The following is a 71091-nucleotide window of genomic DNA, read 5'->3' as shown; positions in this document are numbered from 1 at the left end:
GGGCTGAGTCGGTCGATGTGCCGCTGAGGGAAGAATGTACGGCATCTGGTCTCAATCGAGGAGGCCGCAGGCAGGAGAGGCCATTACGTTCTGGCTGGCACGTGGTGAATCAGGCCTTTTATGAGAGGTTTGGACACAACTCTGTGAACCAAATACAGCCAGTTCAAACCGCATTCTGACATTTAAATTAGTTTCTGGCCATGAACATGTCATAGTACCGCACATACACAAACATTATGGTAGGTGAGCGAGTGTGGCTTAAAAACAACATCCCTCTGCATATTTAGTGAGGAGCTTCTTGCCTCCGAGGTCGCATTAGAACATGTATATTCTGCAGAGGAGGCTATTATGTTTTACATTTTAACAGAGAGGGTCATTTTTGTGTGCAGACTGGCAGCGAATCTCTCTTGAATGTGTGATTATATTTAAGTGCCCGACTTCCTGTTTCTTTCCACATTCCTTGCTGTCTCAGCAAAGTTTGTTTTCACGAGACGCTGCATGACCTACACAAGTGAAATATCCATATCAGAGATGTTATTCATTTATGCTACAAAAGCAAAAAATACATATAATTAGAAATTATGAAACTAGATCGAACTGTTAGAATTCTAACAGTTTGAGGTGTTACTTTGTAATTCTTAAATCATAATTGTGAGAAAACTAAAATTTAACTGTAATGTCATTGTCATAAAATCATTTAAAATATTGACAGTTTACATCATTAAGTCAAACTATGTGACTTATTAGCTTAGAATTGTTCAAACTCTCTCCAATCATTGAAATCTTAAAATCTCATCTCTTTGTATGAAAGTTAATTAGAAGGTCCATTTAAATCCTCCATTCCTGCGCTAAAGTGGTTTAAATGTAACTCTGCACGTTAATTCCTCTATAGAATACATGTTTTTTCAGTTGGTAAATTTTAATATATTGGGTTGCTGTATTGAAAGGGAGGAACATGGCCCTGAAAGTTTTCAAGCCAATTTCATTAGGTAACCTCAAATTAAATTTAGTTTTAAATCACCTAAAAATTTGAGTTTAGCCTGTTAGTCCCTAGACCCCCTGCCGGCTAACAAATCTGCTTTATTATCTTTTCTTAAAAAAATAGAAAACTATCAATCGACTCTTTCATTATCTTTTCTTAAAAAACTAGAAAAATATCAATCGACTCTTATGTTGAACGCTCTGACTGTTTAAATTTCTACTTTACATCCTGTACCCTTTACATATAAATAAGTCTGACAATAAAAATGGAATCAAATGTTTTTAAAAGTGTGATTGTTGCAGTCGAGCCCTGGAACTAAGAGGTTCCAGAGATATAGCCTTATTTATTTCTTTCATTTTCGAGCAGGTGCCTCAAAAACAGGGCTCAGGGACTAAAAGGTTAAATTAGACACAGTACTAAGCTGCAATTACCAACATTATGTCAACCCAACCCATCAAAATAGCATTTGTGAAACCTCAATGCCATTTTATTTATATAGCGTGGGTCTTTAAGATACAATGAAGATTGGTCATTAAGACTTTTAGACAGGGTTATTCAGAAAGAATGAACTGATTTCATTACGCAATATTTTAGTAAGGAAAGGCAACAGAAAACTCCAGCCAAGTCACAAGTATTCTACTCACAACCAACTTTTATTTGATGTTTAAGGTCATCGAACGGCATCAAATAACAGCGATCGACTCAGTGGATCGTGATACGCATTTGGGAGGAATTCTCTTATCGCATTGATGTTGTCGTGCTTCAGGTGGTGGTCGCATTGAATCCTTGTAAGACAGGAAATAAAAGTTAATTGTGAGTAGAATACTTGTGACTTTTCTGGAGTTTTCTATTGCTTTTCCTTATTAAAGTATTGCGTAATGAAATCGGTTCATTCTTTTTGAATAACCCTGTATGTTAGAAGCAGGATTTTAAACTCCAACCTGGATTTTACAGGGAGCCACTGATGAGGAGCTAATATGGGAGAAATATGATCTCTGTTAGTGGTTCCTGTCAGAACTCTGGCTGCAGCATTTCAGTATCAGCTGGAGGTTTTTAAGAGAATTATTGGGACATCCCGATAATGAGGAAATGCAATAATCCAGCCTGGAAGCTCAAAATGCATGGACTAGCTTCTCAGCATCGATCTGAGACCATATCTGGTTTTAGACTGTAGAAAATCCAGCATGTGTTTGGGTGTTCTTGTAGTGTGTATTCACGCAGTTTGGCAGTGCATTAGGTTTCGCTCGACTGACACAAAGGAGCAGAAGGAGAAGAGGTGTGGCCGCCGAGTTCCTGTGTGGTGGGAAACGATGTCCCTCTGGGTGATGATTGTAAATGCCTCTCGGTGATGTGAAAGTGTGAGAACTTACATAACCGCAGATCCTTTCAACGAGGACACCAACGACACACGCAGTAATGAATGCATTTTCTGTCCGATGTGTGCGTGTTGACAGTTAACGGGATATTTCACATGTAATGGAGGAGCAGTAAACACATGAGCTAATGTGGAATTTATAGACTCACTGTAAACTACATAATTACACAGAATTGACTTTATTAGCTTGAGGTACGCTGCGGAGTGGACCAAGACGCTTAGTTTGGAGAAATGTGCTCTGACTGTTATTGCAGCGGGATGTTTTGCTGCCAGGGGAGAACAAGCTGGTGTCGAACGAGCAACAACTTCAGTCGGAAAGCTCATCATAATCAGCTCATTTGCAGCCTTCCACTTCATCCAGATCAAATATATTAGCTCCAAACACAACAAATAAACCGGTAAAACTTCTTTCATCTACGTTTTAGTTTAAGAGTGCAGATTATTGTTACAGCTGCATGTTGTTTTAAGCGTGTTCCACAGTTCTCCATTGTGTCAAAGGCAGCAACTGCGGTTAGAAAATAAGCCCCACTAGTTAGCTTTTACAGCGTACTGAGCTGAACAAAAGCCAATGCAAACCTGAGAGGTAAGGTAGGAAAAGCTTCGAAAATCTAAAACGCTGAAATGATTAGAATATCATTGGCAGGATTGTTTTGTGCGGCCACTGGCTTCTAAACATGTAAAAACACTGAAAATATTCAGGAATCCGACTGATTAACAAACTCATGCCACTGCATGTTATGTATATTTTTGTGGATTAAATGTCTGAGCTCACATGGTGGATAACAAAAACAACATTCATGAGTTGTTACTGGAACCCAGTCCACATCTCTGCCCATTTAGTATAATGACACGAGGCGAAGAGGAGGCAGTTTCTCAGGAGCCTTGATGTTTGTTCAAAACAAACTATTTGAGAGCCGATAAGTGGTTCTGAGCAAAAGCGTTGCCATTTTACCGTAGGTGTGTGAGCTGCAGTGTTCCCCATAAGTGGGCGAGGTGTAATGCACAGGACAAGCTGAGTGTGCTTCCATCAAATGTGAAAGACCAGATTTCAACAAACGGGCCTTTAGCTTACTGCTCCGTGGGGCAGAGCTTTTGGTGCTTTTCCACCAGCACCTACTCGGCTCAACTCTACTCGCTTTGTGAGGTTTTCCATTAGGTACCCGGGACTATCTTAGTACCAGGGTTCCAGCTGAGTCAAGCCGATAATGTGCAGGACAGTAATTGGACAGGGAGGGTCGACACAACACAGCATACATGTTTTAATACCAAATGGTGATAAATTGCAGCCATGACAGGGTTGTACACGAGGCTGATTCACGATAACTGCAGCGAACTAGCATTAGCTTACCCTCATACGTCGTCTAGTTTGTTCCCCTGAGTGTTTCCATTTGCTGCCCTCAGCTTTCTCTGACTCTCTTCTCTTACCTTAATGACAAAAAAGCCATAGACCAAGCAGCGGGTGTACCATTGCCTCTATCCTCCATTGTTGCGTTTGTGTTGCACACAAACGACTTTAAGGGACTTCTGGGCCACCGTACTTTGAAGACTCCACCTATGATGAGGGGATACTCAATTGTAATGGAAAACGACCTAAACCAAGTTGAGTCGAGCCGAGTAGGTGCTGGTGGAAAAGTCAATATAGAGCACTTTACAACAACGTAAAAGAAGACCGGAGGGATTGCCATCAGCATGATAAAAAACGAAACTATTTGGTTACCACACAACCATAAAAAACATTTAAAAAAAACATAAAACCAAAATGCAGCACAGATGAATTGGAAACAGTTAAAAGAGGCATTTTGGGACAACATAAAAAAAAGACAGTCCTAGGAGTCAAAGGCACGTCTGAATAGGCGGGTTTTCAGTCTGGACTTGAAAAGCGACGAGTTGGTGACAACATGAAGTTCCAGTGGAAGTGTGTCCCAGAGCGGCAACAGCAAAAGAACGATCACCCCACTGCTTGTACCCGGACCTGGGCACGTCCGGCACCATCTGAGTGGACGACCGGAGGGCTCTGCTGGGGCGGTGGATGGTTAAAAGTTTGGATAAATGTAATGCAGCAAGGCCATGAAGAGCTTCAAAAACAAATGCCCTTTGAGGAAGCATGTGGTCCACTTCAGTGAATATTTGTGAAGAAGTTACGTGCAGTTTTTACAGCTGCATAACTTTGACTCACATTATGAAACACAACTATGAGAGAAAATGTTCTTTCTAAGACATGGCTGTGTGCAACCATGCCAGTGGAACTGTGCACTTGATTAAGATGTTATCAGTCCACTAAATGGCCCATTATCATGGCATTCATTCCCATAGATATGAGCCAGTAGGGACCTACAACAGCTAATAGGCTCAGTAGGCATTTTATTATCCATTCTGATGAACAGAAAGTAAGCCTGGTAATGTTGCTAACCTCTTATGTGTTGAGCAGGTAAAGTCTCCGGTAGAATATCACTCTGGAAATGTGCAAAATTAAGCTTTAGAACATTTTGTAAATGTAGGGCCAGTGTATATTTTAACCAGAAGCTTTTCTAAACCTAAACCAAGCAAATATAAAATGAAAGAGAGCAACTGAGAGCAAATGGCAAAACAAGTCTCAAATCCAAAAATAACACTATCAAAGTTCCGAGGCAGGACTAGGACTCCAGACGACTGTCTGAAACCTCCAAATTTGGACTTATTTCTCTTTTTAGGTGACGACACTGCAATTAACAGCCTACTGAACCCAATAGAAGATGGAAAATGTCCCCACTGACCCATATGTACAAAAACTGATGACATCCAAGAAGGGTGAACTTTGGGCATTCTCACATTGATGCTACAAACACACTGAAATTCAGAAGGTAATGATTTACATCTGACCTGTTGACATGCTAGCATTTGTAAAATATTATAAACACAAAATACAGCTGTGACTGACGGGAATTTAGTGCAGTCTCCCTGTCAACACGCCCTGAATGTCTAAAACAGACGCCATCAAACCGTCATTTTGTCCTTTTTAGGTTACGATGCCTAACATGTGGTGAAGAGATGCATGTCAACCCAGACCAGGATCTTATTGTTACCTTAAGTAAGTAGTGCTTTAAATTAACTAAACAGCAGGTCAAAATGAAACTTGGGTCACAAGATTAAACATAACTAAATGGAAAAAGAAAGGTCCAACGCGGGACACGAACCTCAGTCTCTTTGATGATAAACGTTTGTCTTAGGCTCTGCCACCAATCCCACTGGTGGTGTATTTCAAACTTGAAAAATTCCTAGATGACTATTCATGTCAAATACTGACAGAAATGCACACCTTCTGTGCATCTTGACAAAACTGCATTTTTTTGCCTTCTGCAAATGGGACTTTAGAGATGAATTATTTTGTCAGATATTTGATGATAAATAGACTTTTTTTCCCCCTGCTGATGACACTTGATGAAAACACACAAGATCAAAGTTATTTAAAGTAATCCTGTGGGAAGCCAGAATGCCTGTGCCAGATTCTATGGCAATTTATCAAAGATTTGTTGAGCTGGCCGACTCAAAACCACCAACGAAAACCTCATAATCAAACTGGAAGAAAAGTCAGAGCATCATCTCAGGAGACCATGAACACTTGAAACTCCAGGACCGTCCAATAAATGGTTGTTCCAGATCAGTCTGAACCAAAGACATTGTTATCTCTGGAAGCAGGCTGTTACCATGACTAAGAATGTTTGGTTCCTCAAATGTTTTCTTCGGCCTTTTCTGGAGTAGCGAAGTTATTAGCGATCTTTGGTGACACTTTTTGTCACAGTGTTGAGACAAGATAACAAACTATTGAAGTACCATTTGTGTGTTGAAGTCAGAATCCAGCAGGTTAATTTTGGCTTTTCATAGGATTTACTTTGACTGGAAATGTGCTGTATTACGGTCAGATGAGCTCTAAACGGGTTCGGGGACTGCAGATGACCTTTGGATGTTGCATAACACAACACCTGGTGTGATGAGACCTGTCTGCTGTTTCCACAGACTGTGTTTGGCAGCTCTTTATGATTAGCAGTGTTTGCTTTGCTAGCATGCTTTGCTGCTATGTTTGACTTGTGTTGACAAGCTTCAAGGCTCTGCACCCCAGCAGTCTTGCAAAAGGCTCGACTGAGCTGCGGAAAAACTGAGAACGGGAAATGAAAATTGTAATTCCACAGGACAGGTTTGGACTTCACACTTGAATTAAAGTCTTCCCATGATTTCCTAAAGGTCACTTTTATATGAAACCTGATGAGAAATGTCAGCAGCATTAGAATTATACTTGTATTGCTTGTTGTTTTGTCACTTGTTTCCCTTTTTAACTTGGCTCTTTTCAGATGTGTAAAACCTGAAGCCAAAAGCTTCCGCAAACAGGAAAAAACGGCTTGGTTTCATCAGCAATTTCACGGCTAAAACTGACATTTATTCGTGTAAATTAAGTCGTTTCTGACAAATATCCTTTCTGAAGTCATTTCAAGGGGTCATTGGTAAATTTTAGAACTGCTCTTGTGTAATACTAATGGATCATATGGAAACATGGCGCTCATAGTGAGGTAATCAACTGATTTTTGCACTTGGTGTTTAATTTTCTGTGACAGAATTCTTGAAACGCGGGTCTTTGTCTTAAAAAACAATAATGCAATTTGGTTCTGTCATAGATTTATGATGGGTCTTCTCGAAAAATGACATCTGCTGGGTCAAATATATGCATAGAGCAATGCTAATATTTGGGTAAATGTCTTTTGAGCTCAGCTGGGTGCTCTTGGTAGCCGTCTGTAAGCTCCTGGACGTATCTTTGACTGCTCCTCTTGACAAAATTGGCAAGTTCAACTAAATTTGTGAGCTTTCTGATACAGAATTGTTTTTTTCTGCACAGGCAACAGGTTCTTGATGGGGTTTAAAGGAGGGCTACATCAGGTCGAGGCATAAATGCTGCCTGTCCAGAGACGAGCAGCAGACAAAGTGGCTAGGGGGTCGGCTAGTTATTGCAGCCAATTTTTGGCTTTTTTTTTTTTTTGGATTATCTGCCATTATGTGTTTTCACCACTTCCCATTTTAAAAATATATTTGTCTTTCTATTTAAAATGCACTACTTTACTTGTTGCAGTCACATTTCTTCATCTGCAGTCGCCCCTATGTAATCTCGCCCACTGCTCTATCTGATTGGTTACACACAAAATTTTGAGTTCTGTCTTGGACTTTGTGTGACTTTAAATTTTGACCCCAATATTTAAATTTTCATTTTGAGTTTACATCAGCCTCCTTGATTACTAATAGTCAGGTTTGGTACTGGTAGTGAGAAAACCTAGCCTAGCCGCGCTAGACAACCCACGGTAACAAATTTAATTCTCTGCCAGGGTGGGTCTAGTTACCCTCGGTAAGCCTTGAGGCTGGATTCTCCTAAAACTGGCCGACGAATCACCATGAAGTGTAGAGTCAGAAGGCGGGCGTAACTAAGTGATGACAGAGGCGCGACGATTCTGACAGAAACAACCGGAAACAACTAGCCTAGCCGCGCTAGACAACCCACGGCAACAAATTTAATTCTCTTCCAGGGTCGACAACAAAAATGACAACAGTCGTTGAGCTCCATTAGCACCGACTCTGAATAATCTTTCTGTTAACATGTCTGTAATATACTTGAGCTTCACCCATTGACTGTATAAATAAGGCTTCACCGAACTACCGCATCCTCTGATTTCCGGCGCTCTAGGAGCCTATTCGTTGCACTGATTGGTTGTATACCTACCCAATTGCTGCAGAGTGATTTGATAGACAACCTTTTAGCCCGCCTCCCTCCCTGTCGAGCGTGCCTAGACCCTTGTGCCTTCAGAACATGGGTCTAGCGTGGCTAGGCTAGAGAAAACCCTCTTCAAGGACAGCTAGTAAAGTATCGTTGCCCATTTAGCTGCACAAAGGAGAATTGGTGAAGACCAAAAACAGAGCAAAAAGAAAAGTGAAAATGGACTTATATTTCCCAAGTGGCCAGAAACGATGCATTAACTGAAGTGGTGTGTTTATAGCTTTCTGCTCTGCCCCACAGTGGCTCTCACACTCGGCTAAAGGAGGTTTAATTAAACACAACTTCCATTCAAGTGAAACGTAATGCAGCTGCACAATGTGAACACAGTTAAAGGAAAGGGCAAGAAGGAACAAGCTTAATGTTATTGCCTGGAGTAGAGACGGAGGCTGGAGTTTAAAATAGCTCAGGCTACCCACATGTCAGTGTGTCTTGAAAAATGAGAAAACAAGCTGCGAAAGAAACAGCTTTGAAGGAACAAGGGGCTGGAGAAGAGTGAAAATACCGAGGAGTTAACCATCCTCTTGTCCTCATTTATGAGCACCAAAAAAATTGTTTCTTTGTCTGAAAAAATTCAGCAAAAAGATTCCCCAAATCTCTGAAAATTTGCAAAACCTTCAGGAAAAAATTCCACTAGAATGGCAAGAAAAATCTTGTCAATATTTTCAAAAAATGAATAAAAATCTTCCAGAAAAAAATCCTAAAACGATCTAAAATGATTACATAGACATCAGTAAAACTTCTAGTAGAAATTTGCTGGCTTTTGGTTGATTTTTTTTTTTTTTGTTTTTTTTTTGTGAATGTCCTTAATCATTTTTAACATTTCTTTTTTTTTCCCACCAAAAAAACATTTTTTCCCCCCACATTTTTAAACTTTAAAATGGGTCAATTTTGACCTGCAAGACAACATGAGGGTTAAGACGGCTTCCCATCAGTAAACTGGTATTCTGAAAGCATTAGATGATAAAAACAAGGACTTAAATAGAAGAATCCAATGAAAGCTGACGAAGCAACTTGAACTTTCGGGGTCTGAGCAGGACGTTTAAAAGAGACGGCAGCAAACGCATCCACCAGACTTCAGCGATGCACTGCACCCTGAAGGTCCGCCATCACATCATCACGCATTACACATCATGAGTCGCACAAACCAACAATATTTCTTAGCTGCAGACGGGTCGAGCTGAGATGAGGCAGACTCGTGCGTTAATGGTGTCGTGCTTCGAGGTCGTCCTCAGCAGCGACTTGTCTCTGTCTGCGGCCGACCTTTCCAGACTGACGCAGTCCCTCTCGCACATTTCATATTCGCTAATGGAGTTTTCATTAGATTTTTACAGTAACTAAATGATAAATGGCGTCTGCTCTTGTGCTGCCATTATTTCACACTTGGCTGAGTCCAGGAAGCGGTGGTTCATTAAGTGCGCTGGGTGAAATAACAGGAATGATAATGTGAGCAGTGCCGTTCTTTCAAGTCGTGGTGATTATGTAGGCAGAGCACGTCATGGGAGTGTGTTTGGGCTGTCTGAACACGTGCAGTGCTTTAACATTAACCCTCGTGTCGTCCTGTGGGTCAAAGCTGACCCATTTTAAAGCTTGAAAATATGGGGAATAAAAAACATTCACAGAGAAATTTCTGATGTCCACATTTTCAACATTTCTGGGAAATTTTTGAGCATTTTTTGGTGGGGAAAAAAAAGAAAAGTTAAAAATGTTTCTTGAGAACATTCACATTAAAATCAACCAAAATCCAGCAAAATTCGCTGGATTTTGGTTGATTTTTATGTGAATGTTCTTAAAGAAAATATTAGTAGTTTTATTGATATATACAGTGCCTTGTGAAAGTATTCGGCCCCCTTGAACTTTTCAACCTTTCGCCACATTTCAGGCTTCAAACATAAAGATATAACATTTTAATTTTTTGTCAAAAACAAGTGGGACACAATCGTGAAGTGGAACGAAATTTATTGGATATTTTAAACTTTTTTTTAACAAATAAAAACCTGAAAAGTGGGGCGTGCAATATTATTCGGCCCCTTGCATTAATACTTTGTAGCGCCACCTTTTGCTGCAGTTACAGCTGCAAGTCGCTTGGGGTATGTCTCTATCAGTTTTGCACATCGAGAGACTGAAATTCTTGCCCATTCTTCCTTGCAAAACAGCTGGAGCTCAGTGAGGTTGGATGGAGAGCGTTTGTGAACAGCAGTCTTCAGCTCTGCCCACAGATTCTCCATTGGATTCAGGTCTGGACTTTGACTTGGCCATTCTAACACCTGGATACGTTTATTTGTGAACCATTCCATTGTAGATTTGGCTTTATGTTTTGGATCATTGTCCTGTTGGAAGATAAATCTCCGTCCCAGTCTCAGGTCTTTTGCAGACTCAACAGGTTTTCTTCCAGAATGGTCCTTTATTTGGCTCCATTCATCTTCCCATCAATTTTAACCATCTTCCCTGTCCCTGCTGAAGAAAAGCAGGCCCAAACCATGAGGCTGCCACCACCATGTTTGACAGTGGGCATGGTGTGTTCAGGGTGATGAGCTGTGTTGCTTTTACGCCAAACATATCGTTTTGCACTGTGGCCAAAAAGTTGGATTTTGGTTCCATCTGACCAGAGCACCTTCTTCCACGTTTGGTGTGTCTCCCAGGTGGCTTGTGGCAAACTTCAAACGAGACATTTAATGGATATCTTTGAGAAATGACTTTCTTCTTGCCACTCTTCCATAAAGGCCAGATTTGTGCAGTGTACGACTGATTGTTGTCCTATGGACAGACTCTCCCACCTCAGCTGTAGATCTCTGCAGTTCATCCAGAGTGATCATGGGCCTCTTGGCTGCATCTCTGATCAGTCTTCTCCTTGTTGGAGGTGAAAGTTTAGAGGGACGGCCGGGTCTTGGTAGATTTGCAGTGGTCTGATACTCCTTCCATTTCAATATGATTGCTTGCACAGTGCTCCTTGAGATGTTTAAAGCTTGGGAAATCTTTTTGTATCCAAATCCGGCTTTAAACTTCTCCACAACAGTATCTGGGACCTGCCTGGTGTGTTCCTTGGTCTTCATGATGCTCTCTGCACTTCAAACAGAACCCTGAGACTATCACAGAGCAGGTGCATTTATACGGAGACTTGATTACACACAGGTGGATTCTATTTATCATCATCAGTCATTTAGGACATTGGATCATTCAGAGATCCTCACTGAACTTCTGGAGTGAGTCTGCTGCACTGAAAGTAAGGGGGCCGAATAATATTGTACGCCCCACTTTTCAGTTTTTTATTTGTTAAAAAAGTTTAAAATATCCAATAAATTTCGTTCCACTTCACGATTGTGTCCCAATTGTTGTTGATTCTTGACAAAAAATTAGAATTTTATATCTTTATGTTTGAAGCCTGAAATGTGGCGAAAGGTTGAAAAGTTCAAGGGGGCCGAATACTTTCACAAGGCACTGAATGTAATCACTTCAGACATTTTTAGGATTTTAAAAAAAAAGATTTTTACTCATTTTTTGGAAAGTATTTACAAGAATTATTGGAATTTTCTTCCTGAAGGTTTTGCAAATTTTCAGAAATTTAGTGAATTTTTTATTTTTTTTTCTGAATTTTTGGACTTCTTTCAGCTAAGGAAACAATATTTTTTGGTGCCCGTAAATGAAGACAACAGGAGGGTTAGCACAATATTTGGATGGAAAGTACATCTGTGCTTAACAGCAGAGGTTTAATTCTACAGTGCTCTAAACACCCTGATGAAAAGGTCATCTGAGGCTTTGCAGATCCTCACCAACTGAGTCTGGCTGCAATTTTTAACTAGTTAATAACCGGACAGTCATTAATGGCCTAAATCAGGGGTGTCAAACATGTGGCCAGTGGACCAAAATCAGTCCTCCAGAGGGTCCAATCTGTAAAAATTACAGAGAAGACATTAACTGCAAACTGTAAATTTGTAAAACTATAAATTTAAAATAATTTCTGGACAAGTTGCTTTGGTCTTAAAGTAAACTATTATATTGCTCATTGTGTCACATTTTTGTATTATTTTGTCGTTATTTTGTCATTTTTGGTCTTGTTTCTGTCATTTGTGTAATTTTCGTTTTGTTTTTTGTCGTTTTACGTTTCCTTTTTGTCTTGTTTGTGTTTTTTGTCTTAGTTTTGCCATGTTGTGTTTTGCTTTATTCCATATTTTGTTTCGTTTTTGTCGTTTTGTCTCGCTTTTGTCATTTTTGGTCTTGTTTCTGTCATTTGTAATTTTTCGTCCCGTTTTTGTCATTTGTCCATTTTTTTTTTTTTTTGTTGTTGTTGCTTTGTGACTTTTTGTCCAGTTGTCTCTCTGTTTTTGTTTTGTTTCATGTCGTTTGTCTCATTTTTTCATCATTTTGTGTCTCGTTTTTGTCATTTTGAGTCTCATTTTTGTAATATTTTGTCTTGTTTTTGTTGTTTTTTTGTCTGAGTTTTGCCATTTGCCTCATGTTTTGTTTCTTGTTTTTCTCATTGTTTCCTTTTTGTCACGCTTCTAACTTCGGTCTTATTTTTCTCATTTTGTGTTTTGCTTTATTCATTGTTTTGTGTATCGTTTCGTGTTATTTGTCTCGCTTATCGTTTCTTTTCTTTTCTCTTCCATTTTTTTGCCGCTTTTGACCATGCGGCTGCGTGACGGAACGAGGCTTTCTTAAAAGACGCTTTAGTTTAAAGCTTATTTTATTTTCAACTTATCTGTATTTCATTCAAAAACAAAGCAGTAAATGAACACTGGATCCACTTCTACTCCTCATCTTTATCTGCATGTATCAGCACAAAAACCTAAGTCAGCCATCAGTAATGGTCAAGCAGCAAACTAAAGGAGTTGGCTGAAATTGCCTTTGCAGACATTTTATGGAATTTAAGTCTGTTCAAGCTGCTCAAAGATGGTCAGAGATTTGTCCTGAGATCCCCCCAGTGTGGCCTCGACTGCATGCTCAGGTTCCCATGGGACCTACGGTAGCAAGGAAGCGAGGTTTCCTGGTCACTCATCGTGGCCATCTTGAATTTCCCCTGTGCTTGAGTTAACTCCCCAGGTGCCTGAACAAGACCTTTGGGTTTCCGAAGAGTTTTCTCTTGAGCCTCAGACAACTGGATGACATTCTGCAGCTTTGTTTCTTCTTGTCTTTTAGCAGGAACTCTGGGATAATCTTGTTTTGCCAGTGTGGTTTCAGTACGTGCAGAGAGACGCAAGAACAGAATTAGCCGGAATTCATTTAACTTGGAACATTAAAAGTTGGATGATTTCAAGATGAGAGCAGTTAATTTGACATTGGGGATTCACCAAAACAGTTAGGAGAAAGTGAGGCTAAGAAAATGGGTAAGACAGTGTTGGTTAAGTAAATAAATAGTGGTGGAAAAAAGTGTTCAGACCCCCATACATTTGCATTAAGAAACACTCTAAGGTCTTCAAGCGCAATTTCATTTAGTACAATCACAGCCATAATGCCAAACAAATCCTAAAAATGCCATTAAAAACTTGAAATTGATCGGTTCTATAAAAATAAGACATTTTGAGGATTGGGTTGTTTTGGTAGAATTTAGTTTTTCCTGTAAACAAACAAAAATATATAATTTGTATTTGGTTTTCTGTCTAATGGAGACACACCGTTTGAAACACAAAAAAGATTTTTTAACAAATATTTCATGATACTGCTTTGAACACATAATACAAACTTATTTTATGACTTTTTTCCCTTTATTTTTAATGTTTGCTGATTTTTACATGTAAAGTGTCTGAGTGTTCTAAAAAGTGATGCAAATAACATTTATTAATATTTTTTTATTATAATATTTGAGATTGTGTAAAATTTTAAGGCTGTCCAAAAACTTTTTTCCACCGCTGTACAAGCCATGATCAAAAAATAGATTGCACCCACAAAAGCAAAAACTGTACCTGATTTAGTTCTGGCCCTTTATTCCCTTCCAAGCGTCCCCTTTAGACACACAGCTTCCAGGGGTCCTGCCACATTTTGGACATTCTCTGGGAGGCTCACTCTGAACACTTGTACATACATATTTCCAGTTTCATCATGGACCTAAAACTTGTGTAGAGAACAAAGATTTAAACATTAATTTCTGTCAAACTGACCCGACCGTCCCTGGTGATGAGTTTGGTCTACGGCAGTGTCACAGTTTATCTACATCATATCTGCAGTCTTTAAGATTGACAAATGCAGGTAGAGTCAGAGGCACACTAAGAGCATGTTTGTCATTTTGCTCAACCTTCACAGGGTTGTGCATCATGATTGCATCCCACGGCTTCGGACTGTCAGTGCTGAGTTCTACTGTAATGTCCTGAGCTGTCTGATGGGAATATTTGGCTGAACTGTGGTGGGTACCGTTGTATTAACAGGTCCCCTTTCAATGTACACTGAAAACGCACACATTATGGCCGTACCAAAACAAATGATAATCCCAATCTGCCCTACTTGGTTCCCTGCAACTTCTCCTTCTGCCCTAAAATGTTTTGACACAGTGGAGGTGAGACCACAGATGGTGCTTGACTCACGTTCTGACTGCGACTTCCAGGGAGTTTTTCCAAATGTGGCAGGAGCACTGGGAGCAGGATAGAGTACATACTGAGACTAACAGTTCAGAGTCCTGCTACAGATCTGTTCTTTGATGGTAACGTGTGCAGGGTTACTCACAAGCAGAGCAAGTCCTCCACTTCTCCTCTTACCATGACTGTGGTGTTATTCTTGCTAATGCAGTCTTTCAGCCATGTTTCCATGTAAAATGTGAAGCTGCTTTCCAGGGAACAGTCTTTAGCTCCTGGCGAGTGTCTCCAGCTCCTTCATCTTATTGCCCATAGAGCGAACGTTTCCCATGATAACAGACGGAAGAGCCGGTCTATAAGCCTCCTGTTCCTTTTTACCCCAACTCATCTCCCTCTATGTCTCTTCCATAGAAACTCCTCCATAATATCATGCCTCATCCCAGCACTTTTGGGGAGCTTAGTGAGAGCAGAAGCTCCTGTTGAAGTAAACAGCCGGCTGGCTCTGTTGCTCCGCAGGTGGAACTCCACTGAGCAGCGGTAGCAACAGTCTTTTCCACTCCATTTCCTCTTCTCACTCCTCCAAGATGGAATAAAAAAAAAAAACCCACTTAAATCACCAATGATTCTAATAAAATCAATTGGCATGAAGAAAAAGCACACTAAACAGAAACACAGGACTAAATGGCTGCTGTAACAGGCCGCCTCTGAGTCGATGTGTCTCTGCACACAGGGAGCATTCTGAAGGAGACTGTAGCTGAATTTAAATCCGGTGTGTTTTTTTGCTTTTTATTGATGCGTTCTTAATTGCAACTTGCATAAATGATGTCATGCATTAGAAGCTTTATGTTTTACCTCAGTAATTTTTAGACACTTTCAAATCAACTGACAGTTTTAAAAACAATTATTATAGGTATTTATTTTCAAGAAAATTCGTTGCTGCTCGTGTTTTCAGAGGTATTTCTGAGTCACGGACTATTCAGTCTAAACACTTAATTGTTTTTATAGCAGAGAAATAGAATATCATTTACTGTCATTATACAATCTATTACAAGATTACAGAGCTTATCCTTTTCAGTGCCAGGAAATCTTAAGAGTGCAAAAACAGTCTATTTATATATATATATATATATATATATATATATATATATATATACAGTCTAAATAACGTAGAAATAAAAGAACTGTCAAAAACTAACGAAAAATAGCTAGTTTGTGTGAAATGTTTTGGTAATCTTGCCAGAAAAGAGCTGCATACATGAGCAGTGACTTATTAAAACTAATAGGCAGCAGTTCCACAGAACCACACACATACCGATCCAGCAGATTTGGATTAAGTTTACTCCCTTATCTAAAAATGTTCCTCAGAAATACGAATGTTCCTTCAAAATCCCACCATCACTCTGCCGGGAAAAACAGATGGATATACTGATGCTGGTGCACGTGCTCTGTGGAGTCGTGGTTAGGATGAGCTTCTACAGGACTGTGTGGGAGTGGGACAGTTAATAGAATACAGGACTTCATGCAAGTAGTCCTGCTTAAATAAAGTGTCCACGTCCCAAACGGATGAGTTTTCTGAGACATATTCAGAAGTATTAAGAATGGAGGAAGTATTCAGATCCTTTAATATGTGCTAATACCTATCAAAGCCAATAATCATCACAAAAGTAAACTTTGTTTTGTTTCTCACACATTTCAATGGTTAGCCCATAATTTTTAAAAATGCGTCTTTTCCCTAAAACGGCAAACTGTTTGTGTGTAAAAACCAATGAGCGTAACACAAAAATGTGCCATTCAGCCAAGAGATTTCTTCACGAGGAACTAAAGTATTTAAGGTCCAAAACCATAGACTGTATATAAAGTGGACGTAGCATCTGGCTCCAGAATTGAAGCCCACCTGGAAGTGTCAAAAACTTGCAATATCACGCCGTCCGCGAGGGTTGGCTCCAAAAAGCTTTTTCTCCATAGACCCCAATTAATTTTTGGAAAAAATAAAATTTGATAGACTGATTTTCTACAGCTCAGGATTTTTTCCCCGTTAGTTTTCATGGTCAAAATGAGAGATCAGGTGGCCGATCTTAAAATAAATCAATACTGAATTTTAAATAAATCGTTAAAGTTGGCGGAGCCAGGGGGCGTGGCTATACTTTATAGACAGCCACACAAGCCTCTGCGGTAAAACGTGGGCGGGATAAGAGAGTCCTCAGCCAATCCTGCCCCTAGTTGCTCTCCGGTCCAGTATGTTTGACGACGCTTTTTACGTCACTGGCACCAAAAAATCCAAAACTGCGACCAGGAAGTAGCAAAATCCGGGCTTCATTTTTCTCAGCGTTGAAACCAACGGGTGACGTCACGGTTAGTTTACGCCTGGGTAAAACACAGCTGCTGTCAGTAAGTCAGACCATACTAGATGCTGCTCCTTGTGTTTGAGCCAACTCAGTCAGGTGGAGTTTGCTTTCAGAAAGGTTCTAATTGTTGCTCAATTGATGTCTGTTGTCCATTTCAGTTTGCAACACAAAACCACTCATAAAAGAGCCTTTTTTTTCCCTTGTGGTTTTCTGTCTGCCTTCCTGCGGACAGACAAAGACACACACCCAGAGGAGGAAAAACCCCCTTAAAGCTCAGTGTGTCAGACATGTTATTGTACTTTGATTTGAACTAGTTGCAAATTCAAGGAAACTTTCATTTAACAAAACTTATGAAGTGATATTTTTACATCCGATCTGGAGTGAACACCTTTTTGTGGCTAAATAAAACACATTTTTGCTTGTCGTAGCCGTAGTGAGCGATTCAAAAAGCCTTAGAAGGAAAAAGTAAACGCGTTTTTGACAGAATGACTGACAGCATGAAGACTGTTTTTGCAGCAGTGTTGTTGGAAACCTTAAATAGCTATTTGTGTTGCTACCAGCTACAACGTTACGCCTTCATGCCTCGTTTGCTGTCACTGTGTTAGCATACAACAACCCTTAATTGGCATCTCTCCATGTTTTGTTTTGCAGACTGACTGACTGTCTCGGTCTGATAATGGCTCGTCTTCTCTCTGCTCCCGACTCCATTCCATTCACCAACATGGGATTCTTCCATTTTGCCACGTCAGGTTTAACTTGCCTGGAAAATCCAGACTGACTTTATTTATGTATTAATATAAATACAAATAAAGGCAGTCTGGCATTGTGATGACAGGAGATGATTTCAAAAAGGAGGGGCTAACGAATGCAGCTTGAACGAGAAAGAACCAATCAGCGTAACACGGATGTGACGCACAAACAAATCGACCTTGTAGTCCATGTAGTTCAAACAACAATGGCATGCAGCCGAGAAAGCGTCGCGGTGAATGATTACTGCCATTTTTGTCACAAAAATCTGAGAATACATGGGGTACTCTCAAGTACAACACTTATTTTTGAAAAGGCTACGCAACAAAAGACTCCTTCCGAACGATTAGCGGTGTTAGGAATAACTTTGTTAATGTTTGTGTTTGGTTACGGGAGGTGTGCAGGTGTTTTATGGGTAATCCAGGCGCTGAAGATGACACAGCATTAGTTCCCGCCTCCCGTGCTATGATTGGTCGTACTAAACTTTCCCCGGGAGGGAAACGCGACTCAATTCGCCCAATGCCAAACTGATTCTCCTGTATCTCCTAACATGGACACAGGAGATTACATGGAGATTCAGTTTGGATTTTCCAAGCTCGGTCTAACAGACTGACAGACTGCATTAACCCAGGCTAATGGGGCTAAAGCTGCACCTGTCTCCAATGGCATGCTGGGTAAATGTTTGACAGGCTTTACATTCATACATGCAAAACGCAACTTCGATTCTACTGCGGACCTTTTAAAAGCAGCACTTTTTTCTGGCAGACACACATACCAGGCCTTGCTTGGCTAGCCTGCCAGTCAAAGAGGATGTTTTTCCAGGCACGGCTGCAGTGTGCGAACAAAGAGCCGTATTGCGTACGTTAGCATTTTACAGCAGATCTGTCGCACTGTTTTGACAGAAGATGACGGTGAAATGAGACGACCTTTTCTCTGGAGGAGGAATTTCAGATGAGTGCTAAGATACGGCTGATTTGTGATGATGAGAATCTGAGCAGCTCCAGACTTTTGTCATCATTCAGTCCTGCAGTCGTGGCATTTTGTATATTTAATGCATTTGAGAGGAGTAGTGTGTTGCTGCTCCTTCTAGCTCAGGTGAATGTTGGAGCGTTACGACTTAACCCTCGTGTCGTCCTGCAAGTCAAATTGACCCATTTTAAAGTTTGAAAATGTGGGGAAAAAAACAACTGCTGTCACCGTGAAACTTCTGATGTCCACGTTTTCAACATTTTTGGGAAATTTTTGAACAGTTTTTCGGCGAAAAAAAAAATGTTTTTTAAAAAAAGTTTCTTCAGAACATTGACTAAAAAAACATCAACCAAAATTCAGCGAAATTTGTTGGGTTTTAGTTTTTTTTTTTTTTTTTTTTAGTGTTCCTAAAGAAAAATATTAGACGTTTTACTGATATTTTTAAATATTTTAAGGATTTTTTGGGGAAAGATTTTTACTTATTTTTTGAAAATATTTACAAGAATTTTCTTGCCAAATTTGGAGGATTTTTTTAAAAATACAACTTTTAAGGAAAATTTTTAAGGAATTATTGGAATTTTCTTCCTGAAGATTTTCCAAATTTTCATAAATTTTGGGATTTTTTTGCTGAATTTTTCAATTTGGAGAATCTTCTATCTGAACTCGTGTTTTTAGCTTGTTTAGGGTGATGTGCAATGTTTAAGTGTCGTTGTTTTGATGGCTTATCTGTGTAGATTCTCAGTCTGATAGGTTTTAAGGATCCTGAGGGCTTCATTTAAAGGCAGACGGACTTATTCTTGGTTCTTGAAGATGTTTCATCCTCTTATCCACATTTTCAACATTTTTGGGAAATCTTGGAACATTTTTTGGTGGAAAAAAAGAAATTTTGCTGGATTTTGGTTGATTCTTTTGTGAATGTTCTTTTAAAAAATAGAAGTTTTACTGATATATATGGAATCACTTTAGATATTTTAAGGATTTTTACTCATTTTTTGAAAATATTTACAAGAACTTCCTTGCCAAATGTGTGGAATTTTTACAAAATAAATTTTTTAGAGAAACTTTGATAGAATATTGGAATTTTCTTCCAGAAGGTTTTGCAAATTTTCATAAATTTTTGGCTGAATTTTTAATTTTTTTTCAGACAAGGAAACTATGTTTTTGTTGCCCGTAAATGAGGACAGCAGGAGGGTTAAGGTCCCCATCAATGGGAGTCTGGCTGCTCTTCTGGAGAACTGTAAAGTCATTGCTCCAGAATGAAGCTTGTAGCATCAGCAGCACAGCTGGTTTGCATTGATGAGAGTTTGAGGTTGCTTTGGGAGTCATTCAGCAGAGCAGAGGAGTGTTCTAATTGCTGAAGAATTAGCAGATAAGGACCAGTCTCATGAGCAAACAAATCTAAGATGTAGGCCATTTAGACAAAAAAACTGACATGAATCAAGAAACACTGGCTTATTTTTGTCCAAACTTCTCTTTAATGAGGTCAAATTTATTCCAGTGAAAACCACATCCCTTCCCAAGTGCCTCATAGAGGGCTGTCCTCAGACTTTAAATACTACATTACGTCGTTATCTTCTCAACATTTAAGCCCTTGATTGTCTGGTGAGGTGGAGTCAGAGGCGGCCAGGTTTTAAATATTCCTCCTTCTTTGGGATTTCTCTGGGTGGCTCTTTCACTCTGAACACACCAGAGTCTCTGCTGGAAGGAAGCGACTGGTTTTCAGTGACTGAGACACCCAGAGGCGACGTGAGCTCGGTGCAGCTGTGGAGTATAAAAGCAGACAGTCACAGTCAGAGTAACAGAGAGCATGCTTGTGCAACGTAACAGGGAGGCTGCTTGTGTTGAGTCTGATGTACAGAATGTGGAAAGTCCTCAGGTGAGGGCGTCTTCAAACCTTGGACCAAAACGAGACGGCACCGAGAACAAGCTGGATTAATTCCTTTTTAAAAAGCGTCAGCTATGACTAATTTTCAAAATCACAGCGTTTCTGAGCATCTCCATGGATTCCTTAATTCAGAGGTGGGTAAAATTTCTTTTATTTAATCCTAAATTCAAAGGACAAAATGAATGCCCTGAGGCCGTCATTCCAAAGTCTGTTTGTTTTTCCAGTTTTAAGATGGGGAAATGTGTCAACAAAATGTGTGTACCGTTTGGACTTTGTTGAAATTATTTGACAATATTCCTTCATTAGTCAAGAGAGAATGACCACTTTAAAACACAGCAATATTTAACGGTAGAATAAATGTCATGTTAACTATAAAAATGTAAAAATTGAAGGGGAAATGCTGTTTTAAATTGCATAAACGCAGATTATGTGTCATGTGTGTATCATGATCCATCATTAAGTAATTTTGTTGAATTTATTGAGATTTTATGGTGTTTACATTGATATTTTTATACATTTGTAGGTCAGTCCCTGAACAGAACAAGTACACGGACACAAAACGTCCCAAAATTGATGAATAAAACCTAAATGATCATTAAAAAAATTAGCTTAGATGAATAAAAACAACCAAAATAAACGTGTGCCATGATTTTTAAGCCAATTAACAGGATTACAACATGTAATCACTTTAAAATAACTTTACAGTCAGCTAGATCTAGATAGCTGACTGTAAAGATCTATAGAGAGGACTTTTTATTCTGTATATGCATCGACTGTTGTCTTATTTACAGTGAATAAACAGGAGTCGGTGCATTAATTGACTCTTCACAGATGCTCAACAAGTCACAGCCGGTCTTAATGGATTTATTGCTCTCCTTTATGTAAATAAAGGCTCAATAATCCCAGCAGTTGACAGGTTTACATGTATTATTCGCTCTGATTTGATTCATCGCTGTGACACTTCTGTTGCTGCTGCAGGACTCGAGCTGCATTTTACAGGAATGTTTGCAGTGTCAACAGAAACTGTCAGAACTTGTTCAGCTCCTCTTTCTGCCTCATATGAAAAGAAAACAGTCGCTCCTCGCTCTGCAGCCTCGCAGCAGATTAGCAGTTTTATAAAGGAGTGACTTTGTCCTGAGAGAAGCTGATTCAAACCTGAGGAGAAACGATTAAGGGTAGGCAGTGGATGAGGAAAGGGGAAGGTAATTTAAAGTGTAATTCTGACCACAGGGAGGGCAGTTTGTCTTTTGTGGGAGAGCAGGTGGGGTGTGGATGTTGTTTTTCCTCTTCTAAATGTATAAACGGCCACATTAGGGTGATGTGACTCAGTGTTTTGTGGGTTAAATGGTGGGAAATCACACATACGAGTACAATTTATTTGATATTTACTTCTAAATTTTCATTAGAATGGGCGTGGTTAAAGGTAACACCTTAAAATCCTACTTAAGGATTGTAGGAAAGAAAAAAACACCGATTATGAGTTTGATAAAAGTTAAAAACTAAAGAACTGTTGCATTGTGTTTCCTTCTATAACACACGAAAATTGTTGTGCAGATGATGAAAAAATGATGACATGAATTACTTTTTTTGCCTTTTGTTTGTGAAAACCCTCACTGTACAGAAAAAATTAAATAAAATAGCAGCAGTTAAGGCAAAAAGATTGTTCCAAGTGTACCTAAAACAAAACAAAAAGACAAATCTACAAACTGTCACTGGAGGAAACAGTTTGGGTCTATTGGGCGTTATACAAAAAAGCTAGATTTCTATTTTTTATTCTAAAAGCTATGGGAAAATGTGAAATTAGATCCATAATTGGCAACCACAACAGCAATCTGCATTTTTTAAAAGTTGTATTAAAATAAAAGCAGCTAAGACGCCCCATTAAAATAACTAAGAAAATGCACTCATTGTTACGAATAATACAATATTTTTTTAAAAAGTGAGTGGTGGAACATTTAACATTTATTCTATCTGATGCAAAAAATAAAATGAAGTGAAGTACAATACAGTAAACTAAGGTTAGTAGTAAAATAGAAATAAAGAATGTGAAGTGTCAAGAAAAAAATAAGAATAAATATATATATATATATAAAAAAGAATAAAGATAACACAAGTACAAGATGTAAACTGTAGACTAATAATAAACACATTAACAGAAAATGAAATGAGTCAGAGTAAACAGAGGGATAGTAAAATGTGTTTTAGCAGCTGCATGAATTTTATTACTAGTATTTGATATTTTTAAATGTCTGTACTTGTCTGTTATTTTTGTTTCAGATAATGATGTTAAATTGGGGAAAGGTGCAGCAGATTTTCTTTCAAGGTTTTGGACCTCTTAAGACCTGGAATCCACACACGTGTACATCAAATTTTCTTCTCAAAAAGAGCGTATCGTTCATAAGAAATCTAAAATGCAATCCAACCAAAGCTCAAGTCGTAGGAGGTTACAGAAAAAGTGCTGCAATTTTCCCCTTAAAACATGCACAGGATGTTGTTTTATCAGAAATATATTTGATTATCAGCCTCATAATTTCCAACCTGCTCATCTGGTCCCTTTTTCCGTCTCAGGTTTCTCTCAGCTAGTGGAACCACATCCGGCCCAGAGCACGGCGGTGATGCTGGCCATGCAGCACTCCAACTCCTCGGGCATCACTGCCTCCTTCCCTCTCTCTAACGACACCGTCGTGGTGCAGGAGCCTGAGGTGGAGGCTCCTAATGCCACCCGTCCACGTGGCAACCCCACGTCGCCGGTCCTCACCATGACTCTGGGCATCCTGTTCAACGTGGTGGCCCTCATCATCCTCGCCAAGGCTTACAACCGCTTCCGGCGACGCTCCAAGGCCACCTTTCTGCTCTTCGCCAGCTCCCTGGTGGCCACGGATCTGGCTGGACATGTGATTCCCGGTGCGCTGGTCCTGAGCAGATACTCAACAAGCACCACGTCCACAACCGATCCCAGCTCCAGCTTACGGGGGGATTTCGCAGATCCCGACGCCTCTTGTCTGTTTCTGGGCGGCTGCATGGTGTTCTTCGGCCTGTGCCCGCTCTTCCTGGGCTGTGCCATGGCCGCCGAGCGCTGCATGGGCGTCACCAGGCCTCTGCTGCACGCCCGTCTGGTCACCACGGCACGCACAAAGATGGCGCTGACCCTGATCTGGCTGCTGGCGTTATGCGTGGCCGTCCTGCCCATCTTCAACCTGGGGGCCTACACCTACCAGCACCCGGGGACGTGGTGCTTCATCAGGGTGATGGAGGGCACCAAGGCCACGGACCTGGCCTTCGTCATGCTGTTTTCCGGACTGGCTCTGAGCTCACTGGGCCTGGCCTTCGTGTGCAACACCATCAGCGGGATCACACTGGTGAGGGCCCGGCTAAAGAAGAGGTCGTGCTCCCAGCGCTGCTCGGCCAGGTCCCACGACACGGAGATGGTGGTCCAGCTGGTCGGCATCATGGTCACCTCCTGCATCTGCTGGAGCCCTCTGCTGGTGAGTGAGGGGGGAGAGTGGAACCACATTTGAAAGAGGAATGCTTTGGAAACTGTTCCAACACTTGATTCGTGTCTGATTTCTCAAACCACAGATCAGGGCTGCGTGGGGAATAGGAATACTTCAAGTTGGGAAGTCATAAATAACTCTGATTAGCAGCAGATCCTTGGTGTAGAATGTAGATGAGTAGATGTCAACACAGCCTAGTTAGGTTTATTTAAGTAGAATGCATGACAAAAAACATATGATAGTCTAAACAAGCCCTCCAGAGAGTCCAATCTGGCCCTCAACATGTAGAAATTACAGAGAAGAAATGAACTGCAGGTTATGAATTTGTAAAACGATAAATTTAAAATAATTTCTAGACCCTGACAAGTTGTTTTCATCATAAAATAAAATACTAGCTTCTCTCTCATTTTTGTTTTGTTTCGTGCCATTTGTCTCATTTTTTTGTTATGTTGTCTAACTTTTGTCATTTTGTGTCTAATTTTTGCAACATTTTGTCTTGTTTTTGTTTGTTTTTTTGTCTGTCCTCTCATGTTTTTGTCATTTTGTATCTCGTTTTTGTCGTTTTGTTTCCTTTCTGTCTCTCTTGTGTTTCTTGTCTTATTTTCGCCATTTTGTGTTTCGCTTTATTTGTTGTTTTGTGTGTCGTTTGTCATTTTGTGTTTTGTTTTTTTTTGTCTGGCTTGTGGTGTTTGTCTACTTTTTTGTCATTTTGTTTGTCGCTCATCACTTGGTCTCGTTTGTCGTTTTCTGTCCCGTTTTTGTTGCTTTGTAACTTTTTTGTCTAATTTTTTTGTCTCTTGTTTTGTTTCGTATCTCTTGTCTCATTTTTTGTGATATTTTGTCTTGTTTTTGTTGTTTTCTGTCTTTTTTTTGTTTGACTTTAAATGTGAACATTTTCAGAATGTACTTTTTTTTACTCTAAAGCAAGGGGAAAGTCTGGAGTTGTGGTTATTTCTAGCTTATTCTGCTGTGATTTTACTGGTCTGGCCCGCGAGAGATCAAATTGGGCTGAATGTGGCTCCTGAACTAAAATGACAGCCCTGCCCTAAACGCTGTAACACCATGTTGGAGGACCTGCAGCACATCAGGCAGATGGTTTTAATGTTGAGGCTGTTTGGTGTATTCGCTACAGAAAGAAAATGGGGTTAGACAATCTGATAGCTCCACTGTCTCCATTATCATAAATGACAAATGCTCTTCTTCTTTGTGCCATAAAACTGAGCTTTTGTGGAGTCTTATGAATACAGTTTCCAACCAGCAGACTATTAAAACAAGGGGAACCACCAATGATTCATGGCAGGCATCAGTACTTGGTACAGCTGGAGGATTAAAGCTAAAAGGAGACTTTAAATTACAGCAAGCTGTTCAGCGCAGCAGGAGACGGGACATTTTTTACTTTCGCAATCATACTAGCTGACATAAATAGCTTTTGTAGAAAGAATCCGCCGTCTTTGTTACTGCATCAGCGCAAGAGCAAAGTAGAAAATCACACACTATCTACTCAAGTTTATCTCATATTTTTCCCAGAGAAGGAAAAAAAAAGGGTAGTCTCTCATGCTTTTGTTTGCCTGAAACGCTCCAAGGATTCTGCAGTTATTTGACCTTCCAGATAAGGCCTCTTGTGCTTACTCAGGAATCAGGGCCAGGCAGTTCTGACACAAACATGAGTGAATGAGAGACAAGTCTTCATATGAAAGGAAACCAATCTCAACTCATGAGATTTACAATCTGTTTGTCGGCGTATTTCAATAGTGAACTGAAATGTTCACAGCCTGGATATGGTTTTAAAGCCATTATTTGGTCATTTTTGGACTTATTTTGAGCCATTTTGGAAAATGTTTGAGATGTTTTGGAGAAGTTTGTGATTTTTGGACAAATTGAGACATTTTGACCAGATAGTCCGTCATTTTTTTTCTCATTGTGAGTTATTTTTAGTCAGTTTGTACATTTTAAGTCATTATGAATATTTTTTTAGTCATTTTGGACAAATTATGAGTCATTTTTGGACTTATTTTGAGCCTTTTTAGAGACGTTTGTCATTTTGAGCATGTTTTTGTGATCTTGAGAGCGTTTCCCTGCATTGAAAAGCTGTCAGTTGCACAGATGCAATTTTTTTTAGTGAATTGAATCCAACTGATGAACAGACGGTTGGATGTAGCACAGTTTGTTTCAATCATAAATATGGAGCTCAGAATCACATCACATTTCCAGGTTCAGTGCCAGTTTATTGTGTAAACATTCAGTAGCATTTTGTGTATCCATTTGCTTTGGATTCATTCAGGATGAGCCTTCAGCATTTCTTGTTTCTTTTTCAGATCTTTGGACTGACGTCGGCCACACGTTCCTACAGCAACTCTCTCCACAGTGACAGAGACACTTACAGAGACCTGATGGTGACGGGGGTCAGGATGGCGACATGTAACCAGATCCTGGACCCGTGGGTCTACATCCTGCTGCGACGCGCCATCCTCAGAAAAATCTACCGCATCACTAAAAAGCAGGCCAGCTTCAAAGGGAGCACGTTCCGCTCCATCCGCTGGGACGCCAGCCCCTTCCAGAACTCGGAGAAAAACTGTGTTAATAAGATCTGAAGAAGAAGGGAAGAGAGGATGTGTGGAATGTCTCATTTTAATGGACGATCTTTCACCTGTCAGTGCCGAATGCAGCTTTTAATCATCTGGATCTGAATTCAGTATTAAAAGGCCTTTTTTTATGACTGATGGGAATAAGAGACACCTGGTTTATGTAAATGAAGTATTAGGAGAGTGGATCCCGATGTTCCAGATCTGAAATATCCCTGACAAGCTGAGGATAACCTCTGAGGTGGTTCTACAGTAAGCATGAGCCACCGTGACCGTAAAAAATGGACTCATTATAAACTGATATGAGAGTGCAATGACGGTCTGTTCTCTGTGAGAGCAGATGTAAATAAAATGATTGTCAGTCGGACGATAATGTGATCTTCAAAAAGCGGAGACTTCATCTTGTCTTAACCCTCCTGTTGTCCTCATTTACAGGCATGAAAAAAATCCAAAACTTCTGCAAAAAAAATCCCCACATTTCTGAAAATTTGCAAAAACCTTCAGGAAGAAAATTTCAAGAATTCCTTAAAAGTTTTTTTAAAAATCCCTTAAATTTGGAAAGAAAATTTTTGTAAATATTTTCAAAAAATGAGTTTAAATCTTCCAAAAAAGGGTAAAAATATCTAAAGTGATTACATGTATAGCAGTAAAACTTCTAATGTTTTCTGAAGAACATTCACAATTTGATTAGATTTTTTTTTTTTTTGCAAATGTTCTTCAGAAACATTTTTAACATTTTTTTTCCACCAAAAAATGTTAAATTTCCCGAAAATGTGGACATCAGAAGTTCCACTGTGAATACATATATTTTCTCCACATTTTCAAACGTTAAACCGGATCAAATCTGAACCACAGGACAACAGGAGGGTTAAAGAAAACATCTCAACTCAAAAGCTTCGTCTCCAAATGTTCTGTTCTCTGACACAATGTAAAAGTCAATGACTTGTGTAAAATGCTCATAGTAGCACAAAAAAGAAAAAGGCTGTGCTTTTACCTCAGCATGAAGATGTGAAAAACCTTGTTTGTGTGTCCAGTGTTCTGACATGGATGTGAGTCCTTATTGTGTTTTTGAATGTATCTACGGCGTCTGTGTCCTCCCAGAGTGTCTGAGGACTGAAGTGAAGCTATGTGTTGCAAAAGCTAACTCAATGTGATGATGTTGAGAAAAGGGAATGTAGGACTTGAGAATAAATGGCTGTCTGAAAATGATTCATGGGTTGTGACTGAATAAACTACTTGAAAAAGCACATCACAGCAAAACATGAGCACAATTCTCATCAGAATGTTGTTAATTTTGAGACTAACATCTGAAAAATAGATTTTAGGAGTGCTACAGGTAAATTTGATAGTTGTCTTTAACGCTCATGTTGTCCTGCTGGTTAAAATTGACCAGTTTGAATATATGAAAAAAATATACATTTTCACATTTTTGGGAAATCTTTGAACATTTTTTGGTGGGGAAAAAAAGAAATGTTCAAAATGCTTCAAGAACATTTACATTAAAAAAATCCACCAAAATCCAGCGAATATTGCTGGATTTTGGTTGAGTTTTTTTTGTAAATGTTCGTAAAGAGGGCTGCACAGTGGAGTAGTGGTTAGCACTTTTGCCTTGCAGCAAGAAGATCCCCGGTTCAAACCCCAGCCTGGTCCTGGGATCTTTCTGCATGGAGTTTGCATGTTCTCCCTGTGCATGTGAGTTTTCTCTGGCCACTCCGGCTTCCTCCCACAGTCCAAAAACATGCTGAGGTTAATTGGTTACTCTAAATTGCCTGTAGGTGTGAATGTGAGTGTGATTGTGTGTCTGTATATGTAGCCCTGTGACAGACTGGTGACCTGTCCAGGGTGTCCCCTGCCTTCACCCGAGTCAGCTGAGATAGGCTCCAGCACCCCCCATGACCCTAGTGAGGATAAAGCGGTGTATAGAGAATGGATGGATGGATGTTCTTCAAGAAAATAGAAGTTTTACTGATATATATGTAATCACTTTAGATATTTTTAGGATTTTTTTGGGAAGATTTTATTCATTTTTTTTGGAAATATTTACAAGAATTTTCTTGACAAATTTGGGGATTTTTTTTTTTAAAAAAATAAGGGAAACTTTTAAGGAATTATTGGAATTTTCTTCCTGGAGGTTTTGCAAATTTTCTGAAATTTGGAGAATTTTTTTGCTGAGCTTTTGGATTTTTTTCAGATGAGGAAACATTTTTTGGTGCACGTAAATGAGGACAACAGGAGGGTTAAGTAGTGTGAAGCTACATGGAGGTTTCGTGGACTCACCCGGCCACAGAGCGGAGCCCAGGTGGGTACTCGGGCGCAGAGGTCTGAATTACAGGATTTTAGACGAGGAAACTATATTTTTTGATGCCTGTAAATGAGGACAACAGGAAGGTTAAAACAAATTTCATTTTTTATCCCAAATACAATCCTCAATAGATTCAAGATTTTTATTTGCCATTTGTACACATAAACAGACGTGATGATGCTGTCCTCTGTACTGTGTCTGAGGTTGTAGGTGTTTGTGTTTGAGCAGCTGGATGGAGGGAGTCTCTGATGATGCTCTTTATCTGGGTGTATGTGGAGCCCACGGATGGAGGCTTAGTCCCAATAATCCTCTCTGCGGTCTTTATGACTCTGTGGAGAGCCTTCCTCTCTGCCTGTGTGCTGTTACCATACCAGACAGTGATCCCTGTAGGGAGGATGCTCTCTGTCAGTCCTCTGTAAGCCTTTCAGGTAGTACTTAAAATCTATGATTCTGGTATCAAGTAAACTTTACTTGTGTATCTCAAAATTTCAGCAACATTATACCTGCATAATCTTTATCTGCTTGTCATAGTTGCCACAAAATCCAGCACAAATGTCATTTGAAACTATATTGTAAAGATATATTGTAGACTGATTACAGCCTAATACTTCTTAGATCTCTCAAAGCATAGAAAACTTCCAAAAATCCTTTTACTTACATACCAAACTACCTCTCCTCTCATGCCAAAAATAATGCTCTGACTACATGTCTACCACACGCTTGACACATATTTTAGTGTTACGTTTTATAACAACATAAACATTTAATTTCATAGTCGTAAAGCATCTTATTAAATTACTAGACTTTGAACATCGTCTTATTTTATAGAGAGTCATATTTAGAGTTGTGTCTGTCTACTTTAACTCTTGATAGTGGGTGATGCTTTAAATTAAGAACCACGCCAAAGATAAACTCGAAAAATAGTTCCATCTGGTAATGCTGCACAGGCAGGAAGTTGGGTGATTCCAGTTGTGGTCTACCAGGACCTCAAACAAAGTACCAATTCAAACAGACACAGAAAACAATGATATGAAGTTTTTAGGAACAAAATGACGAACAGATCTGTAGGTTGAAGGTTAAACAAAGTCGCTGCTGGTGCTGCAGAGCTCCCCTTTAATTGTCCAGATGGAGCCATAAAACTGCCCCTCAACCAAGTTCAGCTCAGTCTTAACAGAATGAATGTCGATATTTATGCTTTTGAGACGCAGCCAAGCGTGAAAGCAGTTTCTCTTCTGGAAAATGTCTGGGTCAGCTGATGTCACGTGAGAACACCTGGAGGCTGGTTTGTCCATATTGAGTTTTTTTGTGCTTAAATTACATATAATAAGCAAATAAGCTGTAAAGACCATGAATCTTCTGCCTTGAAGCTTGTAGTAGTTATTTCGTGTTGAATAAAGCACAAAGTCAGAAAAAATGTATTTAGCATCTGCAAACGGACGCACAAACAGAGTGAAATCAGTCAAAAAAAAAAAACAGGAAGAACTAAATGTCACCAGCAGTTCATACATCGTCTATAGGTAGCATGCAACTCTTGTAAGAGCTGTGGAATTCGAGTATAATCTGAATATTTATGGTGTCTAATCTTAACAGCAGCATGAACAGAAGATTGAACAGAAGGGGACCAAAGAGCATAATATCGATGTCTGCGTAGCAACACTTCCTGACCTGTGAGATTGCCCACAGAGATAACATAGTTCCTGTTTTGCAACCAGTGAATGTGAGTGGTGGGTGGATTTAACAGGTCACATCTCTGTTAAATATTGCACCACTTTTGTTAATCATCAAAAACTCATTGGAGAAACTGCGTTGTTGTTGTTTTTTCAGAAGTTAAATTACTTGTGTGAAGTAATGTTATCACTCAATCTGAAGTCGCAATACAGAAACTGATTATGTATTTTACAAGGTAATCTCATGTAAAGAATGTATGTTTGTGTCAATCCTATGCACCTCCAATGCCATATTCTTAAATTATATTGTTTCTACCTTTGTTTTCTTAATTAGCACAAGAATGTGAATCTTTTCTTACTCTGATGACATGGCATTTAAGTCACTTGGCACTTATTTTGCTGTAACTTGCTGCAGTATTTTCTATGCCAGTATCTCTGTCTTTAAAATAAACTGTAATAACATTCTTGGAGGTAGACTGGAGAGTTGTCACATAAACTCTCATGCATTCAGACTTAATTAAATCCGCCTGACGTAACAGTAATTGTGAGAACAGTGTTGTATTATTAATTGATCCATCAGGAATACACGCTGAATGAATCAGCCAGCTGTTGAGTGGAGAGACGATTCTTATCAACTTCACATCAACGACCACGCCCCTAATTCGGCATCCCTGTCTTTTTATTGGTCAGAACTGCAGTCACATGCAACTTCCATCCAATGAGCGTTCTCACTTTTCAGCTCGTGGGCGGTTCCACTTGCGCTCCTGCTTGCTGAGACCGGGAGCTAGCGTGTGGCTCAGTCCATTAGCAGTAACGCCACAGCGGTAAGTAATGAGAAAATATCTAAATTTAGCAGTTCAAATATGCAGGGTTGAGCATATGGAAAGGGAGCGAATACCGAAGGACGACAGAAGCTAGTTCCCGCTTTCTAGCGTGACCCAGTGTTGCCGAGAAGTTGATGTAATTGTCTTTGTTTGTCGGAGCTAACCTGCTAATGCTAACTGTGGCTGAGGTCTGTGGTCTCGGTCTTGTCTCCTCGACCATTTTGGTGTCTGATAAGCAACAGACCGATGTCCAAATTACAACTAAGCTTTCTGTTGAGCGTCTGGTTTTAAACAGAAGTTTGTGGTGGAAGGAAATAACAGGTGGTGTTCGTGTTGTGCGGGTCGGTGAGCATGCCGGCACTTTAAACGGTAAGGTGAACGGTTTTTGTCGGAGCTGCAGCTAGTCGCTCTGCAACGAATTAAAATGGCGTCTGTTTTTAAATTCCCCTGATGGAGCTTTGGGGTTCGGGTCCAGCTGCTTTTTTTTTTAAACACTCTCTCATCCTCTTGAAGTTAAAGCGTAGGTGCAGTGCCAGATTTAACAGGTGTACCAGTGGCTTGTGGGTGTTGGTGCTACGCTTCGGTGACTTGTTGACAGGAGCAGTGTTGATGTTTATACTTGAACTTAATTTTATTCATTGTAAGTTAAAATATAGAAATAGCATGAGAGTAGGTGAATGAATGAAAGTCTTCCCCGCCCCCTAACGCCACTATGATCGCATCATTTTGTAATTGCACAGCATCAGACAACACAGAGGAACAGTCAGTCTTACGTGAAGGTAATGTGTTTGACCTCTACTTGGATCAGTCGTTTATTAGAGCTTTTTAAAATCAAATTTGGTTATTTTTCCCCAATGAAATAACAGTTAAAGATCTAATTAGCTTGGCAGGAATAACAACTGATACAACAGTGCAATCTAAAAGCCAAATCTGTGAAAAACGTAGCAAGCAAACCTAATTTTTGGTTGAGGAAGATCAATATAGTATAGTTTTATCGTGATGTACTTCTAAGTCAAAGCTGCAGATCAGTTGTTTATGTTCAGCTGGTTTGGCTTGGTACATTGAGTGACTATGTAATAGATCTTTATTGTCACTGTTACAGAAAACAACAAAAATCAGTTTTGCAATCCGTATAGCAGCATTAAAAATAATCAATATAAGGCATATTAGCACACCCTAAGAAATGTATACAACCGAAATATAAGGGCAAAATATACAGTGTGGAAACGGTTTGTGGTTAGACACCTGCTCTACACATGATTATTGCACGGACACATAAATATTGCACTTGTAAATACAAGAAGCTAATGTTTACATGCAAAAAGAAAAAAATCACAACTTATAGATTGTATATATGTATTTTTGCAACACAAATGATCTCTTTCATGTACATTTTATCATGCAAGCGCACACATCCAACTGCATGCGTTGGTAGAGATCACATCGGGCTTAAGATAAATAAATCCCTGAGGAAGAACAGTTTGCAGAATCTTGGTTGGAGCACTTGCTTTCTTACATTATGACATTTTGACGTGTAAATATCTGCGGTTTGCCTGTCAGTTTTACTACACGTTTACTTCTTACACTGAGTCACATTCCTGCCTGTGAAAGTAGGACTGTGTTTGTTGCCCGAGGCGTGTGTTGCTGTGCCAACTATGTCGCAGCAGCTGGTGACCAATTTATCAAAACCCCGACAATCCGCGGAGTCTCCGATGACAAAGTGTGAATTGTTTTGCCCTATTAGGTGTTTGTGGTATCGGGAGTATTTATTGTATCTGCAGATATGGGTGCCATCTGTGCTTTTGTTGATCGAGCCAGTTTTCAGTTGGCTTTGATTTTGTCAACAGAAGGGCTGAAGCTAATGATCATTTTAATTGTTGATTAAGCCTCGATTATTTTCCTCAGTGAAGATGGTTTCAGGTGTATTGATTCAGATAGCTGGCGATGTAGTAGCTGACAACTAGCTGATTTAATTGCTTAATCGTTGCAGCTCTAGCCCGCAGTGACGTTTGATTTTGTTTTCCTCCTGCAGAGACGGACAGCACCATTGCCATTTACTGCCAAGAAGATCTTTCTAATACTGTCATTCGTCGGACAAAAGCAGTCACCACGGTTTCCAGAACGACAATGGTAAAGTTTTAATTTCATTCTCGGTGTATGTATCTTATTGTCGTGTGTTTGTCACCGAACAAAAGGCAGGCGAGTCAGAAGACACGCTGGTCTTTGTATTAAATGTCATTGTTAGCAGGACAAATAAATGTGTCGCATCTAATTTAAGTCACAGGACTGGAGCCAGCTTGTTATCATTCCAGTCTGCCTGGGGCTTTAGGAACACATGCTGCTGCTTCCACATCAGCGCCCTCCTCTAAATTGGCTTTGGCTGCCTGTGCGTACACTCTGCTTGTGTAATCACTGGTGTTAGAAGCTGGGCCGAGACGTGAGGTCTTGTTCTTCAGTGTTTTAATTATTCGAAGTCAAGTGTGTGAAAGGTAGAACAGGTCTTTCAATATAATCAAGTGGAGCCTTTTAACCTTAATGATCGCCGCTTTCCGGGTTGACAGAGAGCGTTTTTCACAGAGAAGGATTAGTTCAATGAATGAAACCTGGAGCATTTTCAAATCTGTCGCATGGATGGAAGCTGAAAGAAGTACCCCATAAATAGAAATAATGTGTTGCTTTAAAATGGCTGGTTAGCACTTTGGCCTTGCAGCGAGAAGATCCCCCGTTCGCCTTCCCGGGATCTTTAAGCATGGAGTTTGCATGTTCTCCCTGTGCATGTGTGGGTTTTCTACGGGTACTCTGCTTCCTCCCACAGTCCAAAAACATGCTGAGGTTAACTGGTAACTCTGAAATGTCCATAGCTATGAATGTGAGTGTGATGTTTGTCTGTATTTGTAGCCCTGAAATAGACTGGCAACCTGTCCTAAATCAGCTGGGATAGACCCCAGTCCCCCCATGACTCTAATGAGGATTGAGCAGTATATCGATGATGGATGGATGTTGCATTTAAATGCTTCAAGTGACAGTGAGGTGTTAATCAAACCTAGACTGGAGGTTATGATTTGGAACCGACAGTTAAAAGTCCCTCCTGTGTGCATCTGTCTTGCATTCGGTTTGGAATAGCATTATTAAGGATCTGTTTTGTGTAAACTAGTCATTTCTGACCCTACTTCAGCAGACAAATATTTCTCCTTTAATCTATGTTCCTGTTTTTTAATCCGTAGCCCCCGATGCGCCACCGCTCCATGCGTGTCTTCATGAATGACGACCGCCATGTCATGGCCAAGCACTCGGCAATCTATCCAACCCAGGAAGAACTGGAAAGCGTACAGAACATGGTGTCTCACACAGAGCGAGCCCTCAAGGCCGTCTCTGACTGGCTGGATAAACAGGAGAAGGGAACTTCTAAGTCGGATTCTGATGGCACGGACGCTGATAAGGAAAGGTGAGGTCATTTCCTGCAGTCAGTAAAAATTCCCTTTGCATAATGACATCTAATTTTTAAATTTTCTTGTGTTTTTCTATTGAAAGTGAGCATAAAGATCAGGCGACCCGCTCTCTGCGTGGCGTGATGAGGGTGGGCCTTGTTGCTAAGGGCCTGTTACTGAAGGGGGATCTGGACCTAGAGCTGGTGCTGCTCTGTAAGGAGAAACCCACAATCAATCTGCTGAAGAAAGTGTCCGAAAACCTTGTTACACAACTCAAGGTAAGAACACAACTCGGCTAATGCACAAAATACTGCAATAAATTAGAGCCCGACTGATACAGGATTTTCACTGCCAATGCAAATATTATTTTTTCTGTCTCACAATCGAGTGTCAGATTCCTAAATGTTAAGCTTTGAGTTTTATTTTATTTGTGAATTGTGCTATAGACATAAAGTTTAATGTTATTAATCCTCCTTTTGTCCTCATTTACGGGCACCAAAAAGGATGTTTCCTTGTCTGAAAAAAATCCAGAAATTCAGCACAAAAATTCCCCAAATTTCTAAAAAAAATTGCAAAACCTTCAGGAAGAAAATTCCAATAATTCCTTAAAAATTTCCATTAAAAATAAACAAAAAATTCCCCATTTTTGGCAAAAAAAATTCTTGGAAATATTTTCAAAAAATGAGTAAAAATCTTCAAAAAAATTCTAAAAATATCTAAAGTGATTACATATATATCAGTAAAACTTCTAATATTTTCTTAAAGAACATTCACAAAAAATCAACCAAAATCCAGCAAAATTTCTTTTTTTCCACCAAAAAATGTTCCAAGATTTCCCAAAAATATTGAAAATGTGAACATCAGAAGTTTCACTGTGAAAATATAGATTTTTTTCCACATCTTCAAACTTGAAAACGGGTCGATTTTGACCTGCAGGACGACACGAAGGTTAAGACAAAAATTTGAACCAGGTAAATTATAGATGGCATGTTCCACAATTTTTGCTTTAACGTGTTGAAGGTCAGACAAACAATCTCAGTCCAATCTTATAGCTTGGTTGTAGACGGCATCTGCTTGGGTTTGTTTTGCAACCAGTTTATTGTAAGGAGATTTATTTCAAAGGTTTCACTTGTTGGCAGTCATGAAGCATACCATTGAGCCTTATTTTTCTGCAAGCACATCTAAAAAAAAACTTCAGACAGTGTAGAGAAAGTAAGAGGCATAAGTGAGTTGGATGAATCATTTAGTGTAGCTACAGAAAAAGCAAAAAATGCATATGTATTTTGGCATTTGGACCCATTTAGTTTCCTTGGCAGAGATACAATAATCACAAGAACAATACACAGTGTGCAAGTTGTGCAGGATGGCTGTTGCTGGCGACACACTTCAGCAGGAAACCGTAAAATACAGACTCCTGCCTGAAAAATAATCCCCTCTTCCTGTGTGCTTTTGGTGTCAACAGAATGCTAACCATGTCTGTGAGAAAGCCGAACTATGTAGCAAATTTTCCATGACCAAACCGAGACATTTTTGTGTAAAATTAAATCAGAAAAACAATCCGCTGATTACTTACTGATGAATTACATACGTGTTAGTTCTGTCTCGGGGTATGTTTCCTGTGTGTTTAGAACATCTGTCTGTTATCTACAGTTTGCACCATGCTCCACTTCACCTCATGAGTGCTATGCTTTTGCATCTTTGAGGGTTTGTGTGATGTCAATTTCATCATCTGTAGCCCCCTCCGTGTACTTCTGTGTGCACCCTAAAATTTGTGCCTACAGCAGTGGTCTGTATGTGGGGAAATATGTGGATGTGACTGACTGAAAATGTATAGAGGCAGCAGCTGGGAAAGTAGAGGAATAGCTGTGTGTCTATGATGTCCGCAGGTGTGTGCATCTGTGCAAGAGGAGTTTAATCAAGGCTTATGTAATGTCTGAGTTGACCAGGAGGAAAACATTTGCTGTTGGGCCTAATTTGCATCTCACTATACGTGTCGGTTATTATTCTCCAGGCATCTAAAATAACAACACAGCGTCATTAAAGCAAAAGAAGACATTAGATGTTAACTTGCGCTTAAATACAGTAATTTTTGTGACGCTTTTTACATTTAGCAGTCTGTTTTTAAAGGTGCTGCATCTAAATATGTTATTTTGAAAGTTAACCAGCCGACTTTGGCCTGTTAGCCGTTCATGCAGCTGCTGTTGGGGTTCTCGATCTCATTTAGCTACCTGTCCAGTAGGGCTGGACCCGAATGTCCGAATATTTGGTCGTGACGGAGGTATTCGGATATTAATTTGAGATCCGATTTTTTTTTTTAAGATAAAACTTTTAAGGGAAACTTTTTAGGAATTATTTGAATTTTCTTCCTGAAAGTTTTGCAAATTTTCAGAAATTTGGTTAATCAAGCAAATTTTGCAGGATTTTGGTTGTTTTTCTTGTGAAACATTTTTAACATTTCTTTTTTTCCACCAAAAATGTTGACAATGTGGATATCAGAAGTTTCAGTGTGAAAATATTGTTTTTTTTTCTCCACATTTTCAAACTTTAAAACGGGTCAGTTTGACCCACAGGACGACACGAGGGTTAAAGCAGCTTTAACAGACTTAAGTATCAGCAGTGAAGGTAATTGTTGCTTTAAATTGCCATAATTTGCTTCAAACACAGCTTTACAGATGAGATTAGATGAGAACTATACAAACCATAAACAAAAAGTTCTTAAAGGGGAACTTCGGTTTTTTACAACCTGGGGTCTGTTTTCACTAGGGCTGGACCCGAATATTTGTTCGCCACGGCACTATCCGGATATTAATTTTGGTATCCGAATACCCCCCCCCCCCCACACACACACACACACACACACACACACACATATACATATATACATATGTCTATAACATATACACATATGTCGATGTGATCACTCCCTCCTCCCCCCAGACGAAAATATTCGGAGCTCGTCTCTTCCCTGCGCCTTCGGCCCATTTCGGCTCATCCCGCCGTGTTCTTCGGCTCATTTCGGCTCCTCCATTCGTGTTTGTAAACACCACCCTAATGGCCGGGTAGCTGCCGACTCTGAAGCCACGCTTCACTTCGTTGCACAAACACAAGACAAGATGCTGAAGACCGGTGTTTGGGAGTTCTTCAGTTTAACTAAAGACTAAACGAGGGCAAAATGTGGACCCAGGAGACCAGACAAACGGATCCGACTATTCGGCCCGTCTTCTTTTCGACACTTCCCCTTTAAAACAGGATTTTTGTTTTTTCCTAGGACAACACAGAGTCCTTCTTTTGTGTCAGAGATGGTGCCACCAACTGTAAAACCTTATTCTGGAGCTGTGGATAGTCTGATTCTCAGCATCAAACCGTGTCTTTTGTGTGTCTGAAACGCTTTGTTCTTCCACAGTTGATCACAGACGACAAGTACGTGGTGACCCAGCACATCCGTGAGGCCAGCATCGTCATAAAGAACACCAAGGAGCCGCCCCTCACCCTCACAATTCACCTGACATCCCCTGTGGTTCGCGAAGAGATGGAGAGGACCGCAGCCGGAGGTAAGCCCCTACACAAAGGCCTCAGTGTTTTCTTTTTTTAGTGGCGCCCATCCTCCAGCAGGGAGGCCAGGCAGGCAACCAGACTAGACAGATATTGTTTATTGGGCCTTCAATGGAGCTAGGGGACAAGAACGCACCGTCACATAATGAAACTGTGCTATGCTTATAGCTCTCTAGACACTCTCGTAGTTCCATGTAATGTAATTGTACATTTTTGATGGCCCAATATACAGTATAGGGCAGGTAGTTTACTGATTGCTGAAGACATGGCTTTCTCTTCCCCCATGATGATCAAGGTCACCAACGAAATGAAGGCTTACTGAGAATTTAAACAAATACAAAAAAGAGAGACCACTTTGTTTGCATGTGTTTTATCATTGATGATGAACGGTTTGCATTGCAGCAAAAATGAGTAGCAAAAACATGCGGTGAAGCTGTCTTTGGTTGTTCGACCCAGCAGTGGGCTGTTGACTGTCTCTGATGTTCCTTGGCAGGGAAGGCTCAGGGTTGCAGATAACGACACGGGACACTTGAATTCGGCGTGCAATAAATGCATAAACCTATATGCAAATACGTATCGAATTGCTCAGCTTAATTGTAGCTTGACGACAACAAAGTGAGTTTTCTACGATCTTCTGTACTTTCTGAGAGCTCTCAACAGGAGTGAGAATCTCAGTTTCAGCAGGTGTTGATCCTTGACCTTATCTGTAGCCCCGTGCTCACAGTGATGCCCAGTTTGGGTCCGTTTTTATTAAGCCATCAGTTTTGCTGCAGTGTGGACCTGTTTTGATACCCACCTTTTGTGCATCTGATAACTTCTGCCTGTGGTTCCAATTCTGATTCTCTCTGTCAAGCCTTCTAGTTTGTCAATTTTTAGGGACGCTGGACCTTTGACCAACTGGCCGCTCTCTGTCTCGGAAGGGGCAAAGTGCAGTGTACCCAGTATAGGGGCAAAGGGGAGGGGCTCTACCTCCTGTTAACGTCAGAAAAGAAAAGTTTTAGTCTCTCAAACTAAAGCATCCATTTGACTTGGAGAGACAACCTCCCATTTGATACAGCCAATAGTCCCTTTATAAATCACATTTTTGTACATTAGGGGTTACTTTCCGGGATCTTTTAGTCAACGCACTCCACACTACAGTCTTTCTGGTGGGGTTTAAGTAATTGTAGGGTGCCGGGCCGTGCAAAACCATATTAACTGGGAGGTTGAGAGCGTTTGGTGGTTCTCCAGTGGAGGGGTCCCCCTCCCCTTCCCCCTCCTGCCTGTGGTTTGGGAAGGCTGCCTGTGTTCCCCCTGGCCGCCTGACAGAACTCCCCTTGGTCAAACTGTACCTTGTCTTCTTATTCCACCTGCCAATAGAAACGCTTTCAGTCAACGATCCCCCGGATGTTCTGGACAGGCAGAAATGCCTAACTGCCTTGGCTTCTCTACGCCACGCTAAGTGGTTCCAGGTTTGGACCTTGTCTTTATTTGTCTCTAAAACAGAAGTAGTTTTCAGTTTGGTTTTATGCTGTTTGTTCTTTTGTCTTTTATTTGGGCGTTCCATGTGTTTTTTTTGTTTTTAAAATTTCTTTACTCTTTCAAAGTGTACCTTCTGTAGTAATACTTGATGACCTCGATGTTTGTTTCTTAGGAAACCTTTGTCATTACACTGTTGTAGAGTTGCTTTGCTCACTTAACAGGTTCTATCGCAGCACCATTTTTAAACAACAAAACAGTTCATTGTTGCTTTTTTTTAGTCCCCTGAGTTCATTTGTTTCCTCACTTTGCTCAGCAGTTGCCTAACTCAAATCAGTAAACTATCTGGGACTAATACATCATCTGTCCAGGTGCAATATTTCTATAATGTCAGTGTTGCTGTGAGTGAGTTGTTGTTATTTTCATATCTATGCAAGCTACTCGTAGAGCACTCTTTGCTGCCCCATTTGGTAGTTTTGAAGAGAAACTGTTCTTTGTAGCTAGCCATCTTTGGATAAAATTCATCCTCGCGTTGTCGCCTGTATCATCTCTGGCTTTCACACTAAAACAATCAGCGCTACATCTCTGCGGCTTGTTCTTGTAGAGTATGTGGCCTCAACCTTTCCTGCTCTCTGGCTGTTTCTGTTACTGTGTGCCACAAAATCAACGGGAATATTGCACCTTGAGTCATACTTTTAAATTCTGTTGCCACTAATTCAACTACGACCTGTTTCAATGACAGCACACGTAAGCACATCCCCTTTTTAAAAAGAAAAAAACAACTAGTTCACTTTTCTCTCACACTAAAGCTGGTATTAAGTTTGATGTGGCTTTCTTCACTCTTTTTCTCCTGAACTTGAAGTCACACGCATGTTGTCTTCCTCACAAACAAATGTTTTACATCTGTTAACCACAACATCACTGCTATTGGCTACTGACTTCCAGACATGAATGTGAATGATTATAATTAGACTTTACATGAAGTGATCAGACATTATCTGTCATCTAATATCTCTGGACATATCCATAATGACAAAGCTAAGCTGTTCTAGTCTGTGTGGCTTCATTTTTTTCATTTCTCTTTATTTGGATGTTTATCTTTGCTTTATTTTTCACACGGTCTTCTTTTTGGACTAAAGCCTCTTATCCACCTCATGCCCCTCCATCCCCCCCCTCCCTGATTGTGTCCCCAGGCCAGAGCCAACGGGCTGCGCTCCTGTGTCATTGTCATCCGGATCCTAAGGGACCTCTGCGCCCGAGTACCCACCTGGGCCCCGCTCCGTGGCTGGGTGAGTCCAAGAAACCTCCACGTAGCATCGCTCTACTTAACCCTCCTGTTGTCCTCATTTACGGGCACCAAAAAATATTGTTTCCTAGTCTGGAAAAAAAATCCAAAAATTCAGCAAAAAAGAATTTCACCAAATTACTAAAAATTTACAAAATCTTCAGCAAGAAAATTCCAATAATTCCTTCAAAGGTATTATTCAAATAATTCCCTTAAAAATTTTATTTAAAAAAAGCCCCCAAATTTTGCATTAAAGTTCTTGTAAATATTTTCAAAAAATCAATAGAAATCTTCCCAAAAAAATCCTAAAAATATCTAAAGTGATTACATATTTATCAGTAAAACTTGGAATACTTTCTTTAAGAACATTCACAAAAAATCAACCAAAATCCAGCGAATTTCGCTGGATTTTGGTTGATTTTTTTTGTGAATGTTCTTAAGAAACATTTCTTTTTTTTCCACCAGAAAATGTTCAAAGATTTCCCAAAAATGTTGAAAATGTGGACATCAGAAGTTTCACTGTGAAAATATAGATTGTTTTCCACATTTTCAAACTTTAAAACGGGTCAATTTTGACCCACAGGATGACACAAGGTGGAGGTGGAGTTTCCTCTAGATTGATTCCCTTGCTCTCAATTTTTTTTAAATACAGCTAACAGTTCATTTGGTAATGCTTTGTCTGTTTGGAGCCAAAAAAAATCACGGCGCCCCAATCACACTATCTAACGCAGTGACCTAAAATCTCTGTGTGTTAGCGGCCGAGCTTAAAAATAGCATCGTCAGACAAAGAGTCTCCCTCTCTCTCCTGCTTTGCAGCCACTGGAGCTGATCTGTGAGAAAGCCATTGGCACAGGGAACCGGCCCATGGGGGCAGGAGAAGCTCTACGGAGAGTTTTAGAGTGTCTGGCTTCAGGAATCCTCATGGCAGGTACGCAAGTGGGACGTCTCCTCCGAACGTCGCTTAATCGAGCCGTTGTCGCCGTGCTCTTTCATCCTGAGCGCTCAGTTCGTTTTCTGTGTTCTAAACAAAACCCGAAACTGTCATTTTTTTTCCCTTTCATGTTGCAGATGGTGCTGGAATCTCTGATCCGTGTGAGAAGGAATCCACAGATGCCATCAGTCATTTGGACCAACAGCAGAGAGAGGACATCACAGCGAGCGCACAAGTGAGTAGAACAGACCTGTGTGTGGGCGTTTTCGCAGTGTAGCAAATGTGGAATTGACGCCATGTCCCGTGTATCTTCAGCATGCCTTAAGGCTGTCAGCTTTCGGACAGCTTCACAAAGTGCTTGGAATGGATCCCCTCCCTTCCAAAATGCCCAAGAAACCTCGGAGTGAGACTCCAATTGATTACACAGGTGAGTCAGGCTTTGTAACCCGTGAGATTTAAGTACAATCATCACAGTAAAGACGTGCTTTCTTCGATTTAATGCTGTCAATTGCTTTGTGTGTTGCGATTCAGTGCAAATCCCGCCCAGCACGGCTTATGCCCCGCCAATGAAGAGGCCCATTGAGGAAGAGGAGGGCACTGATGACAAGAGTCCCAATAAAAAGAAGAAAAAGCTGCAGAAGAAATGTAAGTCGGCAATTTTGATCAATTATTCCTTTTAAGCCTTGTTTTGTCCTGCGGGTCAAAATTGACCGGTTTTATAGTTTGAAAATGTGGGAAAAAATATAAATTTTCACAGTGAAACTCAACATTTTTGGTAAATCTTGGAACATTTTTTTGATTGGAAAAAATAAATGTAAAAAATGATTCTTAACAACATTCACTAAAAAATCAACCAACATCCACAGAATTTAGCTGGATTTTGGTTGATTTTTTTTTTTATGTGAACATTCTGAAGGAAAATATTAGTTTTACTGATGTTTCCACTTTAGATATTTTTAGGATTTTTTTGTAAGAATTTTACTCATTTTTTGAAAATATTTCCAAGAATTTTCTTGCCAAATTTGGGAGAATTTTTTGAATACAACTCTTAAGATAAACTTTTAAGGAATTAATGGAATTTTCTTCCTGAAGGTTTTGCTAATTTTGACAAATTTAGGGACTTTTTTTGCTGAATTTTTGTATTTGTTCAGACAATGAAACCTTATTTTTGGTGCCCGTAAACGAGGACAACAGGAGGGTTAAGTAGGATAATTAAGGTTCTGTTTGAGCCACCAGTATCTCCTCTGTTTTTCACTATTTTTTGATACTTCAGCTGATTAAAATGAGGCCAACAGATTAACTGGTGCTGCTCAGTCTATATTTATCCCTTTGCTCCAGTGATAACTGTAGCCAGAGGAATGACGCTTTTCCTTCAGTCTCAGCCTTGTAAACGCAGTATCTCAGGAATGCCTTGAGGGAACTTCTTCAAAATTGGCCCAAATGTTCACTTGGACTCAAAGATAGACTGATGAGATTACTGTCAAACTTCACCAAGACAGCATAATGTTCTGCAAAACATTTTTCTGGCCACTATTCCACCAAACAGAAGGGGAGATTGTAACCATATGTCATATTTTGCCGGGCACTGAAATGGTGACAGTAATCTTGTATGGCTGCCCTGAAACTGATGATTGCTCAGATATGGACGTGTGTGACAGCTCCACCTTTTAAAATGTCTCGCTTTTTCTATCTGATGCGGGGTTTTTTTACTGTCAAAGCCACAAGATAGCCAATTTTACTTATTCTGAATCCATTTTATTGGCTAAATGTTGCTCAGTTTTTTCAGTCGTCTATGTGTCTGGTTGGCAGACACATAGAAGTAGTAGTTCTAGTGACTGTTTGCCTTTACTGGTTCTATAATACTTTTGTTCTTGTCCCTTCCATCAGCTCCTGAAGAGAAAGCCGAGCCTCCCCAGGCTATGAATGCCCTAATGAGACTCAATCAGCTGAAGCCCGGCCTGCAGTACAAACTGATATCGCAGACTGGCCCGGTTCATGTGCCAGTTTTCACCATGGCCGTAGAAGTGGATGGAAAGAGCTTTGAGGCTTCTGGTCCGTCAAAGCGCACTGCCAAGTTACACGTGGCTGTAAAGGTGAGCGCAGCATTTGCAGGAACGTTTCGAATAAACGTGTTGGGTTTCATCGTCGGCTCAAACCCAGCATCCTATACCAGCAGTTCTCGTTATCACACACTTCCTTGCAATTTTTTAAACCACAGTGAATCTGTGTGTGCGCTCTCAGGTCCTGCAGGACATGGGCCTGCCCACTGGAGTGGAAGTAAAGACTGCTGAGCCGGTGAAATTAGAGGAGGCAGTAGTAGCAACCGCTGTGGAAGAATTGAGGCCAGTGGCAAAAGTGGAAACTCCCACTGCTGCCACAGGAGCAGCCAACGCAGACGATGTGGAGGTATGTGTGTCAGCGAGCGTTGTTTGGGTGTTTTCCTGTACGACTGAACCTTCTTATCTTGCTCACCGTCTCTGGTTTCCGTCAAGGTGATCGCCGATCGGGGACCGATCCTAACAAAACACGGCAAGAACCCCGTGATGGAGCTGAACGAGAAGCGCCGCGGCCTCAAATACGAGCTCATCTCAGAGACCGGAGGATGCCCCGACAAACGCTTTGTCATGGAGGTGGAGATTGACGGGCAGAAGTTCCAGGGAACAGGACCCAATAAAAAGGTGGCCAAGGCGTTTGCAGCTCTGGCCGCTTTGGAGCGACTCTACCCCGAGGGCTCTGTGACCGAAGCTGCTAAGAAGAAGAAGGGACCCCCCATGGTAAGGAATGTTTTAGGGTTTTTGTTTTTTTTTTGCAAGTCTTGACTAGAATTGCAAAAGCATATTTAAAGTTGAACTAAAATAAAAATGCATGTGTGTGTTTTGGCTTGCGTATGTAATTGTAAGCAATGGTAGTGCTGCTTATATCAGGGTTATTTGGGTGGGTGCAGTGATTTTTATTTATTTTTTTTGTGCGTTTTCCTTCCTTTGATGAAGGCTATGCTTTGAGACTGGTCCAGTGAAATCAGTTGCGGTGCAGCAGCTCCACACTGTTTTCTGGGATGATGGCCAGTGCTGTTAGTCATTGTTTTGTACCATCTATGACGTCCACACTCATTACGTTACTCTCCACTTTACCTTCTCGGTGTCTGTGAACCATAACAGACTGACCAGCCACAATAATAACACAACATGTCTAGCATTGTGCTAGTCCTCCTTGTGCTGCAAAAGTAGTTTGTACTTGGACTTCAGAGGATGCACTGTGGTGTTTAGCGCCTGGACTTTGGCAGCAGATTCTTTAGTTTATCGGGCTCATCGAATGCGTCCTTCAGAACTTCAATAAGAGTGGATAAGGAGGCTGGGTCAGCATCTCTTTGTCATGTTCCTTGAGCTGTTCCCATTTAGTTGTTGCAGTGCTCTTGCCATTCATTTTGTGCTTGCTCTGTAACAACGTGTAGATGGGTGGTTTGTGTTAAAGTACAATCCACATTAGTCACACTTGGCTGCTGTTGTTCTGATGGGGCAACTGTTATTATAATCCACCAGGGGGGAATAGCAGCCCTGTCTGACTGCATGACCTCAATTATTTGCAAAAATGGAAATTTTCAGTGGAGTAGGTTTCTGCCTGGTGATGGTGGTTCTGCTTGTTTTCTGTAGATAAGTGGATTTTATAAACGGTAACACAGATAGCAAAGGGGGAAGAGAAAGCATTGCACTTGCAATCTACACCCGCTGAATTAATCTACATCTACATGCATGCTGGACCTGAGTTTTCCTATCAGAATATTACGTAGTAGCTGTATTATCAGCGCTTCACCTGTCAGTGGTTTGAATGTTTTGGCTGATCAGTGGACGTATACAGTGGTGGAAAAAAGTTTTTGGACACCCTTAAAATTTTACACAATCTCAAATATTGTCATGAAATATTTGTGGAAAAGTCTTTTTTGTGTTTCAAAAGGTGTGGCTGCATTAGACAGACACAAACAAATACAGATTATATGTTTTTGTTTATTGTTTGCAAGAAAAGCTAAAAAAAAAATAAATTCTACCAAAATGACCCAATACTCTAAATTTGTTATTTTTATGGGACCAGTCAATTTTAAGTTTTTAATGGCTTTCTTTAGGATTCGTTTAGTATTATGGCTGTGTTTGTAGTCAAAGAAATTGCCCTTGAAGACCAAAGAGTGGTTGATAACTCTCGTGTCGTCCCGCGGGTCAAATTGACCCGTTTTAAAGTTTGAAAATGTGGAAAAAAATATTTTCACAGTGAAACTTCTGATGTCCATATTTTCAGCATTTTTGGGAAATCTTTGAACATTTTTTTGGTGAGAAAAACGCAAATGTTAAAAAGGTTTCTTAAGAAAATTTGCAAAAAATCAACCAAAATCCAGAGAAATTAGTTGGATTTTGGTTGATTTTTTTTTTTTGTGAATGTTCTTCAAGAAAATATTAGACGTTTTACTGATATACATGTGATTACTTTAGATATTTTTAGGATTTTTTGGAAGCTTTTTATTCATTTTTTGGAAATATTTCCAAGAATTTTCTTGCCAAATTTGGGGGATTTTTTTTAAAATGAAACTTTTAAGGGAAACTTCTGGAATTCTTAGAATTTTCTTCCTCAAGGTTTTGCAAATTTTTAGAAATTTAGGGATTTTTTTTTGCCAAATTTTTTCAGACAAAGAAACTGTCTGAAACTGCAATATAAATGTTTGGGGTGTCCACCATTTTTCCACCACTGTAGGTCTTGTAAATTCATGTACGGACTTCTAAAGCGTTCTAGCAATGTGACTGTTCTCATGGGTAGCACCCACCTCGATAATCATCACTATCACCTTTGATCAAAATAGAAAAAGTGCATGATGTCTGTGTCATTACAGTGAATTTAGTATTGATCACATGTTAGTATTATTCCCATTTTAGTTTGACTTTAAGCGATTGTTTCCTCTTTAGCACAACCCCGGGTTTGGCATGATGGGAGCCTCTGGAGTGGGAGATGCAGCTTCACCCAGAGGCAGAGGGAGAGGAGGAAGGGGTCGTGGAAGAGGCAGAGGTTTCAATAATGGAGGAGGATATGGCCAAGGAGGTAAAAAAAAAAAAAAAACAGTTTAACTTTATCACACGTGCTGTATTTACCGGTAGAAAGCTTGCAGAGATGATTCATAGTGTTAAGTCTGCATATTAAATCTGTGTCTTCCTCCCAGGTGGCTTTGGAACGTACGGTTACGGGAACAACGCTAACTCCGGATACAGTGAGTATTTATTTCAACTTTTCTGATCCTGGTGCGGTTGGGAATGTGCTCTTAGGCCGTCGTTTACCATGTGACGATTCCAATCAAATTTGTCCTCCAATGTGTCGGCTAGTCAGTGATGTGTCCCGCAGCACGGCCTGCGGGGAGACATTGTATCCTATAAAGCATCCTCTCTTCCGTATTGTGCTAATCCAACATGCTGGGATGTTCCCAGCTCAGTGATTTTACATTTCTCTGCTTTAAGCCACAGGATTTAATCTGTTTTTTGACTAGCCCCCCCCCTCTTATGAGTACCCCCTTTCTTTCTTCTGGCAGCCTGTTCTGAGGACTGACCTACCTGAGCGTGACAGGAGCAGAGAAATCTAAAAAAAAAAAAGAAAAAATTACAGCAAACAGTTTGAAAACAATCCGACCAAACAAGTCATTGAACTGCTGCCACCTTTAAGGCAGAAAAACAAAACAAAATAAGCAATCTAATTTTGATATTTTTTCCCTTCTCTGCCCTGTCTCACTCTTTAGGTGACTTTGTCTCAGACTGCTATGGCTACCACGAGTTTGCGACATAGATCTTCCCCCAGTCTTAGAAAATCAAAAACTAGAGAGGATGAAAAAAAAAAAAAAAAATGGACAAAAATACTAAGTAGTGTTCCAGCAGCATCACGAACACCCTTCATCACCAAGTCCACAGCCATGGGAATAACGTGACAACAACCCTCTGTCCCGTCTTGCCAAATCCACTTGTCATTTCCTGACACCTCGGGGAGACGATCTGCCACTGCATGCATGTAGCCGTAAGACACCTTCTGCCCCCCAACTTGCCGTGGATGTACCCGAACGCCTGGACCGGTTCAAAGCAGAACGCCTTCATGCCGGGGACGGGGCTTTGTTTCTGGAGCATGATGAAGTGAAGGCCTGTGGGAGCCGGACAACATACTGCCTTTCTGGATTACTGTCAGGACCACAACAGCCCGGTCTCCACTTTCTGTCTCCATCGTGTTTACGTGGACGAGAGGACTGAGAAAATCTTACCGTGATCTGTTTCTGTTTTAATGCCTTTCTGTCACTTCCGGTCATGATTGAGCTTATTTTGTATTTTCTGTTTTTGCTGTTTTTTTTGTTTTTAAACATGGCCACGTTGTTTGTGTAAAAATCTGTTTCTTTGTCATATCGGCTACACTGTTTAGTCACAGCTACACTGAATGCATGACGATCCTGCTACGGCAGCGTTTGGTAGTTGGACCAGCCCATCTGTTGCAGTGTTAGGCACTGAAGAACTGAGGCTGTTGGCACACAGACTGGAAGAATCTGATGTATATTTGGGAAGGGAAGACTTCGTGCTTTAGCTGTTTTTATATGTTTTGATTTTATTTTATTTTTTAATAAATGTGACATCATTCATTACTGTGCTGCTACACGGTCTGATTTAATTTGAGTGCATGAAAAGAATGTTTTCCAAATAATGGAACCAATCCCACGTTAAGCTCGTTTTAAGACTGTGCCCTTCTGTTATTTCCCAGATTACTACAACAACGGTGGTACAAACGGAGGAGCCGGAGCATCAGCCAGCCCGTCAGGTGGCCCTCCAGCCAGCACAGCACCAGGACCAGCACCGGGCTCCTACGGTTCCTACTACCAGAGTGACGGAGCCTACACTGCCACGCCCGCCAACAAAGCCCCCAAAAAGAAACCCCCGATGCACAAGGGAGGGAAGCCAACCTTCCCAGGTCCCCCGGGGGCAAACAGTGGACCTGCAGGAGGCTACCAGTCCAGCAGCCCCTCAGGGCAGGGCTCCTACAACCAGTACGGCCAGGGGTATGGGCAGGGCAAGAAGAGCTTCAACCAGAACCAGGGGGGCGCAGGAGGATATTCATACAGCACTGCCTACCCGAGCCAGGTGACCGGAGGAGCTGGAGATAACCAGGACTACAGTTATGAAGGCAAGTTAAAGCGTTTTATTTTTAATCCTCTGAATCCCAGAACCCAGCGGTGGGTTTGAAAGGCAAGCTGTTAATTAATAAATCTGTGATGGTCCTTGAACTCATCATGTGTCAGGTGTTGTTATATAATATGGCAAATATATGCTTAAAATTGTGATATTTCATCGATACCGCCTTATTCTACATGTCTCATTGAAAGGTTTTCCAAAAATACATGTTAGCATCAGATTCCGTGAAAAACAAATCGGTGGTCCTTGGCACAACTGAGCGGCCATTACTGACTCTGCTGTGACCGCTAATCGCATGACAAAAATTCAAGAGACTTTTCGACTGAACTGCAGGCTGTGTGGACACAGATCAGATAGGAGACGGGTTATGAAAAATGTTTGGAAGGAAGGAAGGAAGTTTTCTGAGGCAGTGAAGTCGCTGATGGCCCTCGTTGCAGACAAACTTCCACTTTTCATCAAAGTTCAATGTTTTGTCAATTATGGTCCAAAGTATTTACATGATTGCTCAATTTTGTGACCTTTAATTAAAGTGACTCCATGCCTGTCCTATTGTTTTGTAAAACCTTGACTAATGGTCCCACATTTTCCTCTTGAAGGTTTCAACAGCCAGTCCAATTACAACTCCCAGGGAGGCGGCAACCAGGGCTTCGGCACCAACCACTCTCAGTACCACAACCCAGTGGGCTACGGCCGAGGAGACGGCAGCATGAGCTACCAGTACAGATAGACTGAAGCGCTCCGTCTGCTCCAAGCACCCTGCATCAGTGTCTCAAGCCTTCTCCAAAGAAAGTGATCGACGGCTTGCCTGTGCTCTCTGCCTTTTTCCATGTTTGCTTCTTATGTGCTTTTGGGTTTCTGTGTAGCACATGTGGGCACATTTGAGATGTGTGGACTTTTGAAGTGTCAGAGCTGAACTGGGGCTGAGTTTAGTGTTCTGTTTCAGTGGTCAGTGCTTAGTCTTGTGTTTTTGGCTTATTTTGATTTTCTTAACCTATGCTACCAGTCCTCAGTCTCATCGCAAAATATGAAGGCTGATGCGACAATTACTTGCTAGTTCTGACTTTGTTTTCCTTTCTTACTAAAGAGTTGTGTGGCCACGACTTTTTTTCCATGTGAAACTAGTTAAATCTTGTAGTTTTAAACTACAAAGGTTGTTGTATTTTTTGTAACGATTCAATGGACCCCGAATAGCTCCTTCTTTTTTTTCTTCAATGCTTGTAATTTTAGCTTATTTTGTAATTTACCTAATGTGATGTAGTTATTTTAATAAATGGTTTTGGAGATTAACTGGAGGATTCTCCCACATTCTGATGCTGAATCCACGTTTCTGCCGAGCACAGTTTTTGGAGAGGGTGGGGTTTGTTCCTGTTCATGTTTAACACGTGTGTTTGTATTTATTTTTTTTGTATTTTAAATAAAAATCTGAATTAGAGTTTTGGCATAAAGTATCAAGAATTTGTAAAAATAGGAAACAAGAAATGTAGCTTCAGCAGCTTCTATAAATTAACTAGATGAGCCCTCAGTAGAGGGCAGAACCACGCCCTCTGCTGGCGAAAACCCTGTCCTCCCTATACAACTGATGCAATATGTATCAATTTTGATCATGGTACGCATCTCCCTCCCTACTTGATCTGCTGACCCGTAACTCCACAACTGAGCAGGGGACCTTAGACCGATCTTCAGTGTCAAGTTTGATTATCCTGACTTCAGCGGTTGCAGAGATATCGGACCGGACATAGCCACATACATGCATACTTACCCAGCCAGATACCGCACCGAATGCAATAACCCCGCTGACCTACCTGTCGGGCGTGGTTAATAACGTGGTTGTTGTACTGAATGGGGGGTGGCTGTGTTGTTTTGTGGAATACTGTAAAACATACTGCAGTCCAATTTCAGACAGTACTGGTTTCTTTGTCTGAGCCCAAATTGTCTCTCTTGGACCAGATTCAGCAATTTCAAAAGTTTCATCACCTGCTCGTTTCCTCTTTACAGTCCCAGCGGTTCCATAATCTGCTGAATTTTGCAGAACCATTAATACACCTCCTGAACGCCTGTTGGCTGCCCACAGACTGAGCAAGAGCAAACTCGATGAGCCCTCAGTAGAGGGCAGAACCCCGCCCTCTGCTGGCGAAAACCCTGTCCTCCCTATACAACTGATGCAATATGTATCAATTTAGATCATCATACGTATCTCCCTCCCTACTTGATCTGCTGACCTGTAACTCCACAACTGAGCAGGGGACCTTAGACCGATCTTCAGTGCCAAGTTTGATTATCCTGACTTCAGCGGTTGCAGAGATATCTGAACGGACATAGCCACATACATGCATACATACATACATACATACATACCCAGCCAGATACCGCACCGAATGCAATAACCCCGCCGACGTACCCGTCAGGCGTGGTTAATAATGAAACTACATTTACTGAACTTAAATCATCTTTCAGAGCGGCAGAACGTGATCTGACACTGTTGGGTCCAGATTTAAATGATCATCCTAACTCCACTCCTTTACCACAGTTAAAACACTGAAATGTAATTTTGTGCATAATGATGGATTTTCTTAATAAAAGTGTCCCGACAGCTGTGATGGAGCTCAGGATTTATCCAGAGAAGCTTTAATACAAATAACTCCACCGTATAAACTTGGAATGTGAACATTTTCTTCCATCTGATCCTGAGTTTACCAAGTTAAAACTGCTGAATGTGAACATGACGGTCAGTATAACCCTGTGGATGGCGCTACATGAACTTAGAAAGGACCTGCAGACCTGCATCTCTCTTTCTGTACTTTGAGCTGAACTTCTGCAAAACCTGAGCAGTGAAAGTCTGAACACAGAAGAACAAATTTAGTTTTTCATTGAGACAAGAAGAAGAAGAAGAAACCTGGAGGAGAAAGCAGCGGTTAGAGAGGATCAGCCGCTGTTCAGAGTCTCAGATTGACGGGAAACATGCAGGTAAGAAACTTCAATTATTCTTTTTCCTGTTGTTTGAGCAACGTAAACACATTTGAAGCATTTTCACGACAACAAAAATAAATTGTAGCATTCTAAGTTTTTCAAGTAAATGAATGTTTGGAGCAAATCAGGTTCCACTCGTTTTTTGTTTTTTAATACCCGTTTCAGAACGGAAGATCCAATTGCCAGAAAAATACACGGACCGGATCACCTGCTGCAGCACTAAAAGGTGATTTTACTTCAGTCTTTGAGTTTTTGTTCTCTTGTCTCCACAATTATCGTTAAATCAGAGGCTGATTTTTGTAAGAAAATAGTTTGTCCAAGAAAACTTTATGGCTTCTTATATATCTGACAGGTGAGAGAAACTCATGCACATACATGGAAAAATGTGAATCAACATAACTTCAATGTAACATAAAATTTGTCAGCGTCATATATAAGTCATGGTTGCAGAACAGATACTGATGTTTTCTTTGTGTCTATTTCTTATTACTTTGTTTTTCTACATCAAAAGTCTCAAGGAATTTCAGAAAAGTTGTAGTTATATGGAAAAAATATAACATTTTGATTGAGGGCATCAATTTAGTTGAATTTGGCTTTGAAAGTTAATGAATTAATGAATGAAAAAAAAATAAACAGAAAATATTGTGCAGAAATGCATTCTTGTTTCCATTACAAAGAATGTATTTATATTACAGTCATTAGAATCTTAAATTGCCCGAAGGGACAAAGGTTTTTTTAATTGAATTACAAATCATTTTCAACTAGTCAGAGCTCAGTTGCTTCTTATTGTGATGTATTAAACAGTTTCATGGCAATAAAATTCACTTTAAATTAAAGATTTGTATCTAGTTTTTTTGAATCTGTGGCTACAAATCTATAGTTTTTAAAAATTAAAATTATATTATTTTTAAGGTACTGCTGCGATTTTGTAACGTTTCACAAACTTATCCAGAAAAACAACCCCTGAAAAAAGTTTCAGAATCCATAGAATTAATTTGTTGATTAAAATGTTAACAACAGTTATAAAGGGAGAATACACGTCTATGTAAAATCAGTGCCGTGCTTAAGTACAGTGCTACAGCATTTACGGTAAACCCGTTTCGTCGCTACTCGGGTATTTTCGGCCTTTGGTTATACTGACGTCACATTCGGTCTCTTTCGGGCCTGAAGGGATCCAGCATGGCGGACACCGGTGTGGTGGAGACGCTCCTACAGCGGGTTGAGAAGGCGGACGACGGCGTGGACAGTCTGAATGTAGCGGCCAGCCTCGGGGTGGACCACCAGGTCATCGTAGGAGCCGTGAAGAGCCTGCAGGCTCTCGGAGACGTGAGTTTACCGGACTGAGAGGCGACGTAGGGCCGAGTGTCACCGTCAACATTGGAGTGACTGATGCAATCTGGAGGGCAGTACTAGTAGTAGTAACAGTAGTCAACATAAGAGTGACAGATGCAATCAGGAGAGTTTAAAAATGAGAAGAGCAACTAGAGCGATGTAGTAGTAATAGTAGTAGTACCATTAGTACCATCAGTAGTAGTAGTAGTTGCACTAGAAGTAGTAATATCAGTCGTAGTAGTAGTAGTACTAGCAGTAGTCGGTCTAGTAGTAGTAGCACTGGTACTAGTGGCACTAGTAGCAGTCGTAGTAGAAGCATTAGTAATAGCAGCAGTAGTCAGACAGCTGGTAAAGAGTCTCCTGCAGGTCTCAGGTCAGCTGACAGTGTGTTTGTGTCTTTGTTTCTTCCTCTCCAGATCATCTCAGCTGATCTACGTTCCTCCAAACACTGGGAGTTGACAGGAGAAGGCAGTGAGATCGCTGAGCAGGGCAGCCATGAAGCCCGTGTGTTCAGCTCCATCCCTCTGGAGGGTCTGGCCCAGAGTGAGCTCATGGTGAGTGGGACAGGTGGACGGGTCCAATCCATCCGCCTTGTTGACCAGCCGTCCCTCCTGTCCATCCTCTGGTAGCAGCAGAACCGGGGGGCTTTAGTTGAACATCTTAGTGTCATCTAGCTGAGCCACTGATACTTTATGCTTCTGCAGTGAGACTCCTGTTTCCATGCTGATACATTTTGTCACCTTCATTTCATTTGATTGTTTAGCTTCACTACTGAACCTCTGACTTTGTCCCTGTGCAGAAACTGTCCTTCGGGAAGATCGGCTTCAGCAAGGCCATGTCCAACAAGTGGATCCGAGTGGACAAGACCCAGGAGGGCGGCCCCAGGATATTCAGGGCCGTACGTGTCCCTTTACACTAACCTCTGACCTTTTTTATCCTACCGTTGTCAGTGAGGTGTGTGAACATGTGTGGTTGTGTTTTGACCTTCAGGTGGAGAACATCGAGGACCAGGTGAGAGAGAAGCTGCTTCAGGTGCAGAAAGGAAACTTCAGTCAGCTGGACGAGAAAGAAAAGAACGAGCTGAAGAAGAGGAAGCTGCTCTCAGAAGTGTAAGTCATTTGTACTAGTGATGAATGTGTAGCTTTTCATACCAGTAGGTGGCAGTAGAAGGTTTTGCTGTGGCCCTGGGACTTCAGTGTAGGTACAGAGTAGGTACATGGTGTCTACAGGTAGTGAAAAGTCTTGCTAGAAAACCTAAGAATGTTTTGAATTTTATGTACAAAGGTCTTGAATATTTGCTCTGTCCTGCAGTGGACATAAATGTTGCATACACATTTTTGGCTGTTTGGACATATACTTCTGTATGCTAAATGTTGGGCTGTGTTGTTAGTAGATTGTGCTGCAGGAGACTGTTTTATCCGTTTTATTTGTGATATTTCAGTCAAACACTGCCTACAGCTGCTACAGGGAATCTTCAGCTCATGGTGCATGAGTCAAAAAACAGAAATTAAATATTTGATGTCACTTATCTGCGTCGAGGCCGTGACAATTTATTGTTTTGAGAGACGGGAGTTATCGTTGAGTACGTCCAGGAGCTACTGGTGACAAAAATGTGACGTAAATACCAGTTAATTTATATTCCTAATGAATAAATGTGAGCATTTTCTTAAGTAAAGACATGATTGCGAAATGGGTACCTGATTGGATTCGGTGTGGTTTTACAAAGGTCTTTAGAAATCTGAGAAATTTGCTGAAACACTGCAGAAAATCTGAGATGAGCTTTAGTTAATGAGACGAGATTGACATTTCATTGTCAAGGTAGAGCTGCAACAATTTCTGGGAGAAATCTTGTATTTTTTTGGAAAAATTCCAAAGATGCCAACACTTTTATCCATGACTGTGTACATATATACACACATGTACACTGAAACGGCGCCATAAGGACACACAGATACATTGGTAAATACATACACAGCATATTTACAGAGATAGAGGAAACATAGCAGTGTTTCACCTCTGCAGATATAATACATGCATTGTTGGACTGATGATGAATAGTTAGAAAATTCCAAAACATCCCCCAACTGCAGCTACCTCACTCATGCACTGGTGTCGTTATTCTCAGTTTTGACGAAGGTTCTTAGATTTAGATCCAAAAATGAATTTAGTGTGAATCTGCTGCTTTCATGACCTAATTCTTCAAACTGCACGTGTTGCAGGTGTGATCATTCTTGTGTTCTTCGAGGAAACGCCTGGCCGCTATTTAGGTGGAAAACTAATTAAGAGTTTAATTCATTAGGTTAATTGATTAAGGTGAGGAGATCGTGCTTAGATTGCTGACATATACTCTGGATTGATACCAAGGTGCATATTCTTCCCAAATCCTCTTAGTCAGGAAGCAATCCCTCAAACTGGTCGCCAGACTGCAGCTGTAGAAAGCCGCTACAACTTAGAATCCCGCTGCTTAGTGTTATCCTACCAGGAAAGACTCAGCGCTGAGCGCAGAAGACGTGGAAGCAGTGACGTTTGTGTTTTCTCAGTGTTAAAATCCTCATCATAGAAGCACAGGCTGCTGGAGAAGTCTACACAAGCTCGAATCTCAGTTTTCTCAGAGTAATTGGCTTAAAAATTCTATTTACAGTGACGCAAGTATAGTTTAAGCAAAGACCTCCAGCACTCTTGTATAATTCATATGTGGCCTTAGATCTTAGATACACGGGTTCTATTTTAAGTAGGGCTGTCAAAATGAATGAGTTAATGCGGATTAATCCATCATCATGATTAATCTGATATATATATATATATATATATATATATATATGGAAGAAAATCATCCCCTGGTGACATAAAATCATCGTCTTGGTTCTACCCTTCTTTCTTGAGTCTGAGATGACGCTTAATAAATGTAGATTAAAACTGAATTAGATTTAATTGTGATTAATTTAAATTAATCCACTTCAACCCTGTGATTAATCAAATTTAAAATGTAATCATTTTACAGCACTAATTTTACACTACGTCATCCTTCCATTTTCCGTTTAATGAAACGGTAAACACAACTTAAATAGTTGTATTTAATGTTTTATTATTGGTATTTTGAGTAACTAGTTTTATGTGCAGGCAGGAAAAATTGTAGAAAAAAATTCACACTTGCTCTGACTGCTGTGTTGAATTAGCCATTAGACTTCTTTGCTCGATCAGACAAACAGAAAGTCAATGTCTGTGTCATTTTTGGTCGTCTTTAAGCAGTTTAAATGTCTGTGTTTAGGACGGTGAAGTCTTACTGGATCTCTAAGGGCAGCTCCTTCAGCACCACCATCACCAAACAGGAGACGGAGCTCACCCCTGAGATGATCGCCACGTGAGCAACGACTCTTGTTTACTTTTTATTTTAGCTTGAAACGTGTCCTGTCTGCCTTCCTCTGTCGGTCAGTGACAGACTGCGGGGTTTCAGACCGAGGACACAGAAAAACTTCTGCCCATAAAAGGGGACCAGTGCAAAGATGTGGACTTGGTCCTAAAGGCAGGGCAGGACAGAACGATGGCGACCAAAAGGTGGACTTAACAAAAGGATTCATTTAGCCTGGACTAAGGTTAAAGTTACACACTTTTGGACAAATTATGAGTCATTTTTGGACTTATTTTTGAGACGTTTGTGTTATTTTGGACGTGTTTTGGTAACTTTGGGAGCATTATTTTAAAATTCGGACAGTTATTTAGTTGACATTTCAGTGATATCCATTTTTTATTAATAAGTGATTGTTTCCATCATAAATAATTATGGAATTTGTAAAGAAATGATCATAATAAAAATAACAAACATTAGTCTTTTTACTTTTAATAAAAATGTATGCAAGATATATCCCATGGACTTCAAAAGCCCCTCAATTATAGATTGACCCTCCGGATGTTCTCTCTCTTTTCCTGGCCAAAATGCAAACTGATGTTGCTTTTACTTCTGGGTGTCGATTGATCGCACCATTGATTTTATCCAGTCGTGTCAGATGGAGATTAAAAATGCTGAAATGAACTGGGAGAATTATTCTGTAATTTTTGAAAAGCTACAGCCTATAGAGAAGCATCACTTCTAAAGTCAAAGTTCCAGTCAGTCGTGTCCTTTTTCGCCACCGTCCTCCTGTAACAGCTCCTCTTTGTTGTGTTCCAGTGGAAGCTGGAAGGAGAAAAAATTCAAGCCCTACAACTTTGAAGCCATGGGCGTGGCTCCGGACTGTGGTCACCTTCACCCGCTGATGAAGGTGCGGACGCAGTTCAGGCAGATCTTCCTGGAGATGGGGTGAGCAGCAGTGACAACAGATTTAAAGAAACGCATCTCGCACACAGGAAGACAAGCGAAATGAACCCTCTGCTCTCTGTAGCTTCACTGAGATGCCGACCAACAACTTCATCGAAAGCTCTTTCTGGAACTTCGACTCCCTGTTCCAGCCCCAGCAGCACCCGGCCAGAGACCAGCACGACACCTTCTTCTTGTCTGGTGAGGCTAAACGCGTAGAAATTCTCCATCCGAGTCCGATCTGTTGAGGAAATGTCACTCTTAGTCCTTGGAAGTTTGCTGTAGTGGGTTGTTTTTCCGGCATACGGTGGTTTTACCAACAGAGCATGAGTCTGAGAAGGTAAGACGACCGAGAACATTTACACAATTTATAGGGATGGTCAGAGAGTAGGAAGGGGGCTGTATGTAGATACAAGGGTGAAGAGTGGTTCATTTATGTATGGTTGCTAATCAGCGACAGAGGATAAGACAACAAAGAACAAAAGGTGGTTGAATTAAGAGGTCTGGCAAACAACAAAAGGTAGAAGATGAGGGGTCTGGAAAACAGTTGCAAATAACAAAAGATGAAAGAATTGAGGATAACCGGGGGAAATGAGACATTAGAACGTTTCTGTAGCGATAGATGTGCTATTTCCTTCATCCGATCCGAGTCATATGTGATGATCAGTCACTCTGAATGTCGTTTTCCAGACCCAGCACTTGCCCACGAGTTCCCCCAGGACTACCTGGAGAGAGTGAAGAAGATCCACTCAGAGGGAGGCTTCGGTTCACAAGGGTGAGACACAATCACACACAGTGGCATCACAGTTTCCATTCTGGCATCTCCCATCTTCATTATGATCCAATGTCCTGTTGTGATCCAGGTACAAATACGACTGGAAGATCGAGGAGGCTCAGAAGAACATCCTCCGTACTCACACCACAGCAGTCAGCGCACGCATGCTGTACAAACTCGCACAACAGGTGAGCTGCAGATATTCAGGAGGTGATGTTGGTGTCATAGTTAGTTCTAGTCATAGCTTAGATGATGTTTTGTGTTGTGGAAGAATTAATATGTGGGGATAAAATCAAGTATTTTGCCACCAAATTAAATAAATACATGAATAAATGCGGTGTCCCAGAGAACAGGAACACCAGCGTTTGTCTCCTGAGTGTCCTCAGACTTCCAGCTTAAGCACACCACTGGCTTTTTGGACTTTGGATTGGAAACCTGACGGAGAGCCAAACCCTCTGCTCGACCTCGCTAATGCTCTTGTGTCTGAATGGCAGTAAATCCCCGATGAGAAGTTACAGACTGAAGGCTGGAGCAGCAGCAGATAGTTGTACACCGAGATGTTCAACAATCACAGCGGTGTAATATTCACATTAGTGTCCAAACACTCTGCCTTTGTGTCCCCTTTAACCGTGAATCTCTGCTCACCAGGAGAAGTTCACCCCCGTCAAGTACTTCTCCATCGACCGGGTGTTCAGGAATGAGACGTTGGATGCCACCCATCTAGCAGAGTTCCACCAGATCGAGGGCGTGGTGGCCGACTACGGGCTCACGCTGGGAGACCTCATGGGGGTTCTGCATCAGTTCTTCACCAAACTAGGTCAGGATCCACAGGGGACACTGGGACCTGGGCTGGTTTTATTACTGCAGTTATAATGGGACTTAAAGAAGCAAAGTTCCTGAAGGAGAACTGAGGATCGTAGATGGATAAAACACAACAGCCTGAGTGCAGCTACAGTTTCTCTACAGGCTTCATGATTAGATTGTTTGACCAAAAGACAGACTTCTCCAGTAGTTTCGTGCTTTTAGATGTTCAGTCCCACATATTTCTTACTTTTTCCTCTTTTAGGAATTACCAAACTCCGCTTCAAGCCGGCCTACAACCCGTACACGGAGCCCAGCATGGAGGTGTTCAGCTACCATGAAGGTACGGTGCAAGACCTCAGAAGTCATGTGTTCATGGAACTGTCGAGCAAATTTGAAGCCAACGAGTCTTGTTTCCTTTTCCTGCTTCAGTTAGAAAACTAAACTGTGTCATGACCTCAGATGGTGGCCGTATAAACTACTTTACACACGGTTGTAATAAGAACAGAAGAAGCTGGAATCACAACCAGCTGTTTGCCAAAATGTTGAAGAAACAAACAAATCTGTGTCCATCAATGTGAAGTTTTGTGTGTGGTCATGTAATTTAATGGCTTTATTAAAATTAAACATTACTTTTCAGACTAAGACTGCTGAAAGAACACATTTTATTGGTTGAAATATAAAATGAAAGCATCGTTTTTTTTACATTGCTAACATGTCCATATTGTGTTATTTATACTCTTGGCAACAATGCAGAGTTACTTAGCTATTTAAAGGCAGAAATGGATTATTTTCATTGGAAAAAAAACGCGCAGAGATGAGTTTTTTATGGGTTTAATCTGTGACTTGTGAGATATAACAGCTCTGTGCTGTTCCTCCAACACTATAAATGTGTTTCTCCCAACATACAGGACTGAAAAAATGGGTGGAAGTGGGAAACTCGGGGGTCTTTAGGCCAGAGATGCTGCTGCCGATGGGACTCCCTGAGGATGTGTCTGTGATTGCCTGGGGATTGTCTTTGGAAAGGTAAACACAAAATGAATTTCAGAGAGAATAGACATTGTGTTGAAGTTCCCACACAGCTTTCAGAGCTCGTATCTGACTTGTTTCTTGTTTTATCGTTAAGTTTGAAGACGATGTGGGTGGAGAAAGTGGGATCACATCTGTCTGTCTGTATGAACTCTACTAGATTTCCCATGTAGGGATTTAAGGTGTGTGGTTTAGACATCTTCAGTCCTGTAGGTGCTGAGCTCAGATCTGACCCACATTTCAGACATCCAGGTTTGTATTCAGAGGAGGGTTTTCCATGTTGGCACATTACATAATATAATGGAATTGTTTTCTGTCCAATCATGTGTTGTGGCTGTTTGCAGTTATTCTCAACTTGCTGCTTTCTCTTCTTTCATTTTAGCCTATTGTCAGTCGTTTTTGTTGCAGTTCCGTTACACAGAACTCTCACTTTCCGCGGATAAATCTCACTATAGGGGTCATCTGCTGGTCAGACTGCTTTGTTTTGTGTTTGAGTTTTAACTGGGGACAACTGTCAGAGCTAATGACTGTGGAGCCAGTGAGCTGGGAAGGGCTTTAATCGTCCACACTGAGTAATCCTGCCTCCACCAGCCGGCCCTGTGTAGTTGTTGTTGTTGTTTCTGCTCTGAACTGTTCGTCTTGGAACAGACACAACACAAACACCTTCTCTGTTGTCGCTGCATCTCTGATAGCCGCTCACTCGTCCCTCTGCTCCGTCCCACAGGCCCACCATGATTAAATACGGCATCAACAACATCAGAGAGCTGGTGGGACACAAGGTGAACCTGCAGATGGTCTACGACGGCCCGATATGCCGACTGGACTCCTGAGTTATTAAGATTATTCTATTGGATGGACCTTTTTTACCTTCAGCACCTCATTGATAAAGCCCTCCGCCCTCCAGCTGTAGCTCAGAGAGGGTCTGTTGTTCTCTGCAATTCTGAAGACAGATATTTTTCCAAGGGCTTCATCACACAGGAGCAGCATTGTATGAAATCTGCTGCCATGCAAAACCTGAGTGAAAAGTCTTGACTCGTTTTTTACATCACCTTGCCTCAGTTAGAACAGATTACCTTCTTGTACAGGGAAACATGCTAGTTTTGGAACAAGACAAACGCAAAATTAAAAGCTTTTTCCAACTTCCAACACAGGGTGACTTGTTTCTCTCTCTTTTTCCTACATTTAGCAAATTTGACATAATCTGTAGTCAGAGTTTGCGATGGCGGATATCTTAGTTTTATTCATAGTTAGCTAGATTGTATCCAAAAGCAAAGAAGTTCAGGCTTAGGATTATTTTTCAGTTTACACCCTTTAAGTGTGGCTGCCGTAACAAGCTTGCTGTGCCTGAATAACAAGATGTCTGATTTGGAGTTGTTTCCTAGCCCACATATGTCGGTATCGGTTGATATCGGAGTCAGAAATTGTGAGTTGGACAATATCGGCATCTCCGTTATCGGCACAAAAGCCAATATCGGACATCCCTACTTCTATCCTTTAATGGCTATTTAACCAAGCAGAAATGCCCTGAAACTGCAGTTCCACAAATGTCCACTTGAGACTGCCTCCTAAAGTGTAAATCTCCCATCCGCAGATGCAACTTTTCAGCGCAGAGAAACACTCCCAAAATTACAAAAGCACATCCAAAATGACAAACATCTCTACAATGACTCAAATTAAGTCCAAAAATGACTCATGATTTGTCCAAAATGACTAAAAAAAAATGCTCAAAACGACTAAAAAATGCTCAAAATGACTTGGACATGACCAAAAATAACTTACATTTTGAGAGAAAAATTACAAAAATCTGGTAAAAATGTCTCAAATAGTATTCATAATGACTCATAATTTGTCCAAAATCACATAAACGTCTCCAAAATATCTCAAATATTTTCCATAATAAGTCCAAAAATGACTCTAAAATGTCATAAATGACAAAAACTTGACCCAGAGTGTACAAACTGACTGTTTAAAATACAGTAGTGTGTGAGTCGAGTGTGGATTTACACACTCAGTCCGTTGCATCTGTAATTCCAAGGATTATAACTGTTTTTGCTTGTGCGGTTGATCCGGGTATGAAAAACATCTCTGTACTAGTATTTAGTGACGGCATTTCTTTACACGCGTTCCTTATTTTGCTATTTGGCACTGCGTCGTCATGTAAAACCTTTGATCCATCTTTGAAGGGAAGTATGCTGAAATACAGATTTAATTTTCCTTCATAATGACTTTTTGACAGGAAGTTTTACACACAGAGATCCTAATATCTGTCAGCCGTCCTCTTAAATCACACGATGACTACCGTTAATCTCACATCCAATGAGGGCGCCCTTTTCTTCATTTCACAACTCCAGACTAAAGTTCAGAGAAAGCTCAGCGCCCAAATTAACTCCCTAAGCTCTTTCTGGAGGAGCCGACCATGTGACCCAAACTGTCTGGTAGGCCCAGTGAGTGTTACTATCATCTTTTCAGGCAAAGGCAAGCAGACCCTGAACTGTTTTGGATTCTGCAGGTCTGTATTTAAAATTGTTTTTAGGCCTATTGGGAGCTTTAAATTTTGCATTAAAAGTGAGTTAATTAAAGTTCTGTTTGGAGCCAGAGCTGCAAAATAAGCTTCAAATATTTCCCTCTCCTTATTCAGTTAAACGCTCAGAGCTGCTTCAAGGTGGTGTTTGAATGAGAAATGAACTTTCCCACCATTCCCCTCATGCGTTTTTGTGCCATCACCTGCATTATTAGGCTGTGCCCTCCAGGGGAAGTCACGAGTGCATGTGACACCTGTGATAAAGGCTGCGGGATTAGAGCGTCTTGTGTACGTACGTGTTGAATTGCTGGAATTCCGTTAAGTCTTCCACTTACTCTAATCCCTCGGTGTCTCCAAATAACATTTAGGTGAAGTGTGGGAGAAGACCAGCTGGTTGTTTACAGCGTCGGTGGAGACGCTGATCCCCTGTGCCTTTTGGTCTGAACGTACACGAACAAATAAATATCTTTGACATAAGACCCACCACATTCTGAGAAAGTTGTAAATCTGTGAGGTGACTTTCCAGCTAATCTTGTGTTGCTCAGGTGGATTACAATGATGGGACAGATGGACGGTCTCGTGGTTCCAGGACAAACATCGCACTCAAACTGAACTCACAAGTGTCCTCTCTTGCCCTGCGATAGAGCCACTTTTGATTAAAAAACAACTTTATTACATCCACAAAGAAAGAAGATGGTACATTTGCCTTACTGCGCTTTTTACAGCATGAACTAACCTCTATTTTATTACGTTTCATTGAACATGTCAAACTTCTCATTGAAAGTCAGGCACACAGAGACAGTATTTGCTCCTGTTCTTCATTCTTGTCTTTGTTTCCCTTCTTACTTTGTTTACATGACGTGCAGGAGAGACCACAGTCTTAACTCGTGGTCTAATGCTTTCAAGTCCCCTGACATGTAAGAGACACTATGGGAGTCTTTGCAGTCAGTTTCCCAGTGTTGTTGTTGTTGGCAATAAAGGAGGACTTTAGATGGGGTTTCTACATACTGCATGTGTCACAACCTTCTATTTTCAGCCACAAGTCCCCAGCATTTGTCCTCACAAATTGTAAGTTAGACATCAAAGTCTTGTGCTGTTGCTCCTTGTGAAGGCCATTCTTCATCTAGATAGTCCTTGTTAACTTCAGAACTCCTTCAGGATGGTGATCTCTCTGTTGGGCCCCGGGCTGCTGGAGGAAGCCAGTGGGCTGTGAGTTGGACTGTGTGAGTGTGGGAAGAAGGAAGGGATGTAGGGCATGGCGGCCAGCAGCAGTGGGCTGCCCTGGGGGCTTTCGTCAGGAGATAGAGGGATGACCACGTCATCCTGGTCCCACACGTGGAAGGCGTTGTGGGCGAACGGATGTGGAGGAGGATGGCCGGGGCCCCTGAGCTGTTGGTTGTTGTCCTTGTCTTCGTCTTCGTCTCCAGCTGGACCCAGTAAACAATCTAAACAAGGAAGACAGGGGTCAGGAGAGAAGTCTTAACAGCTGGAGGACAGTTCATATAGCAAATGGTGGAATAAGGTTGATTAACCCTCGTGTCGTCCTGCGGGTCAAGTTGACCTGTTTTAAAGTCTGAAAATGTGGAAAAAAATATATATTTTCACAGTGAAAACTTCCATATTTTCAACATTTTTGGGAAATTTTTGAACACTTTTTGGTGGAAAAAAAGGAATGTTAAAAAAAGTTTCTTTAAGAACATTTGGGGAAAAAGTCAACCAAAATCCAGTGAATTTTGCTGGATGTTGGTAGATTTTTTTCCCCAAATGTTCTGAAAGAAAATATTAGAACTTGTACTGATATATATGGAATCATTTTAGATATTTTTTAGATTTTTTTGGAAGATTTCTATTCATTTTTTGAAAATATTTACATTTTTAAAACTTTTTACAAAATTTTTATTTCTTGCCAAATTTGGGAATTTTTTTAAAAATAAAACCTTTTAGGAAAACTTTCAAGGAATTTCTGGAATTTCATCCTGAAAATTTTGCAAATTTTGTACATATTTGGGGAATGTTTTGCTGAATTTTTTTTCAGACAAAGAAACAATATTTTTTGGTGCCCATAAATGAAGACAACAGGAGGGTTAATATTAATGTCTGAACAATTTTAAAAGTTACCTAAACTAATGAGTAAGTAACTAGCTCGTTAAAATAGCTGTCTGTTAGTCACACATGGAGATAAATGAAGAGAGAGTCAAAAATAATGGACAAGTGGTCCAACTCAACAGCTAGCTAAATGTAGCTCTGTAGGTAGTCAAAATTTATCAACAGCTAAAACAGTTAAATGTATTTAATAAATGATGGAATAACATTAAAACTAACGAGTGGACAATTTTATAATTTCGCAACCAATAATGCGTGAATATGTAACTAAAAATAATAGACAAATGGTGCAGCTGGACAGCTAAATTTTGCTATTGGATAAATAGCGAAATGGCTAAAACGGTTACGCGTACCAAATAAACAGTGAAATAGCTTGCAAAATCAATTGAAAATGTTGGCTCAAACTAATTACTGAATAACTAGGTAAGTGAAACAATTCAAAATTGACAATATACTGAGAATCAACCAAAATAATGAGCAAATGGTGCAACTTAACAAAGCTAACTGTAGCTAACAGGTGAGCAGCGAGTTCGCCAAAATACAAATGAGGAATTAGAGTTAAAGTTAAAAAAGTTAGCTAAACGTGAACATGTGAACTGTTACTGAAATAACAGGAAAAGTTAATGTGTGAAGAATTTATCAAGTTACCGAAAAGATTAAAGTAAATAACTAAATGCAATAAGTAGCTAAACAAGACAAATGCCACAACAAGATTGCTAAATTTAGCTAACAGGTAAACAGAAAATATACTTGGCCGAAGCTATTTCAAGGTAAATAGAGGAAATAGTTTGGTAAAAGTGAAGATTAAACAGCTGAAACAGTTAAAAAATTATTGGATAAATTGTGAAATATCATCCAGTGACATTAAAAAATTGACAATTTAAGAAGTTAGCTAAGGATAATGCGTGATAGATGACTAAAAATAACAGATAAACATGATCTGAACATGGTTGAAACTGATAGAAAACCTAAAACAGACAGTAAATGCAGCTAAAGAATACATGGTTGAAGTAATGAACAGTTATAACAGTTAGGAAAAAATTAATGATAAATAGTTGTATTGCAGCTTCACATCTTAAGCACTGATAGTTTAATTAAAAATAATGTTCATTTTTATGTCATTAGTTGTATTTGATGTGTAAGAGTAAAGGTTTAAATTGCCACTATTTAAATTCAAATGAACACACTGGGGACATGGTTGGTGGTGATGGAAGGATGGAGGGAGGTATCTGGAGGGGAAATATTAAGAACCTTGTGTACAAATACACCGTGACCATTGGATTAGATTATTATTCTCCCAGGTGTATTGTATTTCTCTATCATTTTAGCCCTGTTTTGCAAGTGATAAGCTACTGCCATCAATATAAATTTCACTCAGCATTGCATGTGTAAAACTGTGATCACATCTTTAAAAAGACTCTACCTGCTATGTCAATGGCCAGGTCCTTGATGAGATGTCCAACAATGGCATAGGCAACTCCAACAACCACCAAAGCGGCCATCAGCAGGTACACAACCCCCTTGGGTAACGGGATCAGGTCCTTGGGTGGAGGTTTGTACTGCTTGTACAGAGGCTCATCTATGGAGTAGGGGTAAGCATGAGCTCCTCCAGTGGCGTTCAAACCGGTGAAGTTATAACCATTCATGGTTAAGGACGAACGGTGAGCTTCTTCGTGTCACTTAGAGCTGGATCATTCTCCAAAGTGGTGTTCTTTACGCACAAAGGTGGCAGGAATCACCAAGAGGACAGATTCTCCAATTCTGTAGAAAACAAGAGAACATGATAAAATATATTAAAATAAAGTTGGTTGAGCATTTAGTAGATTAGCATGGGAGATATTTACCTTATTTTCAAGCTCCGCAACCACCCGGTCCATCAGAGCGCACAGACTGGCTCTGGGTCGGTGTCCTGCTCCTTATGTAAGGATCTGGAGCTGATGCTGCGTCCTGATCTGTGCTTGGTGCTGAAGTGAATCGTGCCAGCAGCTGTGAGCTCTCAGGTCCGCCCACTCGGCCTACTGTTCCCTCTGCAGCGACTCCACTCCATTCGGCTCCATGGCGGCTCGTTACGCACGGCTGCTGCTGCGCGCCCTTAATTCCTTCAACTTACCGAGAAGCCGCCTCGTTGGAAACCCAGTCAGCTCGTTTCCAGTGGCTATTTTCGCTCCTCATCCAAATAGTTAGATAGGTTTCCGGACCTCTAACTGCCACTGAAGGTGACAACTGGAGTGTCTCGCAGAATAAGAGGCACAGCATTAGTTAAAAAAAAACAAAGTTTTTATAATGTCTATGAGCCTCTTCCATGCTTTTTGTCTTTGATTGCCACACTTAGAACATGATTGATCTTGCTGTGTTGCATTTAAGACTTGCAATTGTTTCTTTCAGTACATTTTTTTTAAAGTTTTCATGAGCTTCAGGATCTATAAAAGTTTCCACACTGCTCACATTCATCATGTCTGTATGTATGTAAACTCTCTGTGCAGTTAAGCACAAGGGTTTTCTAATCATCAATTAGCCTTTCAACACCATTAGCTAACACAATGTAGCATTAGAACACAGGAGTGATGGTTGCTGGAAATGTTCCTCTGTACCCCTATGGAGATATTCCATTAAAAATCATCCTTTTCCAGCTAGAATAGTCATTTAGCACAATAACATTGTGTAGACTGGATTTATGATTCATTTAATGCTATCTTCACCTAAAAAATGGCTTTTCTTTCAAAAATAAGGACATTTCTACATGATCCCTGAAGGGTAGCGTGCATCTTTGAAGTATTAAAGCTTTCAGAAAAATTTAGATGAGTAGGAAGTACAAAAATAGTGAAAGTGAAGTATGAAGGAGCATAAAATGGAAATCAAACTCAACTCAAATAAAGTGCAAGAATCCTAAAATTCCTCAGCGGAGCACTTGAGTAAATGTACTGAGCTACTTACTCTTGTGACTAAAACGTTGGACAGGTGAAGCGGTGGGGTTGCAGTAGACACAATTTTCTGTGCACATTTACATTTCTGCTAGAAGGAGAAAGGATCTGCTTCTATCTGTGCACTGTGTGGATTGTGTGCTGCTCTTTTTTTTGTACTGTTTTTTCTATTTGCTGCTGTATCACTGAAAATTTACCCACTGTGATCAATGAGGATTTAATCTATCTATATCTGTTACCAAATTCCATTTCTTGTCAAATTGCAGAGCCTACAGACTGCTGTCTGTCGTACATGGATCGATGTGCCTCCTCGTATTACAGCGTTGAGCTGTCATATCAGAGGCCCATGCTGACTCTGTTTGTCTGCTCTGTGGTGTGAAGTGGTGCCAATCTTCACGCTAATAGAAGTTTACCTTCCTTCGACTGCAGGTTTAAAATACATTAATGATAAAAGTGATGTAACGTTGACCAATTTGAGTAAATGATAAACTGAGGTGTAATGTTGCTGAAAATGAACTTATTTTTCTTCAGAAATTTGAGGTTGCTCATGATGTTTTGTAAAAAGATAATTCCTTACATGTGAATATTTTCAAAATGTACTTTTTTGCACTAAAAAAAATTGAAAAATCGTGGTTATTTACAAGTTATGATTTTACTGGTCCAGCCCGCTTGAGATCAAATTGGGCTGAATGTGGCCCTTGAACTAAAATGAGTTGGACACTGTTGGTTTAGAGTCTCTGATCTATTAATGTTTTTGCCTGATTGTGGAATAATGTGGATCCTGCTGCCATCATATTCAGGATCAAAACAAACTGGAAAGTTAGATTCATGCCCAAATAACTTTGTAGTCTTTAAGTCCTGACTTTACATCAGAGCTGTGCCTTAACCTGCCCCACAAAGGTTGCACCACAAATCCCAAACCATGAATCATAATCCTGTATTTTTGTGTCGTCAGAGAATTAGCGTGTTTGTCCCGGCTGACTGCATGAAAAGATTGTCATTTGAGCCCCATCAGGAGGATGACTCATTCTGACAGAGCTCATAACCCACTGAGGTCATAATCCAGATGAATATTTGCTATGAAAAGACGCCTAATTATTCAAGTATTAGCCCGCTATAGTGGCTGCTAATGTCTGGATGAGAAAATATGAGAAGCAAGTTCATTTCACACAACAAGGGAAGCATCTCATCAGCCTCCATCATCCCTGACAGGAAGGACACACACCACGCTGGCCTTTTGGGGTCCAATTAGTCCCAGTGAGTCACATCGACACAAACATAAAAGATGAAAGGCTATTGGTCACAAAATTGGGGGAAAAAAGCAATTTCCTTATGTAAGCAGCATGTAGAACATGCCTGGGCATCATGTATGCCTGGGGATTTGTCGCTTCTTAATTCCCTCCACTTCAAAGTAGCACAGGCAGACATGCAATGAGGCTGGAGAGGATGGAGGTCTTTTTCTGTCCAGCGGCCCGTCCAACCTCACATCCCTGACGGATTTAAGGGGGAAAAAGCAACCAGGAGATTATCTGCTGAGCACCGAGAACATTTTGTAAGGTTCCTAATTGTCCTGGATGTAAAGTGAAGTAGAAATGGAGAGAGAAAATAGAAATGAAAGAGCAGAGTGTGCATCGAAAAGCTAATTTATTGTTCAATCTGTCGTACAGCAATGACATTTACAATGCTTATAATACATAATTGCCTCCTTGGAAGTTCTCGTGATTGAAATAGACTTTGTGAAATTGATCTGTTGTGTAGGACCAGATGTTGATATCTCTTCTTGCATATATGAGACACCTAAGACTCTGTGGGATGGTCCAGTGAGTGAAGACATCCTCTGAGTCCTCCATCATCGGTGTTTCACTGATAGGCCCACGACACCTCCAAAGGGTTCAGAAGTGAATCCCAGAGTCCCAGGTTCACCCCCTAGATGCCATCTGCTCACCTGAAAGCCCAGGTGGAGTCTTTTCTCTTCATTCACACCCATTGACTTCCCTTTTCAGCAGCTCTGGAGAGGTCCTTGATCACCTGCCGGTGGGCCTTCCCATGTACTCCCATCTCCTGGAGAAGCCTGGATGATGAGATGGCAACGAAGCGTCTGCAGTCAGACCCTCACCTTCCAGCCTCGCTGTTTTGCATCAACGACAAACTCCATATATCTCAGCTTCTTGTGCTCACAGGCCTCCTCTACTGAGCTCTCCCAGGGCACTGTGAGCTCCATGATGCAGACGTGCCTAAGTGAAGCTGACCATAGCACTAAGTCTGGTCGCAGGTTGATGGGAAGCAGAGATTTTGGTCCTGGTCTACCTACATCCTCCAATCGCAAGACCCTTTCAACTGCCAAGGATCTGGTCTTGAGGTGGCAAGACAGGCTTGACCCTCATCCTCCTGGACAGATGTTGTTTCTTGCCATCAGGTTGACGTGGGCGGAAGGGTGTTTACTCTCATCTGCTGCATTTTCAGCACTAGTGCCAGACCCTTTAGCACCTGTTAAAGTAGTGGGTTGATCCATCTGACTGATATATTTTAATCTTTAATCTTTCACTATGTTATATTTTAAAAGCCTGGGCTGCAGTTTTCTATCTAAACCCCCAATTCAAGTGCAATGGTGCCTGTTTTAACATATTCTTTCTGTGTACAGTAGCATAAAACTGAAAACAGGAAGGACTCTAATGTCTTAGCAGACCCATGCTTCTCCTAGAATTCAGTGCTTTTGCAGATGATGCAGGCAAAAACCCTGTCCTCACCGTTTCTGATGGTTTTACTGTAACACAAAACCACGCTCACACCAGCCTGACCCAGACACTGCGGCAAAATCACTAAAGCTGATACCTGCAGTGACGGAGAGCATCAATGCCACGGGATAATGAAAATGGAAAAGATGCTGATTGAAACCTGCTTTAAGCTTCTACAGTTCCCTGCAGTTGGAGCTGATTGTTCCACAAACAGTAGGGGTCAGTGAGCGGTGGGTTTTCTTTGTGTTGTATTTGTGGTTCTCAGGGAGGAACACTCTGACATCCGTGACCTCTGGTGACAGGTGCACT

The 71091-nt window shown here is 40.7% G+C and overlaps 3 protein-coding genes across 6 annotated transcripts; all 3 read left to right on the top strand.

The window, feature by feature from the left end:
* The first annotated feature begins 19104 nt into the window (after positions 1-19104).
* LOC110952762 (prostaglandin E2 receptor EP1 subtype-like) lies at positions 19105-27879 on the top strand. The gene is made up of 3 exons (XM_022196474.2): positions 19105-20728; positions 23163-24079; positions 26404-27879. The coding sequence occupies exons 2-3, from the start codon at positions 23210-23212 to the stop codon at positions 26677-26679; spliced, it is 1146 nt and encodes a 381-aa protein (XP_022052166.2). The 5' UTR covers positions 19105-20728; positions 23163-23209; the 3' UTR covers positions 26680-27879.
* A 3461-nt stretch (positions 27880-31340) lies between these two features.
* On the top strand, positions 31341-50739 carry ilf3b (interleukin enhancer binding factor 3b). 3 transcript variants are annotated; one of them, XM_051941073.1, is made up of 18 exons: positions 31341-31463; positions 33496-33593; positions 34688-34908; positions 34995-35169; positions 38295-38442; positions 39803-39894; positions 41095-41190; positions 42003-42114; positions 42255-42352; positions 42433-42544; positions 42649-42762; positions 44005-44210; positions 44359-44523; positions 44610-44891; positions 47064-47196; positions 47315-47362; positions 48880-49299; positions 49904-50739. In XM_051941073.1, exons 2-18 carry the CDS (start codon positions 33591-33593, stop codon positions 50032-50034), a joined length of 2556 nt encoding a protein of 851 aa, XP_051797033.1. In that variant the 5' UTR covers positions 31341-31463; positions 33496-33590; the 3' UTR covers positions 50035-50739. The 3 variants fall into 3 exon arrangements, with proteins under 3 accessions (XP_051797033.1, XP_022052163.2, XP_051797034.1); XM_022196471.2 differs by lacking the exon at positions 31341-31463 and adding an exon at positions 31706-31832; XM_051941074.1 differs by lacking the exons at positions 31341-31463; positions 48880-49299; positions 49904-50739 and adding exons at positions 31706-31832; positions 47882-48763.
* A 2687-nt stretch (positions 50740-53426) lies between these two features.
* farsa (phenylalanyl-tRNA synthetase subunit alpha) lies at positions 53427-61648 on the top strand. Of its 2 annotated transcripts, none has more exons than XM_022196470.2 (13): positions 53427-53600; positions 54023-54160; positions 54406-54504; positions 54597-54715; positions 56875-56967; positions 57772-57900; positions 57983-58098; positions 58588-58672; positions 58761-58860; positions 59324-59489; positions 59739-59816; positions 60385-60499; positions 61227-61648. In XM_022196470.2, exons 1-13 carry the CDS (start codon positions 53454-53456, stop codon positions 61330-61332), a joined length of 1491 nt encoding a protein of 496 aa, XP_022052162.2. In that variant the 5' UTR covers positions 53427-53453; the 3' UTR covers positions 61333-61648. The 2 variants fall into 2 exon arrangements, with proteins under 2 accessions (XP_022052162.2, XP_022052161.2); XM_022196469.2 differs by having other exon boundaries at positions 59321-59489.
* Positions 61649-71091: the final 9443 nt, after the last annotated feature.

The sequence above is a fragment of the Acanthochromis polyacanthus genome, chromosome 21 (genome assembly GCF_021347895.1).
Source record: "Acanthochromis polyacanthus isolate Apoly-LR-REF ecotype Palm Island chromosome 21, KAUST_Apoly_ChrSc, whole genome shotgun sequence".
NCBI lineage: Eukaryota > Metazoa > Chordata > Actinopteri > Pomacentridae > Acanthochromis > Acanthochromis polyacanthus.
Note: the sequence above shows the minus strand (reverse complement) of the source record. Positions and strands in the feature narration are given on the sequence as shown.

Excerpts from the sequence above, each read along its gene's own strand:
- LOC110952762 (XM_022196474.2), top strand. The coding sequence starts at position 23,210 with ATGCTGGCCATGCAGCACTCCAACTCCTCGGGCATCACTGCCTCCTTC. Across the intron at positions 24,080-26,403 it reads TCTGCTGGAGCCCTCTGCTG|ATCTTTGGACTGACGTCGGC; the intron begins GTGAGTGAGGGG and ends TTTCTTTTTCAG.
- ilf3b (XM_051941073.1), top strand. Across the intron at positions 47,197-47,314 it reads AGGAGGATATGGCCAAGGAG|GTGGCTTTGGAACGTACGGT; the intron begins GTAAAAAAAAAA and ends TCTTCCTCCCAG. Across the intron at positions 49,300-49,903 it reads CCAGGACTACAGTTATGAAG|GTTTCAACAGCCAGTCCAAT; the intron begins GCAAGTTAAAGC and ends TTCCTCTTGAAG.
- farsa (XM_022196469.2), top strand. The coding sequence starts at position 53,454 with ATGGCGGACACCGGTGTGGTGGAGACGCTCCTACAGCGGGTTGAGAAG. Across the intron at positions 54,161-54,405 it reads TGGCCCAGAGTGAGCTCATG|AAACTGTCCTTCGGGAAGAT; the intron begins GTGAGTGGGACA and ends GTCCCTGTGCAG. Across the intron at positions 56,968-57,771 it reads ACCCCTGAGATGATCGCCAC|TGGAAGCTGGAAGGAGAAAA; the intron begins GTGAGCAACGAC and ends GTTGTGTTCCAG.